This window comes from Agelaius tricolor, unplaced genomic scaffold, assembly GCF_023055355.1.
Source record: "Agelaius tricolor isolate 1412-34295 unplaced genomic scaffold, bAgeTri1.0.p SCAF_52, whole genome shotgun sequence".
In the NCBI taxonomy this organism is placed as follows: Eukaryota; Metazoa; Chordata; class Aves; order Passeriformes; family Icteridae; genus Agelaius; species Agelaius tricolor.
In genome coordinates, this window is record NW_027269312.1 from 1,986,340 (window position 1) to 2,047,287 (window position 60,948).

General features: G+C 59.4%; 1 protein-coding gene and 1 pseudogene across 1 annotated transcript; both read right to left on the minus strand.

Annotated features, from left to right (window-relative positions):
- Positions 1 to 31,447: 31,447 nt before the first annotated feature.
- On the minus strand, positions 31,448 to 37,416 carry LOC139604558 (high affinity immunoglobulin gamma Fc receptor I-like). The gene is given in 10 exon segments (XM_071455685.1): positions 31,448 to 31,598; positions 34,149 to 34,170; positions 34,731 to 34,817; positions 34,873 to 35,192; positions 35,282 to 35,391; positions 35,393 to 35,550; positions 36,050 to 36,304; positions 36,534 to 36,773; positions 36,862 to 36,882; positions 37,319 to 37,416. Coding segments are annotated over 10 exon segments (1,413 nt in total). The 5' UTR covers positions 37,368 to 37,416.
- A 3,080-nt stretch (positions 37,417 to 40,496) lies between these two features.
- LOC139604559 (Fc receptor-like protein 2) lies at positions 40,497 to 48,091 on the minus strand (annotated as a pseudogene).
- Between the last annotated feature and the right edge of the window lie 12,857 nt (positions 48,092 to 60,948).

Sequence of the window (60,948 nt, forward strand, 5' to 3'; positions counted from 1 at the left end):
GGGGGGGCTTGGGCCATGGAGATCCTGGGGAATGTGAGTACTGGGATACGGGTTCCAGAGAGGGGGAGACATAAGAAATGGGGTACCCATGATTTGATTTCCAGGGGAATGGAGGTCCCAGGGATGGGCAATTGCTGGATGGGCCCAGAGGTCTCAGCTCCTTCCCTGGGATCCTCAGATTTTGGGTCACCCAGAGCCCAGCACAGTCCCCACAAGGTGCCGGCGGCCTGGGGGTCACCCAAAACAGATTCCGAGAGGCTCTGGGTCTGTGGAGCTGCTGCAGAGGTGAGAATTCTGTTGGTAGAAAAAGGCCTGGCTGTGGTTTGCTCAGCCCTGCAAGAAGCACAAAGCCCAAAGGGAGCCCAAGCGAAGGCCTTTGATGGTTTTCAGAGCAGGGCTGGCTGGAAACTGCCCCTGCAGGGGCGGGCACCTGTGAGGGAACCAGTCCGGAAATGCAGCAATTGTTCATTTGTTCCTCTTTGTAAGGGACAGAGGGAACCACAAAACTACTGCACAACCCACAACATTCTGCTCAACAGCTTGACCCGGACCATCCTTCTTGAACAAAACCTGCAGCCTTCTGGAACCTCCTGGAAAGAATGGGTTTGGGTTTGGAATGTGTCCACCAGATAAGAGGGAAAGTTTTGGGAATACCGAGCAGGGGCTCTGCCCGCGGCCATGGTGGGGCTGTGGGGAGTGACCCTTGCCTGGATTCCAGGTGGCCCCAAAGCTGCTCCATCCCTGCCCTCCTCATCTAAGTGAAAGGCTGAGGGTTTGCAGGAATTGTGGCACAAAGCCACCAGAGGTGCTGCTGTGGACACGACACCTGCCTGGGCTCAGGCTCTGCCTTCCTTCCATTCGGGATCATGGAGAGCAGTCGCAGGTGTTGTGCAGGGCGTGTGCCTGGCCCCGGGACACTGCTACGCTGCCAGTGGGCACTGGGATCCAACCTGCTGCCTTGGCGGCTTCTGCCCACTGCCGGTGGTGGTGCCGGGACCGATTGGTGGCCGTGAGTTTGCAAAAGGAGCGATTTCCCCTCCTCCCTCCCGCCCGAGGCCGCCATGGCCCCTGAGGGGATGGAGCTGGAGCGGGGCGCCCCCTGCTGGCCGGGAGTGCTCCCTGCAGCGCCCCCTGCTGGCCGCGGTTATAACTGCCACAAAAACCAACAGCGCTGAGTGGGCGGGAAAGTTCTGGGTTTGTGTTGTTGGTTCTTTTCTGGTTTATAAATTTCCCAGTAAAGAGCTGCTATTCCTTTTCCTACACTTTTGCCTGGAAGCCCCATCAGTTTTGAAATTAAAAAAAGTTTTAGACAGGGGTCTTCTTTCCATTCCAGGAACGCTCCCATTACCTTTGCAGATATTTCTCATTTAAACGATTTGCCAACTCCTGGGTTCCAGCCTGGATGGGAAAGACAACCCAAGAGGACACACGGTCTGAGACTTGGCCACCTCATGCTCTGCCTTTTAAGCCAGTTGGGCCACCAAAGTCCCTCTCCATAGCTGGCACTTCTGGTCACCCGGCCATTCAGGAGCTGGTTTTGGCAGAGCATCACATTGTCCCCAGTGTGCCATGGCTGACAGACTGAGGGCCAGACGGGGCCCTGTCTCACCAAAAGCAAGGCCTGACCCACCCCTGCCACACACAAATGTTCCAAAATGTCTCCAGATATCAAACTTTTCCTGTCTCTGACACCTGCCCTGTGCCATGGCCTGATCCCGACTGCACTGGAAAAGAGGGAGACCCTGGAACCCCCACAGGGCCTTTCTGACGTCCTCGTGGGGGGAACAGGGCAGAGGATGGTTTGGGACAGGGGAGAAGAGAATCCCGAGCCTCCTGAAGGCCACTTTGGCCATCAGAGCAAGCAAGGTCCAGGCCCCTGCAAGACTCCTGTGGTGGAGGAAATGTGCTGGGGGAAATGTCAGGGCTTTGTTCCATTTTGGGGGCTTTCCCTGGAAATTGTTCCTTCTGTGATCCTTTGGACTCTGAACCTTGTTGCTGTTGCTCTTGGTTTTATTCTCTCTCATTGCTGTTTCAGGAAATTGTTCATCTTTTAGCTCTTTTGGGATCTTTGTCCCCCCATGGGGAGGGATTAGGACAGTTTTTAGTGGCAACACAGACACGAGTGGGTGTCCATTGGTGGGGACCCCCAGTGCCCCCAATTCCCCCCCAGTGTCACAGCACATTCCCGTAGATGTCACCGGGTTCCCGCGGTCACCCCTGGGGTCCCCGCAGCTCCGCGTTGGTCACCTGGGCATCCTGGAGGGTGGTGGCACGGGGGGACGCTGCGAGAGACACGGGCTGTGGGATCTGGGTGGGGTGACACTGGTGGGTGACGTGTCCCTCTGCGTGTGTCCCCCCCGTACTCACCCTCTGCCCTCTTGGTGACCACGACGTGGGTGTACAGCACCTCCCCCTCCTCTGGGGGGGCTGGGGGATCCGGGAGGGCCCTGAGGGAACAAAGGGGATGTGGGGGAGGGAATGGGAGATCTTGGGGGTGGGGGTAAAACGGGACTGAAGTCGGGAGCCCTTTACCAACCTTTCCTGGTGCTTCCTGGCAGCTGCAGAGGAAAGAGGGGAGATGTGAGTGTGGGATCGAAGGGACGTGACCCCTCCCAGGATTCCTGACCCCCCACGGGACGCTCAATTTGCAACAGAACCCTCAAGCATTCCTGAAGGCTCCCAGAATTCAGGAACATCCCCAGTGTCCCCAGCCAACTCAGCCTCAGGAACCCAAAGCCCAGCAGGGACAGAGACCTCCTAACTGCCCCAAGGGCCTCTGAGAGAACCCCCAGCATCCCTGCAGGACCCTCCAGCACCTCCCCAAACCCTAAAGGACCCCCAGACAATGCCACGGTTTTGAGGCTGTGGGTGCTGCCCAATCATTGTCCAACATTGGGTGCCTCTACAGCTCCCTGGGACGCCTGTGCCCCCATTGTCACCTACCCACACAGTGCCACTGGTGCTAGGCCACAATGACACCACGAGCAGGAGCAGGAACAAAAGGGCCCCACTGACCCCTGCGGCCACTGCAAGAAACAGAGGGGGACACATCAGGGTCACCCATCACCCCAGGGGTCCTGCACTCCCTGGTGACCCTGTGGGACCCCACCTTTGTTGCAGTGTCCCCGTGGTGTCACCTCCAGGGCCAGCTCAGGGCTGAGTGCCCGGAACACGCGGTGCCCGTCCTGTCCCAGCTGGTTGGTGGCCACGCACTGGTAGGTGCCTGAATGTCCCACACTGATGTCTCCAAGCTCCGGGAGGGGACTCTGGGGGCACCTCCAGCCTGTTCTGCAGCCAGGTGAAGGTGACAGGGGCTGAGCCCACCTGCACTGAGCAGTGCAGGGTCATCGGGTCAGCTGAGGTGACAGATGAAGGTGACAGGGTCTCAGGCCACCTGCACGCACCTGGTGTGCCATGGGACCGGGGGTGATGGTGGCATTGGCCACGGGCACTGTGGCGACAAAGACGTGGCTGGCACCTGGTGAAGTGGGATGGGAGTGCCATGGGTGGACTCATCCCCAGCCAGAGGGTCCCGCTCAGCCAGGACAGTGACATTCAGGGGGTCACTCTCGGCCACACTGTCCCCATTGCTGACCTGGCACCGGTACTGGCCGCTGTCATTGTCCCCAGTGTGACACAGCCCCAGGCAGCAGCCAGTGCCCAGCAGTGCCCCCGAGCCCTCTCAGTGCCAGGAGAAGGACAGGGGACCTGTCCCCGTGGCCACCGTGCAGCTCAGAACCAGGTGGTCCCTGAGTGCCACCTGTCCCCCGTGGGGCTGCACTGACAGGGACACCCCGGAGGGCAGGACCCCTGCAGGAGGGGAGGATAGCAAGGGACAGTGAGGGACCCAGGGGGGTGGTAGGGGAAGGGCAGGGAGACCCTAGTGAGGGAGAGGGGGTGCAGAGATTGGTGGGGCTTGGAAAGGAACCCCAAGGGACACCTGGAGAGGGGGGCGGATGACACCAGGGTGGGTATGGGGACTCAGGGAGGGAATGATGTGACCTGGGGAATGTGTGGTGATCTCAGAGAGGGGTGGGGGGGATGCTGGGAGGGGTGAGGGGACTCAGAGAGGGATGGGGAGACACAAGCCAGGAATGGGGGCACCTGGGGAGGGACCCAGGGCAGGGATGGCAGGACACATAAAATGTGTAGGGGTAGGATGGGGGCATCCCTCTAGGGGTGGGGGACGCTGAGAGGGACATGAGAAGGGAGCAGGGGAGCAAGGGTAGGATCTGGGAAAGGTTGGGGCCACAGGGCAGGTGTCTGGAAGGACTGGGCATCCCCTGAAGGCCTGGGAGAGCTGAGGAGGCTGTGGGGGCTCCCCATGCCCTTCCCTGTGCCATCATGGAGCCCGCCCAGGCTCTGGGAAGGAGAGGGGAGGGGAATTTGTGAGCCTGAATCCCTGGGGAGGGGCTGTGAGGGTGTCAGGGTGGCAGCTGTGGGGTGCTCACCGTGCCCTGTCACTGTCACCAATGCTGAATTTCATGACCTCCCTGATCTCCAGGATTTCACCAGACCCTGCAGCTGTAGCGACCGCTGTGGTGCAGCTGCAGAGGGGACAGAGACAGCTCGGTGCCATCATGGAACCTGCCAGGACCCTTCTCCTCACGGTAGAAGGACACTGAGGTGACCGTGTAGTTCCAAGAGCCCTGGCAGCGCAGTGTCACCGTGTCCCCCTCCAGCAGCGCCTGTGCCGGCACCTGCAGCACCAGCGGGCCTGGGGGACAGAGGGGTCCTGTCACACCCGATGGCACCGGGACCCCATCTGTGTTACACCCAGTGCACCAGGGGTCCCCAATTCCAACATGGTTTCCCCAACACTAGGATACTCTGGGATGTCCCCATAGCAGGGCACAGGCTCTGGTTACACCAGGAGGAGACCCATGGAGTGGAGCCCACTGAGAGCCCTCGGGGTCCCCTGGGTGCCAGGCTGGGGACACCCAAACCCCCCTCACTGTCTGAGACACTCACAGGGGGACTGAGACTGATGCCAGGTCTGTCACATGTGTAGGTGCCACTCTCGGTGATAGTGAGGTGTTCAGGCCCCTCCTGCCCCCAGTGCTGCCCGTCCTTGTACCAGGTGGTGGCACCGGCGGTCCCCGAGCCCTGGCAGGTCAGTGTCACCCAGTCCCACAGCACCGCCGGCCTCCAGGGGGGCTCCACCAGGAGCTGGGTGGTCTGGGCACCTGTGGGTGACAGGGGACACCAGCCTGCCAGGGCCAGCGTGGGGCTGGGGACAGTGGGGTGGGGCCATGGCATCCCCCGAGGACTCACCAGCGAGGCCGAGGGTCTGGGCTGGAAGGGAGAAGGGACAGGGCTGGGTGAGGGTCATGGGGACAGTGTGGGCACCCCATGTTTGCACACGTCAGCTTCACCAGCCCTACAGCACCTGTCCCCACAGCCATAAATCCATGGCCCTGTGCCCATCATCCCATTTCAATGGCACCTGTTCTCCCGGCACATCCCCATGCAACATGGCCCTTGTCCCTGTCCCTGCATCCCTGTTCCCTGTCCCTGTCCCCACAGCTACCCAAGCCCCAAGGTTCCTTCTGCCACATCCTTGTTCCCACATCTCTACCCCCCTGTTCCTGTCCCCACATCCCAGTTCCCCTGTTCCTGTCCCTAAAGCCACCCCACAACTCTGGTCACACTGGGCTCCATGCCCTGCTCTGGCTCTGCTGGCATTGGGGACCTCAGGGGATCCCGCAGCCCCCCTGTGCCCCCTCCCCTCCCTATCCCCGGGGTGTCAGGCCCATGCCCGGCGCACTCACCCCACAGGAGCAGCGCCACCTTCCCGGCCATCCCGGTGTCCCCAGCCATGTGCACTGGCTGTCACTCGCTGCTGTGGCCACCGCTCCCCTGGCTGGCGGCTCTTGGGATGAAGGGGAAGGAAGCGAGGTCACGTCCGTCCCCATGCGTAGGTGGCCCTTGGTGGGGGCAGGGTGGGGACGCTGTGGGACATGGGGGGGATGCTGTGGGACATGGTGGGGACATGGTGTTGCCATAATTTGGGGTCTAAGGATGTGTAGGGAACCAGGGATGGGTGTCCAGGGGAATGGGGTGCCCAGGGATGGGGTCCCGGGGAAATGGGGGTCCCAAGGGTTGGGTGGACTCAGACTTGGGAATGAGGGTCCCAGAACAACGTGGCCTCCAGGGATTTGTGATCATGGGATGGGGGCCATGGCATGGGGGTGCCAGGGGAAAGGGGGTCCCTGTGAGAATGGGGGCACAGGGGAAATCAAGATCCCCAAGGGAAGGGGTGTCCCAGGGACTGGAATTACTGGGATGGGGTTCCTTGGAGTTGGTGATCCTGGGGAATTGCAGTCCAGGGATGGGGGTCTCAGGGAAGGGGGGACAGAAGGAAATTGGGTCCCAAGGTTGGGGTCCCAGGGGAATGGGGGTGCCAGGGATGGGCGGTGGCTGGGGGGGCCTGGGGGTCACAGCTCCTTCCCTGGATGCCTCAGATTTTGGAGTGACCCAGGGCCCTGCAAAATCACCCCTGGGGTGCTCATTTCCTGGCCAGGCATTGCATGGGGGTCCTGGGTAGCTCAGCCTCTGTGTCCTCCCCTGCCCCTGACTTTTTCCTCTCTTTATTTCTCTTTTTTTCCTTATTCTCCTTACATTTTGCCATGTCCCCTCACCCCCGGTTCCTGGCTCAGCAATCCTGGGAAGCACCTGAGCAGTGAATGGGTTGGGGGGACCCAGGGGAGGGGATAATGGGGAGAAGGAGGTGCAGGGAAGGGTGGGGAGGCTGTGGGGGATGGAGGTGTTGGGCTGTGCGCCCTCAACACTTTCACTTTCCTTTTCCTGGGCAAGAAGGAAGAGGCCGTTTGTGCTGAGAGTCAGATGGGAAAGGGGGGGTTCTGTCCTGGGGGGGCACATCCAGAGGCTCCTGTCCTGGGGGGATCCTGTCCCAGGGGGTGACACATCCGGGCATGGGGGCTCCTGTCCCAGGTGTGGCAGTTCTGGAAATGTCCCTGCACATTGCTGGCCAGGTGCCTGTCCCAGGGGTGGCACATCCTGGGGACCCCTGTCAATGCAAGGGTGGGGCCCAGCCATGGCCCAGCCCCACTGCACAGGGATGGCCATTGCCCAGCCCTGCTCTGCCCAGCCCCAGGTGGCAGCCAGCACCTGAGGGTCCCCCCTGCCCCCTTGGCTTTGATTCTGGCAGCTTTAGAGCTGCTGCAGAGGGGAGAATTCTGTGGGTGGAAAAAGGCCCTGCCTGTGGTTTGCTCAGCCCTGCAAGAAGCACAAACCCAAAGGGAGCTCAAGCAGTGGCTCTGTGAGGGCCTTTGATGGTTTTCAGAGCAGGGCTGGCTGGAAACCCCCCCTGCAGGGGCAGCTCTGGGGCAACCAGTCTGGAAATGCAGCAATTGATCATTTTGTCCCTCTCAGCAAGGGACTGAGAGAGCCCCAGAACTGCTGCAAATCCCACACCGATTTTCTCAACAACCTGACCTGCGCCGGGCTTCTTGAACAAAACCTCCTGCCCTTTGGAACCTCATGGAAAGAATGTTTGTGTTCTGGATGTGCACACCAGAAGAGAGGGAAAAGTGTGGAAATATTGAGCAGGGGCTGCACACGAAGGGCTGGGGAACAGGGCTGTCACAGCAGGAGCAGGGAGTGCCCAGGCAGAGGAATTCAGGGCAGGCTGGAGTGGATTTACCAGGGAATCAGACCCTGAGGCACACAGGGGCATTTCCACAGATTCCTGTGCACTGCCCCAAGCATGGACAGAGCTTCTCCCCTTTTTCCATGGGAAGTCAATCAAGTTTCAGGCTGGGAACGAGCAAAATGGGACGAGTTCCTTAATATGGCCCAAGAAAAGGCTTCCTTAGGGGCTGAGTTGCTGCCCAGCAGGCAGGGAACAATCCCATGGAGCTGTTGGACACTCAGGGAGATTCCACCCTCTGTGTTATCCACAAGCAAACGCTGCTGTGGGATGCAGCAGGGGGCTGCTAAAGGGAACCAAAAAGTCTCATTTCACTGTGATTTGTTTGTGGTTTTCTTGTGGTTTTTATGTCCACTTATTTGTGTTTTTATTGTGTTTTGATTTTCTCTTGTTGGGAAAACAATGATTAAAAGGATTCTACAAACCAGAGCATTTTATACCTTGTCAGTTTGATTTTTGAGGAGTTTGTTTTTTATTGGGAAAATAATGGTATAGGGAAAGATTTATGCCTTTTTTCTATGGATGTATAATTTTGTCACAGTCAATTGGGCATCAAGTGTTTCCTGAGATTGCTAAGACAGGAAATTTGGGTGACAGGAAAAAGCCCAGGGATTTGTGAAGCAGGGACCCAGAGCCTCCCAGGACAAGCCTGGGGTGCCCCAGGGTGGGGTCTGTGCTGGGCTCTGAGTCATCTCAAAATCTGAGACCAAAATATGACCCCAAAATTGTCCAAAGCAATTGGGCATCAGGGAATTCAACCAGCTTGATCCTGGGACTTACCATCATCAGGGCAAGGTCATAAAAGATGCCTCCTTAAGTTTGGGCACCCCAGAGGTCACAGGGCCCCACTGGGGACAGCGGGAATGCTCAAGGCCCAGCCAGGACAGAGGACCCCAGGATGTGCCACCTCTGGGAAAGGAATCCCCAAGGATGTGGCACCCCCAGAACGAGGAGGAGCTCCCAGGGACAAGAGGCTGGGACAAGACCCGGATGTCAGCACAGCAGAGCTGCCCTTTTCCCTAAAGGCTGGACCCCTCTGGATGTGCCCCCTGGACAGAATTCATGTCCTTGCCTCAGCACAAACCGCTGCAGGAAAGAGAAAGAGTTGGGGGGTCACAGACAGGGAGCCCCATCCCCCACAGCCCTGAAACCGCTGCCTGCACCCCCCAACCCCTTTTTTCCCTTCCTGGGATTCTCCCAGCTGTTCCCTGGGATGGTTCAACCAGGAAATGCGGGGAGACAGGAAAAAGCCCAGGGGTGAGTGGGGCAGAGACACAGAACCTCCCAGGAGATCCATGGGGTGCCCCAGGGTGGGGACTGTGCTGGGCTCTGAGTTACCCCAAAATCTGAGGCACCCCAGGAAGGAGCTGTGACCCCCGTGGCCACCCAGCCACTGCCCATCCCTGGCACCCCCCATTCCCCTGGGAACCCAACCATGGGACCCCCATTGCCTTGGTCTCTCCTCCCTGGGGACCCCCATCCCAGGACTGACATTGCCCAGCACCACCATTGCCTTGATCCCATCCCATGGGCTGCTTCTTCCCCAGAACCCTTATTCCCAAGGGTCCCCTTTTTCCCCCTGCACCCCCAGCCCTGGCACCCACATGCTATGACCCCAAATCCCTGGGGACCATGTTCCCACAGCACCCCCATCCCTGAATCCCACCAGGCATGGAAACCCCAATTGCAGTGGACTCCCATTCTCCTGGACACCCATCCTTGGTTCCCCACATCCCCTGAGCCCCCCCACTCCTGGCAATAGCATCCCCCACCATGTCCCCAGGCTGTCTCCACCCTGCCCACAGCCTGTGCCCAGCTTGTGGCCACCCTGCCCCCACCAAGGGCCTCCTACGCATGGGGACGGACGTGACCTCGCTTCCTTCCCCTTCATCCAAAGAGCCGCCAACCAGGGGAGCGGTGGCCACAGCAGCGAGTGACAGCCAGTGCACATGGCTGGGGACACCGGGATGGCCGGGAAGGTGGCGCTGCTCCTGTGGGGTGAGTGCCCTGGGCACGGGCCTGACACCCCGGGGATGGGGAGGGGAGGGGGCACAGGGGGGCTGTGGGGTCCCTGTCCTCGAGACATCTGTGCCACAACAATGCCCCCACTGAGACGTTTTTCAGGGCCAGCCCCCACTGCCCCTTGCCCCCATGCCTCTGACCGCACAGTGCCACCCCCACCCAGCCTTGTCCCTTCCTTCTCCTTTCCAGCCCAGACCCTCAGCCTCGCTCGTGAGTCCTCAGGGGATGCCATGGCCCCACCCTTCTGTACCCAGCCCCACACTGGCCCTGGCAGGCTGGTGTCCCCTGTCACCCGCAGGTGCCCAGACCACCCAGATCCTGGTGAAGCCCCCCTGGACACCACCGGTTCCATGGGACTGGGTGACACTGACCTGCCAAAGCTCGGGATCCACCGGTGCCACCACCTGGTACAAGGACGGGCAGCGCTGGGGGCAGCAGGGACGCACCAATGTCACTGTCATCATGAAAGGCACCTACCAGTGTGACAGACCTGGCACTGGGCTCAGCCCCCCTGTGATTGTCTCAGAAGGTGAGGGGGGTTTGGCTGTCCCCAGCCTGGCACCCATGGGGACCCCAAGGGGTCTGGGTGGGCTCCGCTCCATGGGTCACCTCCTGTGTGACCAGAGCCCATCCCCTGCCCTGGGGACATCCCAGAGCATCCCAGAGCGAGAGGACCCTGTTTGTGGAATTGATGACCTCTGGTGCACTGGGTGTGACTCAGTGAGGGTCCCGATGTCAGTGGGACCCTTGAGATCCCTGTGATGTGATGAATCCCCTCTGTCCCCCAGACTGGCTGGTGCTGCAGGTGCCGGCGCGGGCGCTGCTGGAGGGGGACACGGTGACACTGCGCTGCCGGGGCTATTGGAACAGCACGGTCACCTCGGTGTCCTTCTACCAGGAGGGGAAGGAACTGGGCGTGTTCCCCGATGTCACTGAGCTGTCCCTGTCCCCTCTGCAGCTGAGCCACAGTGGCCACTACAGCTGCAGGGGCAAGGTGGGATCCTGGGGGTGGAGGGAGTCACCACCAGTGACAGTGACAGTGCACGGTGAGCACCACAAAGTCCCCACCCTGACACCCCCAAAGCCCCCCCCTAGGGACTCGGGGACCAAATTCCCTCTCCCCTCTCCTTCCCTGAGCTCTTCTTGGTGCTGGTGCTGCAGGGTCCCCCCGAGCCCACCCAGGGGTCCCCGACTCTCAGCTGTCTCAGCACCCCCAGCCCCCTGCAGCCCCGATCCCCCTCCTGCACGTGTTCTACCGGGATGGGAAGATGGTGGGAGACCTGCAGAGGTCCCCACAGCTGCTGGTGCCCACCCTGGGGGTCTCCCACTCCGGGAATTACAGCTGCCAGCTGCACCCTGAGCGGGGGGGGTATGGGGAAAAGCAGCACCTGGCTCGATGTCATGGTGCACAGGGAGTGCGGGATGGGCACAGGGAGCCCCCACAGACACCTTGGGTCCCCTGATTAGCCATATCCAAGTCCCCAACAAAAATTTCCTTGCTCCTTCTATTACTCCCCTTGTGCCCACACCCTTCTGTGTTATGACCCCATTCCTGACATCCCCCATCACACCCATCCCTCATCCCTGTCCCCCCACACTGGCTTCCAGCCCCACCCTGTGCCCTCAGCCCTGTCTCTGTCCCCGCAGTGCCCATGGCCGATGCCACCATCACCCCCGGTTCCCTGGACGTGACACCACAGGACACAGGGACACACAGGGATACAGGTGGGGTCCCACAGGGTCACCAGGGAGTGCAGGACCCCTGGGGTGATGGGTGACCCTGAATGATCCCCCTCTGTTTCTTGCAGTGGCCGCAGGGGTCGGTGGGGCCCTTTTGTTCCTGCTCCTGCTCGTGGGTGTCATTGTGGCCTGGAACTGGTGGCACCTTGTGGGTGGGTGACAATGGGGGGACGGGGGTCCCAGGGGACTGAAGAGGCCCCCATAATTGGGGAACGATACTGTGGCATTCACAATCCCAGAGTTGTGACATTGGCTGGGGGTGCTGTAGAGCTTGGGGAGGTGCTGGATGGTTGTTCAGGGATGTTGAGGGTTCTTTCAGGGGCCCTGGGGGTGTTTGGGGGGTCTCTGTCACTCCTGGGCTTTGGGTACTTAAGGCTGAGTTGATTCGGGGCACTGAGGATGTTCATGAATTCTGGGGAGCTCCAGGGATGCATGAGGGTCCTGTTGAAGACTGAGGGTCCCATGGGAGTTCAGGAATCCTGAGAGCAGTCAGGGCCCTGGAGACCCCAGAGTCACCCCTCCCCTCTTTCCTCTGCAGCTGCCAGGAAGAACCAGGAAAGGTGAGTGGGAGGCTCAAACCAACCCCTCTCCTTTTTCCCCAAGCCTCAAGACCTCCCATTTCCTCCCCCACATCCCCTTTATTCCCTCAGCGCCCCCCCGGATCCCTCGGCCCACCCAGAGGAGAGGGAGGTGCTGTACACCCATGTCATGGTCACCAAGAGAGCAGGGGGTGAGTATGGGGGGGACAGACGCAGAGGGACACGTCACCCACCAGTGTCACCCCACCCAGATCCCACAGCCCGTGTCTCTCGCAGCGTCCCCCCATGCCACCACCCTCCAGGATCCCCAGGTGACTTACGCGGAGCTGCGGGGACCCCAGGGGCGACTGCGGGAACCTGGTGACATCTACGGGAATGTGCTGTGACACTTGGCGGAACTGGTGGCACTGGGGGTCCCCACCCATGGGCACCCACTCATGTCTGTGTTGCCACTAAAAACTGCCCCAATCCCTCCCCGTGGGGACACAAAGATCCCAAAGGGCTGAAAGAAGAATACTTTCCTGAAACAGCAATGAGAGAGAATAAAACCAACAGACACAGCAACAAGGTTAAGTGTCCAAATTGCCACACAAGGAACAATTTCCAGGGAAAGCCCTCAATAAGGAACAGAGCCCAGACATTTCCCCCAGGAGGTTTCCTCCACCAGAGGAACCTGGCAGGGCTCTGTACCTTCCTTGCTCTGATGGTCAAAGTGGTCTTCAGGAGGCTCTGGATTCTCTTCTTCCTTGTCCCAAACACCTCCTCTGCCCTGTTCCCCACACGAGGATGTCAGAAATGCCCTGTGGGGATTCTGGAGCCACCTCCTTTCCCAGGGCAGTCAGGATCAGGCCATGGCACAGGGTGGGGTGTCAGAGACAGGAAAAGTTTGATGTCTGGAGATATTTTGGAACACCTGTGTGTAGCAGGGGTGGGTCAGGCCTTGCTTTTGGTGAGACAGGGCCCCGTCTCTCCATCAGTCTGTCAGCCGTGGCACACTGAGGACAGTGTGATGCTCTGCAAAAGCCAACTCCTGAGTGGCCGGGTGACCAGGAGTGCCAACTTGGGCGAGGGCCGTTGCTGGCCCAACTGGCTCAAAGGACAAAGCATGAGGTGGCCAAATCCCTGACCATGTCTGTCCCATCCACGCTGGAAGCCAGCAGCTGGCAACTCATTTAAATGAGAAATATCTACCAAGGAAAGTGAGAATGTTCCTGGAATGGAAAGAAGACACATGTCTAAAAATCTTTTTAATTTCAAAACTGATGGGGCTTCCAGGCAAAAGTGTAGGAAAAGGAATAATAGCTGTTTTCTAGGAAATTTTTAAACCAGAAGAGAAGCAACAACAGAAACCCAGAACTTTCCCTCCCGCTCAGCGCTGTTGGTTTTTGTGGCAGTTATAATCGCGGCCAGCAGGGGGCGCTGAAGAGCGCACTCCCGGCCAGCAGGGGGCGCCCCGCTCCAGCTCCATCCCCTCAGGGGCCGTGGCGGCCTCGGGCGGGAGGCAGGAGGGCAAATCGCTCCTTTTGCAAACTCACGGCCACCAATCGGTCCCGGCACCACCACCGGCAGCGGGCAGAAGCCGCCAAGGCAGCAGGTTGGATCCCAGTGCCCACTGGCAGTGTAGCAGTGTCCCGGGGCCAGGCACACGCCCTGCACAACACCCACGTCCGCTCTCCATGATCCCGAATGGAAGGAAGGCAGCGCCTGACCCCAGGCAGGTGTCGGGCCTACAGCAGCACCTCTGGTGGCTTTATACCACAATTCCTGCAAACCCTCAGCCTTTCACTCAGGTGAGGAGGGCAGGGATGGAGCAGCTTTGGGGACACCTGGAATCCAGACCGGGTCACTCCCCACTGCCCCACCATGGCCGCAGGCAGAGCCCCTGCTCAGTATTCCCACAGCTTTCCCTCTTATCTGGTGGACACATTCCAAACCCAAACCCATTCTTTCCAGGAGGTTCCAGAATGCTGCAGGTTTTGTTCAAGAAGGATGGTCCGGGTCAAGTTGTTGAGCAGAATGTTGTGGGTTGTGCAGTAGTTTTGTGGTTCTCTCTGTCCCTTACAAAGAGGAACAAATGATCAATTGCTGCATTTCTGGACTGGTTCCCTCACAGGTGCCCGCCCCTGAGACTTTTTGGGAACAGCCCCTAAACCCCATGCCCTTGTGCTGCTGTCCCCACAGTGCCACCCCCACCCAGCCCTGTCCCTTCTCCCTTCCAGCCCAGACCCTCGGCCTCGCTGGTGAGTCCTCAGGGGATGCCATGGCCCCACCCCGCTGTCCCCAGCCCCACACTGGCCCTGGCAGGCTGGTGTCCCCTGTCACCCACAGGTGCCCAGACCACCCAGCTCCTGGTGGAGCCCCCTGGAGGCCGGCGGTGCTGTGGGACCGGGTGACACTGACCTGCCAGGGCTCGGGGACCGCCAGTGCCACCACCCGGTACAAGGACGGGCAGCACTGGGGGCAGCAGGGACATGACCGCCTCATTGTCACTGAGAGAGGCACCTGCACGTCTGACAGACCCAGCACTGGACGCAGCCCCCCCTTGACAATCTCAAATGGTGAGGGGGGATCTTTAATGATCAGGGTTACTCCTAAGAGGTTTGGGTGGGCTCCACTCCGTGGGTGGCCTCACACCCCCTGGCTCTCAGCACGAGAGCCTGTCCACAGGACACCTGGACATCCCAGTGCACCCCAGTGCACCCCAGTTCACCCAGATGTCCCTGGTGCCTTGGACACCCACCTTGGACCTGTCTCAACCCCTCAGTGGGATGGAACCCTCCTGTCCCACAGATGAGCTGGTGCTGCAGGTGCCAGCACGGGCACTGCTGGAGGGGGACACAGTGACCCTGCACTGCCAGGACTGGTGGAACCACACGGACACCAAGGTGCGAATTTACCGGGACAAGAAGGATCTGAGGGGGCCCATCAATGGGACTGAGCTGTCCCTGTCCCATCTGCAGCTGAACCACAGCAGCAGCTACAGCTGCGGGGGCTTGGTGAGGTCCTTTATGTCACGGTCAGCAGCAGTGACAGTGATAGTGCATGGTCAGCACCCCCATGCCTGGAACTCCAATGTCCTCACATCCCAAAGCCACTTCCCAGCAGACTCAGAGTCACAGTCCTCAACTCTCCTCTTCTTCCCTGAGCTCTTCTCGGTGCCGGTGTTGGGGGATCCCCCCAAGCACACCAAGGAGTCCCCTCTGACTCTCAGCTGCCTCAGCACCCCCAGCCCCCTGTGGCCCCTGGCCCCCCTCCTGCACGTGTTCTACCAGGATGGGCAGGTGGTGGGGGGCCCGCAGGGGTCCCCGCAGCTGCTGGTGCCCGCCCTGGGGGTCTCCCACTCGGGGAATTACAGCTGCCAGGTGCACTCTGAGGAGGGGCCGTGTGGAATAGCAGCACCTGGCTCTGTGTCACGGTGCGCAGTGAGTGTGGGGATGGGCATGGGGAGCCCCCACAGCCTGCTTGTATCTTCTGGTTGGGTACCTCCATGTCCCCCTGACACCTTTCTTGGGTCCTTCCATCACTCCCCTTGTCCCCTCGCCCCTCTGTGGTGTGACCCCATACCCAAAATCCCCCACCATACCCATCCCCCCTGTCCCTATCCCCCCACACCTTCTGCCAGCCCCTCCCTGTGGCCTCAGCCCTGTCTCTGTCCCCACAGTGCCTGTGGCCAATGCCACCATCACACCCAGTCCTCTGTCACGCCAGGTGTGTGCAGGTGACAATGAGACTCTGCACTGCTCAGTGCAGGTGGGCTCAGCCCCTGTCACCTTCACCTGGCTGCACAATGGGCAGGAGGTGGCCCGAGGTCCCCTCCTGGAGCTCAGGGACATCAATGTGGGACATTGGGGCACCTACCAGTGCATGGCCACCAACCAGCTGGGACAGGATGGGCCCTGTGTGTTCCGGGTTCTTAGCCCAGAGCTGGCCCTGGAGGATACACTGTGGGACAAAGGGACACACAGGGACATAGGTGGGTTTACACGGGGTCACTGAAGGGTGCAGCACCCCTGGGGTGATGGGTGACCCTGATGTGTCCCCCTCTGTTTCTTGCAGTGGCCGCAGGGGTCGGTGGGGCCCTTTTCTTCCTGCTCTGCTCGTGGGTGTCATTGTGGCCTGGCACCGGTGGCACCGTGTGGGTGGGTGACAGTGGCTGGATGGGGGTCCCAGGGAGCTGCAGAGGCCCCCAGAGTTGGGGAGCAATAGGGAAGATCCCACAGCCCCAAAATTGTGACCTTGCCTGGGGGTCCTGTGGAGTATGGTGAGGTGCTGGAAGGTTCTGCAGGGATGTTGGGGGTTTTTCAGGGGCCCTTGGGGTGATGGGTTTTTCTGTCCCTGGCAGGGGACTTGAGGCTGACTTGGTCAGGGGGTTTAGAGAGGTTCATGAAATCTGGAGGGCTTCAGGGATGCTTGGGGGTACCATGGGAGTTCAGGAATCCTGATAAGGTTCAGGGCCCTGGGACCTAACAGTCACCCGTCCCCTCCTTCCTTTGAAGCTGCCAGGAAGCAGCAGGAAAGGTGAGTGGGGGGCTCAAACCAACTGCTCTCCTTTTCCCCCATCCCCAAGACCTCCCACTCCCTCCCCCACATCCCCTTTATTCCCTCAGCGCCCCCCCCGGCCCCCCCAGAGGAGGGAGAGGTGCTGTACACCCACGTCGTGGTCACCAAGAGGGCAGGGGGTGAGTATGGGGGGGACACACGCAGAGGGACACGTCACCCACCAGTGTCACCCCACCCAGATCCCACAGCCCGTGTCTCTCGCAGCGTCCCCCCGTGCCACCACCCTCCAGGATCCCCAGGTGACCTACGCGGAGCTGCGGGGACCCCAGGGGCGACCGCGGGAACCCGGTGACATCTACGGGAATGTGCTGTGACACTGGGGGGAACTGGGGGCACTGGGGGTCCCCACCCATGGGCACCCACTCGTGTCTGTGCTGCCACTAAAAACTGCCCCTCTTACTCCCCGTGGGGGCACAAAGATGCCAAAGGGCTGAGAGAAGAACAATTTGCTGAAACAGCAACGAGAGAGAATAAAATCAACAGAAATAGCAACAAGGTTCAGAGTCCAAAGGATCAGAAAATGAATGATTTCCTGGGAAAGCCCCCAAAATAGAGGCAAATCCCAGATGATTGCCCCAGCACATTTTCTCCACTAGGGCAACCTGCAGGGCCCTGGACCTTCCTTGTTCTGAAGTGGCCTTCAGGAGGCTCTGGATTCTCTTGTCCTCTGTCCCAAACCCCTCCTCTGCTGTGTTCCCCACACCATGATGTCACAAAGGCCCTGGGTGGATTCCAGAGCCTCCACCTGCCCCAGGGCCGTCAGGATCAGGCCATGACACAGGGTGGGGTGTCAGAGAGAGGAAAAGTTTGATGTCTGGAGACAGTTTGGAACAGCTCCATGTGGCAGGGGTGGGTCAGGCCTTGCTTTTGGTGAGACAGGGCCCCATCTGTCAATCAGTCTGTCAGCCTTGGCACATTGGGGACAGCATGACACTCTGCCAAAGCCAGCTCCTGAGTGTCCACATGACCAGAAGTGCCAGCTGGGGAGAGGGCCCTTGGTGGCCCTAATAGCTCAAAAGGCAGACCATGAGGTGGCCAACTCCCTGACCGTGTCTGCTCTTGGGTTGTCTGTCTCATCCACGCTGGAACCCAGGAGTTGGCAACTCATTTAAATGAGAAATATCTGCCATGGAAAGTGGGAACATTCCTGGAATCGAAACAAGACAAATGTCTAAAGTTTGTTTTAATTTCAAAAATGATGAGGCTTCCAGGCAAAAGTGTAAGAAAAGTAATAGTGCTCTTTACTAGGAAATTTATAAAGCAGAACAGAACAAACAACACAAACCCAGAACTTTCCCGCCCACTCAGCGCTGTTGGTTTTTGTGGCAGTTATAACCGTGGCCAGCAGGGGGTGCTGCAGGGAGCACTCCCGGCCAGCAGGGGGCGCCCCGCTCCAGCTCCATCCCCTCAGGGGCCATGGCGGCCTCGGGCGGGAGGGAGGAGGGGAAATCGCTCCTTTTGCAAACTCATGGCCACCAATCGGTCCCGGCACCACCACCGGCAGCGGGCAGAAGCCGCCAAGGCAGCAGGTTGGATCCCAGTGCCCACTGGCAGCGTAGCAGTGTCCCGGGGCCAGGCACACGCCCTGTGCAACACCCGCGACCGCTCTCCATGATCCCGAATGGAAGGAAGGCAGTGCCCGACCCCAGGCAGGTCTTGGGTCCACAGCAGCATCTCTGGTGGCTTTGTGCCACAATTCCTGCCAACCCTCATCCTTTCACTCCTCTTTCCTTTTCCAGCCCTCATACAGCAGCTCTGGGAATGTTGAATTGCCCTGCGATGTTGAGGAAAGCTGGTGCTCGGTGCTGACTCTGCCAGAGTTTGTCTGGGGGCTCCAGAGCACATTTGGAGTTCCTGCTCTTCCTGGGCCACTGCTGATCTCCACACAGTATTCACGGGGGTGGGGGAGGAGGAGGAGGAGGAGGCGAGCAGAGCCACAGCCCTGTGGGCTCTGCAGCTGCACCTGGAGCACAGGGAGAGCCTGGGCTGGAAGCAGTGCCTTGGGAGAGCAAAATGGGGCAAAACTGCAGCTGGTTGGGCCAATGCCCCTGTTCCGCTCTGGGAGCTCAGACTCTTAACAAGGTTTTGTAATTTTAGCTGGAGTTACTGAAGCTCAGCCGTGCTCCTAAAGTATCCCTGTGCACAAACATAGGGCTCTGCTGCCTCTCACAGGGCTTTTTGGCTACACAAGGCAGTATTTGATACCATTTGGGGGTCAGATGCCCCCAGCTCTGCCCAACAAGAGCTTCCTTTATTGCTGGGAAGGTTTTTGCGTGCGCTGGGGATGATTCAGTGCCTGTGCCATTGCCAGGCCTGACATCTCCTCCTCTGGAATGGAGCTTTTCCCGTTACAACATCATCTCACGCTTGGCCAGTGTGTGAGATGAGGCTGCAATGACTTGTGATACCCCCTCCATGCCAGCCACTGCTCAACTGTGGCACAGCTTCCCATCCATTGACCAGTCCATTGTTTCCCTCAAGGGTCAAATTCCCACCAGTTAAACCATAAGGTTTCCTTCATTGTCTGTTCTTCATTATCTTGCTGACACGCACAACAGCGGACCAAATATGGCAGGGCCTTAGACACCACTTTGGTCCTGACACACAGGCTCCTTGTGCCACTGCTGGCCTCCAGTGTGCTCAGCAAGATCTGGAACTGCACAGTGCTCTGCAACTGCACCTTCAGCACAGGGACCTTTCCAGCCTGGCCTGCCCTTGTTCCTCTGGCTCTGTGCACAAAACACGGCGTGGCAGAGAACGGCAGCAGGGGCCTGTGTGTCCCAGGGCCCCGGATTTGCTTCACCTCCACAGGCATGCGGGCAAAGTGAAGAAGCCCAACTGTTTATTCACGCAAGGCCAAGCAAAGGGAGGAGTGGTGAGGGAAGAAAGGGGACGGGCAGGGTCTGAGGGCTGGGGAGGCACGCAGTTGTCAACAGGCAGGGAGAAGGCAGGAGCTATGGCAACTTCCCACAGGCTCAGCTGTGCCAATCATCAGCTGTGCCTGAAGCTCCAGCTGGTCTCTCCTGGTCTCTTCTGGTCTCTCCAGGTGATCTCCTCTTCCATGGTGTCTTTAGGCCTTTTAGCAGCAATGGTTCTTCTGAGCCGCCAGATAAACGGAGTTCTGCAGATCTCTCCATGATTCTCTGCTGAAGCGCTATGTTCATTTGGGAAGGGCTGTCATCTCTTCTCAGGCCTTGAAGGGCTGCAAGAGAGATGAGCAGAGCCACAGTCAGAGCCTGGATCTGCAGGTAGCCAAGGAGGCCTTCCTGCCAGGGCCATAGCTCCTAACTCTGGCCATGGACAGGAGGCAGCAGGAGACAATGGGATGGGTTAGAAGGTGCTGGCCACCAATCTCCCCTGCACGTCTCCCTGAGATCTCTCTGTGCTTGTCCACACAGGGAGCGAAGCCTGCCGCAGCCAGGGCAGGATTTGCAGTTCCCCCAGCGGCAGCCCCCGCTGTCAGCCCGCTGCCCGCACTCACCCTCATTGAGGAGCTGGAGCTCTTCCTTGCGGCCCCTCATGACCATCCCGGCCATCCCTGCCAAAACAGAGCCTGTCACGGCCCCAGCGGCGCAGCTCCCTGCCAGCGCCGCTGCCGGCGCCGCGGCCACACGGGCTGCTGGCCCGGCAGGGCTCAGCCCGCGCCCTTGCCGCACGCTGCCGCCCCAGGGCGCGGCTGCCAGAGGGCGGCAGCAGCGCCCAGCCCGGCCGGGGCTCCACGGCGCCGGGTCCGGCCGGCGCTGCTGGGGCAGCAGGCGGGGCCGGGGCCGAGCTGCGGCGGCCCGGGGAGGGAGCCCGGGCTCGGCACTCACCGATGATCCTGACGGCCGCCTCTCGCAGGGGCTCCTGTGGGCTCTGCAGGTAGCGCAAGGCCCCACGCAGGTGCTCGGCCGCTCGGCTCCTGTCCTCTGCCAGCTGCAGAGAGCGGCAGGAGGGAAGCGTTGGCGCGGGCTCAGCCCCTGGGCCGGGCGCTGCCTGCGCCCAGCCCCGGCCTCCCCTGCCCGTACAGCCCTGAGGCGCGGCCACAGCAGCCGCTGGCCAAGGGCTCCCGAGGGGAGGGGGCAGAGGGACGGCTGCTGCCCGGGGAGCCGCCGTGCCGCCCCGCAGCCCCGCCGGGCCGGAGCTCCATGGGCACCCGCCTCGGGCCCACGGGAGCCTGGAGAAGAGCCCGCGCGGCCTCTGCCTGCAGCAGCGGCCAGGGGCACAGCTGCCCGGCCCCGCACCCTGAGCACCGCCCTCAGGGGCCTTCTCCAGCCTCAGCCTGGGCCTTCCAGGCCCTCCTTACCAGCACCTCACTGAACTTTGACAGCTGCCCCTTCTTCACCAGCTGCTTCAGCTTCCTCCTCTTCAGGAACTTGGCCACACCAAGCAGCGTTTCCCGAGAGGCCTGCAGGGCACCAGACACCCACAGATGGCCCCATAGGCCAAGGCACAGGACCCACATCCCTGTGCCAAGGCCTGCACCAGGCTGCACTCCTGGAGGTGCCAGGGCAGGAGGCAGCCCAGCCCCCTCCCCAAGATCCACCAGCATCACACAAAACCTCACCTTTGCCACACACTGCTTCTCATCATGGCACTGGAAGAAGAGTGGAAGGAGGCTTTGGCTCAAAACCTTCGCAAGGGGCTTTTTTCCCTCCTCCACTACCGACTCCATCACCCTGAAGAAGAGCTCAAGGGAGAGCACTTGCACGTGGCTGTTGTCCTGGAGGAATGCAAGAGGATCAGGCCTTTACACCAAATAATCCATGCTCACCTGGCCAAAGTTTCTGGGCAGCAGCCAGTGCCCGCAGCTGGGGACACAGAGCCTTACGTGGTCAAAGAGCAGCAGCAGTGCCTCAGCCAGCTTGGGGGCAGTGGTGCTGGATACCAGCATGTCTGCCTGGAGCACATTTGTCAACACATGCATGGACATGCTGACCACCTTTCCATCGGCCTCACCCAGCAGCTCCAGAAGGCTCTCAGAAAGGCTGCACATTCTCCTGGCCTGGGTGGAACACAAGGCTGCGCTGCAAAGCCATGGACGGCTGCACCGCCAACACCGCCCTGGCACTGCAAGCCCACCCTGCTGCTGCTGCTGCTGCTGCTGCTGCTGCTGCTGCTGCAGGGCCCACAGGCCAAAGGCCTGAGCCAAAGCACTGGGGCAGCTGAGGCACGAGAGCTGGGAGCAGCTGCCTCAGCTCCTGAAGCCCTGCACGCCCAAGGGGCTGCTTTCCACAGCGCAGCTTCAGCCACAGCCCCCTTCTCACCATCCAGGGCTCCCTGCTGAGCACCACCAGGCCTCTGAGCGCCAGGCGCCGCCGCTCCCTGCACTCCATCTGCAGGCAACTTGACATCATCTTCACAACAGTGCCAGCACATTTCCTCAAGTGCAGGCACTCGAGGACCTGAAAGGCACGGGGCAGTGACAGGGGAACCATCCAGCAGGAGCCCAGAACCGCACAGGGCCGGGCCCAGGCAGCAGCACAGGGCGTGGGCACTGGCCCAGGCAGCTGTGGCTCTGAGAGGCCAGAGAGCTGCGAGGCAGCTCAGCCAGGCACTGCTGGCCACCAGGCTCACCTCCACAAGGAATGCCAGCAAGGGCAGATCCCAGCTTGGCTTTTCACTGCTGAGCAGCAGGAGAAGGCCATATACCACATGGGAACACAGTGGGCTCAAGTCATAATGCATCTCCCTGGCAGGGGGAAAAAAGGCACCGAGACCCTCAGGTGGGGGACAAACCTCTCCCAGAACTGACTCACAGAGGCCTGGTCTTTCCCCAGCATCCCTGCAGGGGATGTGGCTGCTCTGGGAGGTGGCCCCTTCTGGGCACTCTCCTCTCCCAGGCTTTTTCAGCCTCCTTGGCCGTCCCTCAGTGACGAGCCTCTGTGGCTCATGCCCACAGGGACTGCCTGGAGCACAGGGCACAAATGCCGGGGACAGCGGGGACAAGGGGGTCTCACCTGGCCAGCAGAGCCATGGCATAGTGCTGGCTGTGAGCACACAGCAGCGTCTCCCAGGCACACTTGCGCTCCATAGACATCACCACGTGCTCACACCGCAGTCGGCAGAGCAGAACCTTCATGGTCTGCACTGCAAACCTGTGTGCAGAGCAAAGCCCAGGTCACACTAGGAGCGCTGGCGCTGGCCACAAGGGCATGGCAAGGACAGGAGGACTGGCACCTGTTAAGCGTGATGGGAAGGCACTGCTCCTCCTGGCACGCTCTCCAGAAGCTATCAACTTCCTCTGCTGGCGGCTGCTGTGTAGTGATGACAATATGGAAGACCAGTGCCAGAAACAGTTGCTCAGAATAAGGGATCATGGCCTTGAGCAACCTGGGCACCTGCACAGTCACCAGAGCTGCCTGCAAAAGAAGCAGCCAGAGACAGCGCTCAGTGCCAAGGTGTCCATGGGGCAGGGCCCAAGGGCAGATGCAGAAGGAGCAGCGGGCCTGGTGCCCCCTGAGCCTGCCCCTAGCCCAGCTTTCAGCCCAGTGACTCCGGCACTGAGAGCACTGAGAGCTACTGCAGAGGCCACCTGGCGGCCCTGAGCATGGGCCCAGAAACTCACAGCCAGGGCAAAAACGTCCCTGTCATCCCCATCAGAGGCGCATGCGCTGTGCAGTGGCCAATCCTCCATTACACGGAGCAGTGTTGGCAGCATTTTCTCCATTGTTACTCCTGACGAGCCAATGCTTGTCCATATCCTCGCAGCAGCTCTGTGGGATCAGATCTCTGTGTCAGGGGCATCTCAGTCACAGTACCGTGCCCTGTGCAGCTGTGCGAGTGCAGGTGAAAGAGCCCCGGTGCCCTGGGGGGCAGGGGGGAGCATTGGCAGCAGGCTCGGGAAACAGAGGGGCCCGAGGCTCCTGGACCTCTCTGCCTGTCCGGCAGACCCCATAGCACAGGCTGCGCAGGGCCACGGGCCCTAAAGGCTGCTGAGCCCTGAGCTCTCCAGGCACGTGGGCCCCATACCTGTCGCATGTTGGGGCACAGCGCAGGAGGGTCAGCACCACGTCGGCAGGGTGCTCTTCAGCCAGCCTCACAATGTGGCTGTGCAGCCTGGCATCCACAGTGCCATGGGACAGTAGAGTCTGGTGGATGTTTCTTACCATGGCCGGCACCTGGAGGAGGCATGGGGGAGATTTGGAGTGCTGTCCAAGGGAGCAACTTGCCCAGCTTCCCCCAAGAAGTGCTTCCCTTCCCGCCACACTCTGCTGGCCTCAAAGGCTGAGGGGGCCCAGGGACCATGGCTTGAGGGGACACACCATCCTGGCAGGCCTCCAGGCCCAGCCCCAGGCTGCTTACCTGCTGCTGAGAAGGAGCAGCACTGTCCTCCAAAAGATCCTTAGTGGGAGCATGAATCCCAGTAGAGTGGGCCTGCTGCCAGTATTTGAGATGTCCTCAGTCTTGGCGGTGTTGGTGTTTGTCACGGCCACATCCTCACTTGCTGCCTTGTCTGCCTTTGCCCTGTCCTCATTCATTGCAGCCTCAGAGTCTTCTGAGCGCTCAGCCCAATCTGGGTTGACATCAGGCTCTGCCTGGAGCTCGGTCAGCCCCGAGGCAGGCTGGGCTGTGCCCTCAGCTGCTGTGGGGCCCACCTTTCTACGTCGTCGAATGCGCAGAAATTTCCCCAACATCTGCAGGAGAATAAAGGGCAGGGAAGCCAGGCATGCTCCGTGGCATGCTCCAAGCGTGCTGCTGGGCTGAGCAGGGACAGCAGGCCCAGCCCAGCCGGGGGTGACTGCAGGTACCTTCAGGGTTTTGCGCAAGCGGCCACGGCCGGCTTCCTGCTCTTGTGTCTTCTCCAGGGCTGCACCTGGCAAAGAGCGAGCGCAGCCAGAGCTGAGGGGCTGCGGGAGAGGCCGGAGAACACAGCCCAGCCCTGCGCTCCCCAGGCAGGGAGAGCCCCGGCATGACCCAGGCGATGGAGCGCGGCCATTGTGGGCTGTCTGCTCTGCCCCTTGTCCATCCTGTCCATGGGCATGTCCCCAGGGCATGGGATGGGATGGCATGGGGCCATGCTGGCTGTAGCCATCAGCCCTGGGGCCCAGCTCTGCTACTCACCATCCTGCAGCATCTGGATCTGCTCCGGGTCTTCAGGCTCTTGTGCTGGGGCGGCTCCAGGGCTTCTCTTTTTTTCCCCCCTGAACACTTTCAACAAGCTGGGCAATCTGGCTGCCATGCCAGAGTCTGTTCTCGAGGGCGCCTTCAGGAGAGATGCCACAGGATATCGCCAAGTCAACAACTGCACTTGTGCCTTCATGGCACCTGTGACAGACAAGCCTCAGGAAGGCTGCAGGACAGCAAGTCCTGCACTCTGCTCTTGAGGGCTCCTGCCACAATGACAGGAGTCTCCTCCTAAGCCATTCAGGTGACCAAATCCCACCGTCTGGACTTGATGGCGCTGGCCGCAGGAATGGCAGACGCCTCGGAAAAGCTCCAAGTCACAGAGTCCCGCAGGCTGGCCTCGAGCTCAGCTGCGGGAATGACGCTGCGGAAAAGCTCCGGCTGAGACGGGAACGAGCGAGCTGGGCGGGGGCTCCTCACGGCACCGCTCTGTCCCCTTCTGTCCCGTCACCTGTTCCGAGCACCCGGGCAGGCTTCTGATTCCCACGTGTCACAAAGGGCCCTTGGTCACCGGCTTCCATTCCATGCAACGCTGACCCTGCTGCAGCGTGCCAGCCAGGGCCCTTGCACACACTGCCGCCTGCCCCGGGGCCGCCCCCAGCCCGGCCAAAGTGGCCCAGGCTGGAAGCAATCCCTGCGCCCACGTGTCTCAGGCAGCCCCACAGGATCACTTGCAACTGCTCCAAACATCAGCAAATGCTGCCCTGCTCTGTGGGCTCGGGCCATTTAAGAATCCTCACTTCAGGAAAGCTTTACTTGCCATTGCTCAACTCAAGGACTTGCAAAAGTTGCAAACTTCTCCAATGAATAGCCACGAGAATGGGAATGCTTTGGAAGTTTCTTCCCTTCTCAAAGCAGCAACTCCTTTGCCTTAACATCATCCACTGCAAGTCACTTGACCAAACATAACACTACACAGAGCCAAAAAGAAGGCCATTCTTTGATTGGCAAGTGCTTTTCCAAGAAGGGATTATCATCTCCTCATTCTCTTAAAGGAATAAAAGCTCTCAAGAAAGGAAAGACCACTCAGCGTTACAAGAGTAACCCAAACAAATGAGTAGATGGCAAAAGGGCTAATCCTCCCCCAGTACAGATATTTAAGTGGCCAAGAAAGTACAGCTCTCCCCTCTTGTTCCCTGCAGGAGAAACAGGACCAGGAAAAGAAATAGTCACAGAGATTTTTTCTGCCCTCCAGAACCAAAGCTGTGCCAAAGCACAGATGCTGCCTTCAAAGGGACTCAAATTCAAGCCCAGACCTCTCACCTTCCAGAAAACTCCTTCCTCAAAACCCACCCCCCAAACACCCCCACAGAAGCCCTCAACACCCTGCCAGGACCCCCAGCTCTGCCCGTCCCTCCGCAGAGCTTTCCCAGCCTCCAGCAGGGCCCCTGCTTCCCTGCACCTGCCATGGGATGGCACTCAGGAGGATCTGCTCCAAGGCCTTCCTGGCTTGGAGCAAAGCCAGCCTGCCAGGCCTATGGTTCCTGGGTCATCCTTGCCAGCCAGCCTTCCCGTGCACGGCTCTTCCATGGGCACATCTGCGCTCAGCTCGCACTTCTCCACTCTGGCAGGCCTGCTGGGAAAGGATCCAGAGCAGCCTGGCAAGCTCTTTCTCCAGCTCCTTCTTCACTCTTGGGGGAGCTAGAACATCCCACAGGAAAGACACTGCTGCCACAAGAACTGGGGGGCATCAGGCAGCTCTGGGGAGACCCCTCAGCACTGCTGTATCCTGAGGGAACGCTGCTGGCCATCCCCTGTGCGTCTCCGCAAAAGCTTCAAATCAGCTGCCTCAGCTTCCAGGGCCTCTCTTGGCCAGCATCCTGATGTGGATGCAGGGCTGCTGCCAGGCACCGCTGGCACCCAGCGGGACAGGACCGGCTGTCTCGTGTCCACGCAGCAGCCCTGACACACAGCCAGGGCCATGCCGAAAGCAGACAAACGCTCCCGGCTCAGCAGAGAGGAGCAAGGAGCACTGGGCTGCTCTCAGCCTGTCTCAGCTGGGCTCACTCCACCACACACCCCCATTTTAAGGCTGGCTGATGCCCAGCTGCCAGAAATGCCCACCTTGTTCTCTCCAAGATGCACAGGGTGAGCCAATGAGCAGGACACCTTGGGAGGCCTTTTCCTAGGCCAGGGACACACCAAGAGCAGCCAAGACTCTCCGCGCTCCCTGGCCCATACATCCGCGCTCTGTGCTTGCCCTGGGTCACAGCAGCTCCCACCAAGCAGGAGGCAAATGCATATTGCCATGAGTTGAAACACAGCAGACAGGAAAGATGTGAAAAGTGTGTGTGTAAAGGCCTTTTAATTCACAGCTCTCACAGAGGGCTTTGGGGCTCATGGCTGGACAGAGATGCTCCTGCTCACACCTTTGTCCAAAGGGGGTAGCACACCCTGCTGCAGGTGCTTGGGTTGGTTTCCACAGGTCCAGGCAGATGCCAAACCTACACTTCACTGCCTTTTCCCTGCCCCTCTGCCAAGTTCAAACAGGCCTCAAGGACTGAAAGGAGCACAGAAGAGAGCCAGAGGGGGACACTCACACTTGCCTCACTGGGAGCTCCCTGGGAAGCTCTTTCCTTGAGAAGCAAGCCCCTTTCCTCCAAAGGCATTTCCCCAAATGTGCAGCTTTCCTAGGGAACACCAACACACCCTTAAGAAAAGCTGGCAAGGCTGAATGACTTCAGGTCCTTTCAGGACAGGCACTCCAGCTCTAGCTCCTATTCCCCCAAGTGAGTTTCCAGGTGCAGGTTCAGACGTGCAGCCCCAGGTCCTCTACAAACACAAGCTGCCCGCTGCCTCTTCACCTGCCTCAGCTCCTGCCTGCGCTCACAGCACCAAAACCAGGCTGTTCCTGGCCAGGGACCAGAGCCCTGTTCCTGCAGGATGCTCTTGCCAGCACCTTCCAGGACTCTGTGCTGTGCACACAGTGCTTTTCATGCCTGCTCCCAACAGGCTTTGGAACACAGAGCACAACCTGGCTGGCTCTGCCACCTGCACAGCCCAAACACAGGTGGAGGAAGAAGCAGCAGGGGCTGTTTTGCGGCCATGCCCAAGAGAGACTGGAAGGGTGCCCTCCCTCTGCTCTCCCTTGGTTGGCTTTCTGCCTGGGTCTGAGCCTGGGGCTGCCATTCCACACTTGTGGGGACCAGAACCACAGCCGGGATCCCGGCACTGCCTGACAGCACTCCGGGCACTGCCTGTCGCAGTGAGGGTGGCTGTGACAAACCTTTGGGTCCCCTGACTTCAGGGTGAACGTGGTGCAAAATAGGAGAGAAGGAGAGGGAACAATGGAGTGCCCACCAAGGAAATTACTTTTAATGAGAAATAAAAATGGGAACTATGCTTAGGAACAGAACACAACATGGGGAGAAGCTCCAAGGGCCACAAACAAGGAAGAGGTAAGAATATATAGTCCTGGAGGTGGAACATTCTAGAAACCATACTATATATGGAACACATGTAACCAATAGGGGAGTGGAACTTGGACTAATGAGCATAACTACTCCAAAGGCTCTTGGGAGGAGATCTGAGACTTGCCCTGATTTAGATGAATGTTTCCCAGACCTTGAAGATCAGGCTTGGTTTGTTTGGTGTGAAGTGCAGCTGACCCTATGCCTTAGTTTGGTTGACTCCAACATCTTACTCTTTTCTTGTAAAGCTAGAAATAAATTCCGTCGACACTGCATTTCTTGCAGTGTTAGGAGAAAAATGCAACTTTATGGTCTCATTTTTCAATGGAACACCTCTGAGAAAGATCCTTTGTTAATCACACAGTGGGTTTTTCTTCCTTATAGGTCTCCAAAAACAATTTTTACAACCATGGAGATGACAGCTGAAATCATAATTAGAGCCAGAACGAGATTGCTAACGATGGCAAGCCAAGATTTTGTATTTATTTACCTGTGAAAAGGGTTGATTGGGCTTTGCAAAATTCAGACTTGCAAATTGCATCGCTAAATTATTCAGGTGTTTGTTCTATTCATTACCCAGGCCACAAATTGTTGCAAGCTAAATTAAGTTTTAGAGAAAAACCCATGCTAAGTGAGGAGCCTTTAAGTGCTATAACTCTCCTCACTGATGGAGCAGGGAAAACACACAAATCAGTAATAGTATGGCAAAATCAAACAACCAAAACATGGGAGTCAGATGTTCAAACAATAGAGGGCTCTCCTCAGATTGTTGAACTGGCTGCAGTAGTTTAGAGCATTTCAGCTCTTTTCAGAACTTTTGAATTTAATTACAGATTTATCTTATATTGCTAGTATTGTTAAAAGAATAGAAGGATCAATTTTAAAGGATGTTACAAATGATATTGTTGGCTTTCATGTCTTTCTACAATTTTGACACTTAGAACTAACCAATATTTTGTCTCTCATATCAGGGTTCATTCCTCACTTCCAGGATTCATGGCAGGCAGAAGGAAATGCGAGAGCCGACAAACTGACAATGGTTTTTGCAAATACTTTGCCAAACATTTTGAACAAGCAAAACTGAGTCATGCTTTTTTCCATCAAAATGCACAAGTACTGGTGCCAATGTTTGGCACAGGCATGATTAGCACAGATCCAAACTGCACTTTTGGCAGCTGCAAAGGCACATGAGAGACACAGACGTCAGGAATTTTCAATCCTGACATTTACCTTCCAATTTCTCATGGAATAACGGCATTCCAGGCATTGGGAATTTTGAATGCTCCAGCTGCTCTCCCCAATTCCCATTAGATAATGGCTTTCCAGCCATGAGGAATTTGAATCCTCCAGCTCTCCCTCCAAATTCCCATGGAATAATGGCATTCCAGGCATCAAATCCTCCAGTTCCCCTCCAAAATTCCCCCCAAAACTATGGAATAATGGCATTCCGGGCATTGGAAATTTTGAATGCTCCAGCTCCTCTCCCAAATGCTCACGGAATAATGGCATTCAAAGTGTTGGGAATTTCAAATCCTCCAGCTCCTCTCCCAAATTCCCACCAAATTCCCATGGAATAACAGCATTCTGGGTGTCAGGAATTTCAAATCCTCCCATTCCTCTCCCAAATTCCCATGGAATAACAGCATTCTGGGTATCAGGAAGTTTGAATCCTCCAGCTCCAATGTCATATTCCCACCAAAACTGGAAAATGGAATGACTGCATTCCGGGCACCAGGAATCCCAAATCCTCCAGCTCCCCTCCCAAATTCCCATGGAAAAACGGCATTCTGGGCATCAGGAAGTTTGAATCCTTCAGTTCCCTTCCCAAATTCCCATGAAATAACTGCATTCCAGCCATTGGGAATTTCAAATCCTCCAGTTCCCATCCAAAATTCCCCCCAAACTATGGAATAATTGCCTTCTGGGCATTGGGAATTTTGAATCCTGCGGCTCCCTTCCAAAATTCCCATGAAATAATGGCATTTGGGGCATAGGGAATTTGGAATCCTTCAGTTCCCCTCCCAAATTGCCAAGGAATAAGGGTATTCTGGGTGTCGGGAATTTAGAATGCTCCAGTTCTCCTCCCAAATTCCCACCAAAACTATGGAATAATTGCATTCTGGACATCAGGAATTTCGAATGCTTCAGCTCCCTTCCCAAATTCCCCATGGAACTCCCATGGAATACTGGCATTCTGGACGTTGGGAATTTTGAATCCTGCAGTTCCCCTCCAATATTCCCAAGGAATGAAAGCATTCCAGGCATTTAGAATCCTTCAGTTCCCCTCCCCAGTTCCTATCAAATTCCCATGGCATGGGAAATTCCCATCAAATTCCCATGGATTTCTCACCCTTGTGTACTGTTGCTACTATGAATCCAGAAAAGGTATCAGGAGAAACATGGACATATTTAAATGTCCCAAAGCTCGAGAAGTGTGTTACATCTGTTTGCCAGTTGTCATTAGGTTTCAACCTTTGTGAGTTTGTACCTAACATTTGTGGCAAAGAAAGAGTCTGCTGACACTGTGAGCAAGGATTCCCTACATCCCGTGCTTGTGGCAAAGTCAGATGGAATTGTTTTCCCAGTGCTCGGGCATTTTGATGGTAGAAATCATGAGAAAGTTTGGCCTGCCCTAACTTTTGTGGTATAGTGACTGTCATGGCGAGGCCATCTGCCTTCACATCACCTTCCAGTGCAGGTCCAGGCAGAGGGGTGTGTGATCCAAAGTGCAGAAGGTTGTATTGCTGAGACCTGGGAAGTGAAAAGTTGTACAGAGAGGGTAATAACAGAAAAAGAACTTTGTTAGAGACTTCCTTCAGGAATGAGTGCTGAATTCTCTCAATGATTCCTGTACCATAAAGAGAATCACAAACAATGTTAATACAGCCCGGGGACATCGCAGGGACAGCCCAGGGCATTCCCGGTGTCTTCCTGGGGGTCATTCCCAGGGATGTCGCCGGGACAGCCCGCAGACATTTTGGGGACATCCCTGGAACATCCCAAGGCATTCCCAGGGACATTCCCTGAGCCATTCTTGGCAACATTCCCAAGGACATCCCGGGGCATTCCCTGGATCAGTAAAATCAGGATCAGGAACAACGGGATCCAGAAAATCAGGATCAGGAAAAGTGGGATTGGGAAAATCGGGACTGGGAGAAAGTTGGGATCAGAAAAGTGCAATCAGGGAAAGTGGGGTCAGGGAAAGCGGGGTCAGGAAATTTGGGATTGGGAAGATCGAGATTGGGAAATTTGGGATAGGGAAAATTTGGCTCAGGAAATTTGGGACCAGGAATAGCGGGATCGGGAAAATCAGGATCAGGAAAAGTGGGATTGGGAAATTTGGGATCAGGAAAAGAGGGATCAGAAAATTTGGGATTGGGAAATTGGGGCTCAGGGAATCAGGAGATGCCCTCAAAAGCCGCGTCCTGGTGGGATTTGAGGATCCACAGCCGATCCGCGAGCTGCCGCGGAGGCTGAGCCTCCTCCTGGATCCGCTGGAATTCATCGGTGCCGATGATGAGCGAGGCCAGGGGTCGATCCCTGGGAATTCTGAGGGACATGGGCCAAGATCACTGACAGGGGAAAAAGATCCCAGATTTTGGGGGGAAAACCACCAGATTTTCAGCCAAAAAAAATCCGGGTTTTTTTTTTAATATCCTGAATTTTGGAGGGAAAAAACCCCTGACTTTTCAATGAAAAAATCCTGAATTTTGGGCAAAAAATTCCTAAATTTTGGGGCAAAATATCCTGAAATTTCAGTGAAAGAATCACGAATTTTGGGGCAAAAAATCCTAGATTTTGGCGGGGGAGGGGAGAAATAGCAAATGTTGGGGGGAAAGTGTTGGATTTTGGGAGCCTCACATGAGCTCCTGGATCAGGTCCCTGATGATGACTCGGATACTTTTGGGTTTTTTGGGTCCCAGAGCGAGGGCAGCGCTCTGGGGGCGGTGGTGACATTGGTGACATCATGGAGCAGCACAATGGGGCTGGAGCAGCCCTCGGGCTGTGGGAAAGGATGGGGTGAGACCCCAAAATCCCCTCCAAATTCTCCCAAAATCCCACGAAAATATCCCATAAAAATTGCCCCCAAAATACCATAAAAATCCCATGAAAATCCACCAAACTCAACCCAAAATCACCCCCAAACTCCTCAAAATCCCTACAACCCAAATTGCCCCAAAATCCTCCAAATCACCCCAACATCCTCCAAATTCTGCACAAAATATCCAAATATCCCCTAAATCCCCCAAATCACCCCAAACTCTCCAAAATCTGCCCAAAAAATCACCCCAAATCTCACAAGACTTCCCAAAAATCACCTCTGAATCACCCCCAAAATCCCTTAAAATCACTCCAAAACCCCTCCTAATCCCCCAAATGGCCCCCAAAATAATCCTAAATCAACTCAAAATGCCCTCCATATCCCCCAAATCACCCTAAAATCTGCCCAGATCCTCCCAAAATCCTTCCGGTGCCCAGATCCCCCCTCCCCAGCCCTGCCCGGTTCCCCTCCCGGTGCCCCCTCGGTTCCCGACCCCGCACCCGGCGCTCCCCCGGCGGGCTCCGAGCCCCGAAGCTTCTGTGGAGCCTCCGCCGAGCCCGGGAGGGACCGGGGGGGTCAGGGGGGCCCGAGGTGTCCCCAGGAGGGTTTTGGGGGACCCGGGACCCCGGGGTGTCCCCGGCATGGAGGGAGGCGGATCCCGGGCAGGGGCGGCTGTCGCGTGTCGCCATTGGCGGATGCGGATGTCGCGATTGTCGCCAGGCCCGGCCGTGGGCCTCGGCAGCGGCTGTCGCGAGATGTCCCCAATGGCCCCCGGCGCGAGCGGCGCTGTCCCCAACGTCCCCAACAGCCCCGGAGGCGCGGGGGGGTGGAGGATCAAGGGGTCCCGGATAGGACGGGGTGCGACCCCGAAATGCCCCCTTGGGACACAGCGACACCGTCGGTCCCCGCAGCCCAGGACAGTCCCGGCTCTCACAGTGCGATGGCAGCCGCGACCGGCGACAGTGACCCGAGGCCGGGACTCCGCTCCCGCAGTGCCGGGGGCTCCTCCCCGGGGTCCCGGTCCCCTCCGCCCTCCCGGTGCCCCCGGCCTGGGCTCCGCAGCAGCTCCGGGGCTCAGACGCCGCTCGGGGAGCGCCGGGTGCGGGCGTTGGGCACCGGGCAGGGATGGGCTGAGCTGGGGTGGGCCCGAGGGGCTCGGCAGCTGCCGGATCGGTGCCCGAGGTGATGGGGCGGCACCGCCACAGGTGCCCGAGCCCTTGGTCGGTGTCACCCCGGGAGGGGACAGACAGGGAGCAGCAGCTCCTTCCCCGCTGCGGGGCAGGGGTGAGGGAACCAGCTTGGAAATGCCCCAATTGATCATTTTGTTCCTGTCCCCAATGGACTGAGGGAGCCCCAAAAATCCTGAAAATCCCACAAGGATCTGCTCAACAACCTGACTGGGACCGTCCTTAATCCCGAGCTCGTCAGGCAGAGCTGAACAAACAAAAACCATTTCTCCCAGTTTAATCACAAAGCTGCATTTTGGGTCCAATAAGAGGGACAAGGTTCCTGTGCCCCCTGGCACTGGGGGAGGGAATGGGAAGGGGGAGGGAATGGGAAGTACTGGGGGTACTGGGAGCACTGGAACGAGGAGCTCTGGGCAGCCCCACATGGGTTGTGGGGTTGTGGGCAACCCCTGAGTATGGGAGCACAGGATCCAGGGGGGGAACACACGGCGAGTGCCCTGAGGCAGGGACCCCCAGTGCCCCCAGTGCCCCCAGTGTCACAGCACGCTCTCGTAGTCACAGGGGTCCCACTGTCCCTTGTGGGGTCCCGACAGCTCCGCGTTGGTCACTTGTGGATCCCGAGGCGGGGCAGGGCTGGGGGACACCTGTGGGGGCTGTGAGAGTGACTCCGGTTGTGGGGACCTGGGTGAGGGTGACACCCGTGGGTGACGTGTCCTTGTCCCCCCCAAATTCTCCCACTGCCCACTCGGTGCCCATGATGTGGGTGTTGAGCACAGCCCCCTCCTCCAGTGGGGGGTCCTGTGGGCATAAGGGGGGTCTCAGTAGTCTGGGGAAGGGAAAAGGAGAGTCCCAGCCCAAGCCCCGACTCACCTGTCCTGGAGCTTCCTGGGTTCTGCAAGGGAAAGGGGAGGGGGTGACCGAGGGGACACCGGGACCCCTGAACCTTCCTGGGACCTTGCAGCTCCAACCACCCAGGGGTCCCCCAAATCCCCACTGCAGCCCTGATTCCCACCAGATCCCTGATTCTCCCCAGACACTCTGAGCGCCCATGAACCCTCTGGAACTTCTGCACCACCACAGGGCCCCCAACACCCCCGGTGTCTGCAACCCTCTGAGCCCCCAGAACACCAAGCCTGGCAGAGAGAGGCACCCCAAAACTCCCCCAGGACGCCAGAAAGATCCCCCAACATCCCTGCACAGACATCCAGGAGCTCCCCAAATCCTTCAGGAGCTCCCAGTGCCACCCCAATGTGCCACAAAGCCCACGCAGCAATGATCCTGGAGCCCAACCAAGACCCTCCAAATTGCTCCCACATCCTCCAGGACCCCCAGCCGAGGTCACTGCAGGCTCAATGTCCCGCAGCTCAGGGGCCCTGGGTGCTGCCAAACTCTGCCACCACTCCGGGGGCTTCCCCTCACTCCAGGACCCCCATCCCCCACATTGTCACCCACCCTGGTGATGCCACCAGTGACAGACCCCGATGACAGCCAGGAACAGGAGCAGGAACAGGAGGGTCTTGCTGACATTCACTGCCACTGCTGGGGACAGAGGGGACACATTGCGGTCACCTGGAACCCCGGGGGTCCTGAAAACCCTGGTGACCCCGTGTGACCTGCCCTGAGACCCAGGGTGTCACCTCCAGGGCCAGCTCAGGGCTGAGTGCCCGGAACATGCCGTGCCCGTCCTGTCCCAGCTGGTTGGTGGCCATGCACTGGTAGGTGCCCGAATGTCCCACATTGATGTCCCTGAGCTCCAGGCGGGGACCCTGGGCCACCTCCTGCCCATTGTGCAGCCAGGTGAAGGTGACAGGGGCTGAGGCCACCTGCACAGATCAGCACAGGGTCACAGGGTCACCTGCACGCACCTGGTGTGCCAGGGGACTGGGGGTGATGGTGGCATTGGCCACTGGCACTGTGGGGACAGAGACAGGGCTGGTACAAAGAAAGGTGGGATGGGGGTGCTGTGGGTGGGGTCACTCCCAGCCCAAGGGTCCTGCTCAGCCAGGACAGTGACATTCAGGGGGTCACTCTTGGCCTCTCTGTCCCCGTCACTGACCTGGCACTGGTACTGGCCGCTGTCATTGTCCCCAGCCTGCCAAAGCTCCACGCAGGGGGCTGGAGCCCAGAGGTGCCCATGAGCCCTGCTCGTGCCAGGAGAAGGACAGGGGACCTGTCCTCACAGCCACCGTGCAGCTCAGCACCAGGCTGTCCCCGAGTGCCACCTGTCCCCCGGGGGGCTGTGCTGACAGGGACACCCCCAAGAGCGGGACCCCTATGGGGGGACACAGGAAGGATTGGGGACCCAGGGGGGGTGTGGGACACGGGAGGGGAAAGAAGGGGATTGGAGGGGAGCAGAGAGGATCCCAGTGAGCAGAAGGGGACCCTAGGAGGCACGTTGGGACCTGGGGACAATGGCGAGACCCCATAGAAAGGGGGAGAGACCCAGGCAGGGATGGGGATCCAGACGAGAGACTGAGGAGCCTCAGGGAATGATTTGGGGTTCAGAGATGGGAGGACCCAGGGAAGGCACAGAGACCAGAGGGTGGAGCAGGGACTTTGGAAGGGGTGGGGAATCCAGGGAGGGCTGGGGAGGACAAAGAGAGGAATGAGGGATGTGCAGGGGGAACTGGGCAGTACTGGGGGAAACCAACAGGGACTTGGGAAATTTGGGGTGACCCAGAGAGGAGTAAAGGGAGGGATGAAGGATTCAGGCAGTGGTGGGGAAACCCTCAGAGGATGTCGGGCTTCCCTGTCCCCATCCCTGCACTCACTGTGCACTGTCACTGTCACCTGCTCTGACTCTCTCCACTGTGACACCACCCGGCCCGTGCAGTGGTAGCGGCCACTGTGGTGCAGCCGCAGGGAGGACAGGGAGAGCTCAGTCCCATCATGGAGCCCCTCCAGCTTCTTCCCATCATGGTAGAAGTACACATCCGTGAGTGGTTTGTTCTGCCAGCTCCGGCAGCGCAGTGTCACCGTGTCCCCCTCCAGCAGCGCCCGTGCTGGCACCTGCAGCACCAGCCAGTCTGGGGGACAGAGGGGTCCTGTCACACCAGGGCCATCAGGAGGGTCATGATGGCACCAGGAGGCACCAGGAGCCGCCCATTGTGAGAGAGAAGTCTCCTTGCACAGGGATGGTCTGGGATGTCCCCAGAGCAGGGCACAGGCTCAGGTCACACAGGAGGTGACCCATGGAGGGGAGCCCACCCAGAGCCCTTGGGGTCCCCATAGGAGCCAGGCTGGGGACATCCAAACCCCCCTCATCATGTAAGACTGTCACCGTAGGGCTGTGCCCGGTGCCAGGTCTGTCACATGTGTAGGTGCCACTCCTGGTGACAATGAGGTGGTCACGTCCCTGCTGTCCCCAGCGCTGCCCGTCCTTGTACCAGGTGGTGGCACCAGCGGTCCCCGAGCCCTGGCAGGTCAGGGTCACCTGGTCCCACAGCACCGCCGGCCTCCAGGGGGGCTCCACCAGGAGCTGGGTGGTCTGGGCACCTGTGGGTGACAGGGGACACCAGCCTGCCAGGGCCAGTGTGGGGCTGGGGACAGTGGGGTGGGGCCATGGCATCCCCTGAGGACTCACCAGCGAGGCCGAGGGTCTGGGCTGGAAGGGAGAAGGGACAGGGCTGGGTGGGGGTGCCACCATGGGGACAGAGGCACAGGGGCATGGGGTGTAGGGGATGTGCCCAAAGTGTCCTTGTGTGACATGGACCCCTTGGGGACAGGGACACTGTGGCCACCCCTTGCTCAGGAAGGACATGGGGACACTGTGGACACCCCTGAACTGGGGATGTCACAGCCACCCCGTGCTGGCACAGGTCACCCCCACCTGCCCCATGTTGCCTCCCCAAATCCCTGAACCCCTGTTATTGTCCCCACATTCCTGTCCCCCTTCCCCTGTCCCCAAAGCCACCCCACGACCCCAGTCACCTCATGCGCTGGTTCTGATGGCCTTGGGGACCTCTGGGGACCCTGCAGCCCCCCTGTGCACCCTCCCCTCCCTATCCCTGGGGTGTCAAGCCCATGCCTGGGGCACTCACCCCACAGGAGCAGCGCCACCTTCCCGGCCATCTCGGTGTCCCCAGCCATGTGCACTGGCTGTCACTCGCTGCCAGGGGTGGCTGTCCCCTGGGTGGTGGCTCTTTGGATGAAGGGGAATGAAGTGAGGTCAGGTCTGTCCCCATGTGTTGGTGGCTCCTGGTGGGGACAGGGTGGCCACAAGCACAGGATCATGGGGATGTGGCTGTGGGGACAGGCTGTGGGCAGGTTGGGAACAGGATGGTGACAAGGCTGGGTGGGACACAGCGGGACATGGGGTTCCCACGAGTGGGGGATTTGGTGGGTTTGGGGACCCAGGTATGGGTGTCCAAGGGAATGGGGGGGTCCCAGGGATGGGAGGGCACTCAGGGATGGGACTCCCAGGGGAAAGTGGGCTCCAGGGATTTGGGGTCATGGGATGGGGACGCTGGGGGAATGGGGGTCCCTGTGGGAATGGGGGTCCTGAGAGAATCAAGGTCCTGGGGGAAGGAGGGTTTCAGGGGATGGAATGAACTGGAGAGGGTTCCTTGGGAATGGGGTCCTGGGCCATGGAGATCCTGGGGAATGGCATTACTGGGATGGGGGTCCCAGGCAAGGTGGGACATAAGGAATGGTGCTCCCATGATTTGATTTCAAGGGGAATGAGGGTGCCAGGAATAGGCAGTGGCCTTGTGAGCCCCTGGGTCAAAGCTCCTTCCCTGGCTGGCTCCAGCAAAGTCCCCTCAGGGTGGTTGTGGTTTGGGAGAATCACCCCAGGTAGATTCCAAGAAGGTCGGGTCTGTGTCCCCATAGACCTCAGGGAATCTTCCCCTCTTTATTTCCACTTCCATAATTTTCCCCCTCAATTTCACAACCCTCAATTTCGTGTCTTGATGATCCTGTGGAGGCCCTGAGCAGGGAATGGAAGGGGGAAGCCCAGGGTGGGGGAAGAAGGGGTGAGGGGTCTGCAGGGAAGGCTGGGGAGGCTGTGGGGGATGGGGGTGTCCAGCTTTTACACCCCCAACATTTTCAGTTTCTCTCTCCTGCAGCAGAAGGAAGAGGCCATTTGACACGATTGTCACAGGGGAGAGGGCAGGGGAAGAGGGGCAGGTTCTGTCCTGGGGGGGCAGATCCATGGGGCTCCTGTCCTGGGGGGATCCTGTCCCAGGGGGGACACATGCTGGACAAGGGGCTCCTGTCCTGGGGGACGGCAGCTCCGGAGAGATCCAGACTTTTCCATTCTTGCTTGTCCCCTGCAGGATCTGCGCCAGCAAGAGCAGCTGGGGAGTGGAGCCCCAGGCAGGAAGGAGCTCCCAAACTCCTGCTCCTTGAAGCCAGTGCCCATCCAAGGGTGGGGCCCAGCCATGGCCCAGCCCCACTGCACAGGGATGGCCATTGCCCAGCCCTGCTCTGCCCAGCTCCAGGTGGCAGCCAGGCCCTGAGGGTCCCCCCTGCCCCCTTGGCTTTGATTCTGGCAGCTTTAGAGCTGCTGCAGAGGTGAGAATTCTGTGGGTGGAAAAAGGCCCTGCCTGTGGTTTGCTCAGCCCTGCAAGAAGCACAAAACACAAAGAGAGCCCAAGCAGTGGCTCTGAGAGGGCCTTTGATGGTTTTCAGAGCAGGGCTGGCTGGAAACCCCCACCTAGAGGGGCGACTGTGGGGGACCCAGTCTGGAAATGCAGCAATTGATCATTTTGTCCCTTGCAGCAAGTTCTGAGAGAGCCCCAAAAACTCTGCAAATCCCCCAAAAATCTGCTCAACAACATGCCCGGGTCCATCCTCCTACCTGTGTCAAGCCTGCAGCCCTTTCTAATATCATGGGAAGAACATTTGGGTTTTGGTTTGGCTTCCAGAAAAGAGGTAAATGTGTGAAAATATCGAGAAGGGGGTCGGCCCTGCGGCCGTGGTGGGGCTGTGGGGAGTGACCCTGTCTGGATTCCAGGTGTCCCCAAAGCTGCTCCATCCCTGCCCTCCTCATCTGAGTGAAAGGCTGAAGATTTGCAGGAATTGTGGCACAAAGCCACCAGAGGTGCTACTGTGGACCCGAGACCTGCCTGGGGTCAGGCTCTGCCTTCCTTCCATTCGAGATCATGGAGAGCGGTCACAGGTGTTGCACAGGGCGTGTGCCTGGCCCCGGGAAACTGCTACGCTGCCAGTGGGCACTGGGATCCAACCTGCTGCCTTGGCGGCTTCTGCCCGCTGCCGGTGGTGGTGCCGGGACCGATTGGTGGCTGTGAGTTTGAAAAAGGAGCGATTTGCCCTCCTGCCTCCCGCCCGAGGCCGCCATGGCCCCTGAGGGGATGGAGCTGGAGCGGGGCGCCCCCTGCTGGCCGGGAGTGCTCCCTGCAGCGCCCCCTGCTGGCCGCGGTTATAACTGCCACAAAAACCAACAGCGCTGAGCGGGACGGAAAGTTCCGGCTTTGTGTTGTTGGTTCTCTTCTGCTTTATAAATTTCCTGCTACAGAGCTATTATTCCTTTTCCAACACTTTTGCCTGGAAGCCCCATCATTTTTGAAACTAAAAAATGTTTTAGAGATGGGTCTTCTTTCCATTCTAGAAACATTCCTAATTTCCTTGGTAGATATTTCTCATTTAAATGAGATGTCAACTCCGGGGTTCCAGCCTGGATGGGAAAGACAGCCCAAGAGGAGACACAGTCAGTGACTTGGCTACCTTATGCTCTGCCCTTTAAGCCAGTAGGCCCACCAAGCGCCCTCTTCCCAAGTGGCACTTCTGGTCACCTGGCCACTCCAGAGCTGGCTTTGGCAGAGCATCACACTGTCCCAGTGCGCCATGGCTGACAGACTGATGGACAGACGGGGCCCTGTCTCACCAAAAGCAAGGCCTGACCCACCCCTGCCACATGGAGGTGTTCCAAAATGTCTCCAGACATCAAACTTCTCCTGTCTCTGACACCCCACCCTGTGCCATGGCCTGATCCCGACTGCCCTGGAAAAGGAGGAGGCTCTGGGAACCCCACAGGGCTTTTGTGACATTCTTCTGTGAGGAACACAGCAGAGGAGGGTTTGGGACAGGGGACAAGAGAATCCAGAGCCTCCTGAACGCCACTTTGGCCATCAGAGCAAGGATGGTCCAGGGCCCTGCCAGGTTCCTCTGGTGGAGGAAACCTTCTGGGGGAAATGTCTGGGGTTTGTTCCTTTTTGGTGGCTTTCCAAGGAAATCGTTCATTTTTTGCCCATATAGACTCTGCACCTTGTTGCTGTTGCTGTTGGTTTCATTCTCTCTCATTGCTGTTTCAGGAAATTGTTCTTCTCTCAGCCCTTTGGGATCTTTGTGCCCCCACGGGGAGCAGGAGGGGCAGTTTTTGGTAGCAGCACAGACATGAGTGGGTGCCCATTGGTGGGGACCCCCAGTGCCCCCAGTTCCCCCCAGTGTCACAGCACATTCCCGTAGATGTCACCGGGTTCCCGCGGTCGCCCCTGGGGTCCCCGCAGCTCCGCGTTGGTCACCTGGGGATGCTGGAGGGTGGTGGCACGGGGGGACGCTGCGAGAGACACGGGCTGTGGGATCTGGGTGGGGTGACACTGGTGGGTGACGTGTCCCTCTGCGTGTGTCCCCCCCATACTCACCCCCTGCCCTCTTGGTGACCACGACGTGGGTGTACAGCACCTCCCCCTCCTCTGGGGGGGCCGGGGGATCTGGGGGGGGCCTGAGGGAAAAAAGGGGATGTGGGGCAGGGAATGGGAGGTCTTGGGGTTTGGGGTAAAAGGGGAGAGTGTGGTTTGAGCCCCCCACTCACCTTTCCTGCTGCTTCCTGGCAGCTGCAGGGGAAAGAGAGGAGGAGTCACTGCGGGGTCCCAGGGCCCTGAACCCCCTTAGGAATCCTGTACCCTCACGGGACCCTCAATTCCCCTTAGGACCCCCAAGCATCCCTGAAGCCCACCGGAATTCATGCACCTCCTTGTGGCCCCAAACAAATCACCCTCAAGAACCCAAAGCCCAGCAGGGACAGAGACCCCCAAACACCCCCAGGGCCCCTGAAGAACCCCCAGCATCCCTGCAGGACCCTCCAGCACCTCCCCAAACCCTACAGGACCCTCAGCCAAAGTCACAATTGGTGGTATGTGGGTTGTTCTCTATGGTTCCCCAATTCTGTGGGCCTCTACAGCTCGCTAGGTCCCCCAACCACCCATTGTCACCCACCCACACGGTGCCAGCAGCGCCAGGTCACAATGACAGCCATGAGGAGGACCAGGAAGGAAAGGGCCCCACCAACACCTGCAGCCACTGCAAGAAACAGAGGGGGACACATCAGGGTCACCCATCACCCCAGGGGTCCTGTACTCCCTGGTGACCCCACCTGTGTGACCCTACCTGTGACCCAGGGTGAGCCAGGTGTCACCTCCAGGGCCAGCTCTGGGCTGAGTGCCTGGAACATGCGGTGCCCATCCTGTCCCAGCTGGTTGGTGGCCACGCACTGGTAGGTGCCCGAAAGTCCCACTTCAATGTCCCTGAGCTCCAGGAGGGGACCCTGGGCTACCTCCTGCCTATTGTGCAGCCAGGTGAAGGTGACAGGGGCTGAGCCCACCTGCACTGAGCAGCTCAGGGTTACGTTTTCACCTGCGCGCACCTGGTGTGACAGGGGACTGGGGGTGATGGCGGCATTGGCCACAGGCACTGTGGGGACAGAGACAGGGCTGGCACGTGGCAAGGTGGGAGGGGAGTGCTCTGGGTGGGCTCATCCCCAGTTCGAGGGTCCCGCTCACCCAGGACAGTGACATTCATGGGGTCACTCTCGGCAACGCTGTCCCCGTCACTGACCCGGCACCGGTACTGGCCGCTGTCATTGTCCCCAATGTGGCACAGCTCCAGGCAGGGGCCGGTGCCCAGTAGTGCCCCCGAGCCTTCCCAGTGCCAGGAGAAGGACAGGGCACCTGTCCCCATGGTCACTGAGCAGTTCAGCACCAGGCTGTCCCCCAGTGCCACCTGTCCCCCGGGAGGCTGCGCTGACAGGGACACCCCCAAGGGCGGGACCCCTGCAGGAGAGGGGGACACCAGGGGACAGTGAGGGACCCAGGGGGTTCAGAGAGGGGCAGGGGAACTCCAGTGATGGAGAGCGGGCGCAGAGATGGAGGGGGGGGTGTGCTTAGAAAGGAACCCTGAGGGATGATTGGGAGATCAGGGAGTGAACACCTGAGAGGGAGGTGGGCAACACCAGGGCAGGTAGGGAGACCCAGGGAGGGGATGGTGTGACCTGGGGAATGTGTGGAGAACACAGAGAAGGGTGATGGGACCCAGGGAGGGGTGAGGGGACCCAATGTGGGATGGAGGGAAACACGAGCCAGGAATGGGGGGACCTGGGGAGGGACCCGGGGCAGCAATAGCAGGACACGGAAACGGTGCCAGGGAAGGATGGGGGTACCCATGTAGGGGCTGGGGGACCTGGTGAGGGACCCAAGAAAGGATGGTGGGAGCCAGGGAGGGATCCGGGAAAGGTTGGGTACCCCAGAGCAGGCATCAGGGAGGGCTGGGCGATGCCAGGCACTGTGGGGGACCCAAGGAGGCTGTGGGGGCTCCCCGTGCCCATCCCCGCACTCACTGTGCACCGTGACGCGGAGCCGGGGGCTGCTCTTCCTCACGGCCCCACCCTGGGAGTGCACCTCACAGCCATAATTCCCTGAGTGGGAGATCCCCACAGCAGGCACCAGCAGCTGCGGGGACGCCTGCGCGCCCCCCACCACCTGCCCGTCCCGGTAGAACACGTGCAGGAGGGGGGCTCGGGGCCGCAGGGGGCTGGGGGTGCTGAGGCAGCTGAGAGTCAGAGGGGACCCCTGGATGGGTGTGGGGGGACCCTCCAGCACTGGCACCGAGAAGAGCTCTGGGAAGGAGAGGGGAGGTGAGGACTGTGGCTCTGAATCTGCTGGGAAGTGGCTTTGGGGTTGTCACGATATTGGAGTTCCAGCCATGGGGGTGCTCACCCTGCACTGTCACTGGCACTGCTGCTGACCGGGACTGCCAGGACCCCACCAAGCCCTCACATCGGTAGCGGCCTCTGTGGTGCAGCTGCAGGGGGGACAGGGACAGCTCGGTCCTCCTGAGGGACCCCTGAGATCCTTCTCATCCCGGTAAAATCACACCCTGCTGAGATGGTTTTCCTGCCGGCCCCGGCAGCGCAGTGTCACTGTGTCCCCCTCCAGCAGTGCCCGCGCTGGCACCTGCAGCACCAGTGGGTCTGTGGGACAGGAAGGTCACATTTTACTGATGAGACCATTCTGAGGTGGGTGCCCATAGCACCAGGGACATCTGGGGGCTCTGGAGTGCACTGGGCTGCACTGGGATGTCCCTGTGTGCAGGGCACAGGCTCTCGCCACATGAGGGGTGTGAGGCCACCCATGGAGTGGAGCCCACCCTGACCTCTCAGGGGCCACCCTGATCATTAAAGATCCACCCTCACCATCTAAGACTGTCACGGGGGGGCTGCGCCTGTTGCTGGGTCTGTCACATGTGTAGGTGCCACTCCTGGTGACACTGAGGCGGTGACGTCCCTACTGCCCCCAGCGCTGCCCGTCCTTGAACCAGGTGGTGGCACTGGTGGCCCCCATGCCCTGGCAGGTCAGTGTCACCTGGTCCCATAGCACTGCCGGCCTCCAGGGGGGCTCCACCAGGAGCTGGGTGGTCTGGGTACCTGTGGGTGACAGGGGACACCAGCCTGCCAGGGCCAGTGTGGGGCTGGGGACAGCGGGGTGGGGCCATGGCATCCCCTGAGGACTCACCAGTGAGGCTGAGGGTCTGGGCTGCAAGGAAGAAGGGACAGGGCTGGGTGGGGGTGGCACTACAGGCAAGGAGGCACACAGGGGCGCAGTGTGTGGTGACTGTCCCCAAAATCTGTCCCTGTTGGGACAGCAGTTTTTGTGGGAAAGTGTGTGTGGGTGGTCTGACAAAGGTTTGGAGAGGCAGGGGGACATGTCTGTATCACAGCCACCCATGCACCACATCCCTGTGGCACAGACACCTTGGGAACAGGGACACTGAGGCCACCCTGGGCTGAGGCAGAACATGGGGACACTGTGGACACCCTGGGCACTGGGATCGAGGACACAATGGACACAGCTAATGATCCCATCCCCGTGATCCCATCCCCATGATCCCATCCCCATTGCCACATCCTCATGGTTCTTGTCACTTTCTGTCCCTGCATCCCAGTTCCCTTGTCCCTATCCCCAGAGCTACCTGAGCCCAAAGGTGCCAGTCCCCACATTACTGCGCCCACATCCCCATCCCCAAATCCCTGCCACCTGTTCTTGTCCCCAAAGCCACCCTACATCAGTCACAGTCCCAACAAGGTCTACTGTGGGTAACATCGACTGGCACTGCTGGCATTGGTGACCTCAGGGGACCCCACATCCCCCCTGTGCCCCCTCCCCATCCCTGGGGTGTCAGGCCCGTGCCCGGGGCACTCACCCCACAGGAGCAGCGCCACCTTCCCGGCCATCCCGGTGTCCCCAGCCATGTGCACTGGCTGTCACTCGCTGCTGTGGCCACCGCTCCCCTGGTTGGCGGCTCTTTGGATGAAGGGGAAGGAAGCGAGGTCACGTCCGTCCCCATGCATAGGTGGCCCTTGGTGGGGGCAGGGTGGCCACAAGCTGGGGACAGGATGGGGATGAGGGTGGGTGGGACAAGGTGGGAGATGTGGTTTGCAGGAGTGGGGGGCTTGGTGGGTGTAGGGAGCCAGGGATGGATGTCCAGGGGAATGTGGTTCCTGAGGAGGGGGAGTCATGGGTCTGGGGGTGTCCAGGGCTGAGGGGACTCAGGGATGGGAGTCCCAGGTGAGCGTGGGCTCCAGGATTTGGGGTCATGAGATGGGGATGCTGGGGGAATGGGGGTCCCGTGGGAATGGCGTTCCTGAGAGAACCAAGGTCATGGGGGAAGGGGGATTTCAGGGCATTGAATGAGCAGGAGAGGGTTCCTTGGGAATGGGGTGCTGGGCCATGGACATCGCGAGTAATGTCAGTACTGGGACATAAGGAATGGGGATCCCATGTTTAGATTCCCAGGGGAATCGGGTGCCAGGGATGAGCAGCTGCTGGATGGGCACAGGAGTCTCAGCTCCTTCCCTGGGTGCCTCAGATTTTGGTGTGACCCAGAGCAAGCAATGCCCCCCTGGGATGCTTGTTTCCTGTGCAGGCATCACATGGGGGTCCTGGGTAGCTCGGCCTCTGTGCCCTCCACTGTCCTTGGTTTTTTTGTGTTTTTATTGCTTTTCTTTCCTTATTTTCCTCACTTTTGTGCCACGTCCCCTCTGCACCTGTTCCTACCTCAACAATCCCGGGGAGCACCTGAGCAGGGAATGGGTTGGGGGGACCCAGGGGACGGGGAAAATGGAGAACAGGGGGTGCAGGGAAGGATAGGCAGGCTGTGGGGGATGGAGGTGTTGGGCTGTGCCCCCTCAACACTTTCACTTTCCTTTTCCTGGACAAGAAGGAAGAGGCCGTTTGTGCTGAGAGTCAGATGGGAAAGGGGGGGGTTCTGTCCTGGGGGGGCACATCCAGAGGCTCCTGTCCAGGGGGATCCTGTCCCAGGGGGTGACACATCCTGGCATGGGGGCTCCTGTCCCTGGTGTGGCAGTTCCAGAAATGTCCCTGCACATTCCTGGCCGGGTGCCTGTCCCAGGGGTGGCACATCCTGGGGACCCCTGTCAATGCAAGGCTGGGGCCCAGCCATGGCCCAGCCCCACTGCACAGGGATGGCCATTGCCCAGCCCTGCTCTGCCCAGCCCCAGGTGGCAGCCAGGCCCTGAGTGTCCCCCCTGCCCCCTTGGCTTTGATTCTGGCAGCTTTAGAGCTGCTGCAGAGGTGAGGATTCTATGAGGGAGAAGGCCTGGCTCTGGTGTGCTCAGCTCTGCAAGAAGCACAAAGCCCAAAGGAAGCCCAAGCAGTGGCTCTGTGAGGGCCTTTGATGGTTTTCAGAGCAGGGCTGGCTGGAAACCCCCACGGCAGGGCAGCTGTGAGGGAACCAGTCCGGAAATGCAGCAATTGATCATTTTGTCCCTTGCCCAAGGGACTGCGTAAACCACAAAACTACTGTAAAGACAATAACAATCTGCTCAACAAACTGACTGGAACACTCCTTCTTGAAGAAAACCTGCAGACTTCTGGAACATCATGGAATTAATATTTGGGTTGGGCTCTTGCTGCCAAATAAGAGGGAAAAGTGTGGAAATATTGAGCAGGGGCTGCACACGAGGGGCTGGGGAACAGGGGTGTCACAGCAGGAGCAGGGAGTGCCCAGGCAGGGGAATTCAGGGCAGGCTGGAGTGGATTTACCAGGGAATCAGACCCTGAGGCACACAGGGGCATTTCCACTGATTCCTGTGCACTGTCCCAAGCATGGACAGAGCTTATCCCCTTCCTCCATGGGAAGTCAATCAATTTTCAGGGTGGGAATGAGCAAAATGGGGAGAGTTCCTAAATATGGCCCAAGAAAAGGCTTCCTTAGAGGCTGGGTTGCTGCCCAGCAGGCAGGGAAAAATCCCATGGAGCTGTTGGACACTCAGGGAGATTCCACCCTCTGTGTTATCCACAAGCAAACGCTGCTGTGGGATGCAGCAGGGGGCTGCTAAAGTGAACCAAAAAGTCTCATTTCACAGTGATTTGTTTGTGGTTTTATTGTGGTTTTATTTCCACTTATTTCTGTTTTTATTGTGTTTTGATTTCCTCTTGTTGGGAAAGCAATGATTAAAAGGATTCTATAAAGCAGAGCATTTTATACCTTGTCAGTTTCATTTTTGAGGAGTTTAGTTTTTATTGGGAAAATAATGGTATAGGAAAAGATTTATGCCTTTTTTCTATGGATGTATAATTTTGTCACAGTCAATAGGGCATCAAGTGTTTCCTGAGATTGCTAAGACAGGAAATTTGGGTGACAGGAAAAAGCCCAGGGATTTGTGAAGCAGGGACCCAGAGCCTCCCAGGGCAAGCCTGGGGTGCCCCAGGGTGGGGTCTGTGCTGGGCTCTGAGTCATCTCAAAATCTGAGACCAAAATATGACCCCAAAATTGTCCAAAGCAATTGGGCATCAGGGAATTCAACCAACTTGATCTTGGGATTTATCATCATCAGGGCAAGGTCATAAAAGATGCCTCCTTAAGTTTGGGCACCCCAGAGGTCACAGGAACCCACTGGGGACAGCGGGAATGCTCAAGGCCCAGCCAGGACAGAGGACCCCAGGATGTGCCACCTCTGGGAAAGGAATCCCCAAGGATGTGGCACCCCCAGAACGAGGAGGAGCTCCCAGGGACAAGAGGCTGGGACAAGAGCCGGGTGTCAGCACAGCAGAGCTGCCCTTTTCCCTAAAGGCTGGACCCCTCTGGATGTGCCCCCTGGACAGAATTCATGTCCCTGCCTCAGCACAAACCGCTGCAGGAAAGAGAAAGAGTTGGGGGGTCACAGACAGGGAGCCCCATCCGCCACAGCCCTGAAACCACTGCCTGCACCCCCCAACCCCTTTTTTCCCTTCCTGGGATCCTCCCAGCTGTTCCCTGGGATGGTTCAGCCAGGAAATGCGGGGAGACAGGAAAAAGCCCAGGGGTGAGTGGGGCAGAGACACAGAACGTCCCAGGAGAGCCATGGGGTGCCCCAGGGTGGGGACTGTGCTGGGCTCTGAGTCACCCCAAAATCTGAGGCACCCCAGGAAGGAGCTGTGACCCCCGTGGCCACCCAGCCACTGCCCATCCCTGGCACCCCCCATTCCCCTGGGAACCCAACCATGGGACCCCCATTGCCTTGGTCTCTCCTCCCTGGGGACCCCCATCCCAGGACTGACATTGCCCAGCACCACCATTGCCTTGATCCCATCCCATGGGCTGCTTCTTCCCCCAGAACCCCTATTCCCGAGGGTCCCCTTTTTCCCCCTGCACCCCCAGCCCTGGCACCCACATGCCATGACCCCAAATCCCTGGGGACCATGTTCCCACAGCACCCCCATCCCTGAATCCCCCCAGGCATGGAAACCCAAATTGCAGTGGACTCCCATTCTCCTGGACACCCATCCTTGGTTCCCCACATCCCTTGAGCCCCCCACTCCTGGCAACAGCATCCCCCACCATGTCCCCAGGCTGTCTCCACCCTGCCCACAGCCTGTGCCCAGCTTGTGGCCACCCTGCCCCCACCAAGGGCCACCTACACATGGGGACAGACGTGACCTCGCTTCCTTCCCCTTCATCCGAAGAGCCTCCAGCCAGGGGAGCGGTGGCCACAGCAGCGAGTGACAGCCAGTGCACATGGCTGGGGACACCGGGATGGCCGGGAAGGTGGCGCTGCTCCTGTGGGGTGAGTGCCCCGGGCACGGGCCTGACACCCTGGGGATGGGGAGGGGAGGGGGCACAGGGGGGCTGTGGGGTCCCCTGGGGTCCTCAAGGCCAGCAGGACATGGAGCCCAGTGTGACCAGAGTTGTGGGGTGGCCATGGGGACAGGAACATGGGACACACACAGCGGAACTGGGATGTGGGGACAGGGACAGGAGGATGGAGTTGTGGGGACAAGGATGCTACAGAAGGAAACTTGGGCCTTGGGGAACTGTGGGGACAGAGACAGGGGAACAGGGACACAGGGATGCAGGGACAGGAACAAGGGGACAAGCACCATGTGCTTGAGCCATGGGGACAGGTGCCACCGGAATGGGACCATGGGCACAGGTCATGGGGATGTGTCTGTGGGGCTGGCGGGGGTGACCAGTGCCAGCACAGGGTCCCCATGCCTGAGCATGGGTTGGCTGCTGTGTCCCTGTCCTTGAGACCTCTGTGCCACACCAATGCCCCCACTGAGAGCTTTTTATGGGACAGCCACCACACCCCCTGCCCCTGTGCCTCCTTCCCTGCAGTGCCACCCTCACCCAGCCCTGTCCCTTCTCCCTTCAAGCCCAGACCCTCGGCATCACTGGTGAGTCCTCGGGGGATGCCATGGCCCCACCCCGCTGTCCCCAGCCCCACACTGGCCCTGGCAGGCTGGTGTCCCCTGTCACCCACAGGTGCCCAGACCACCCAGCTCCTGGTGGAGCCCCCCTGGAGGCCGGCGGTGCTGTGGGACTGGGTGACACTGACCTGCCAGGGCTTGGGGACCGCCGGTGCCACCACCTGGTACAGAAACGGGCAGCGCTGGGGGCAGCAGGGACGCACCAATGTCAGTGTCACCATGAAAGGCGCCTACCAGTGTGACAGACCCGGCACTGGGCTCAGCCCCCCTGTGATTGTCTCAGAAGGTGAGGGGGGTTTGGCTGTCCCCAGCATGGCACCCACGGGGACCCTGTGGGCTCTGGGTGGGCTCCGTTCCATGGGTCACCTCCTGTGTGACCAGAGCCCATCCCCTGCTCTGGGGACATCCCAGAGCATCCCAGAGTGAGAGGACCCTGTTTGTGGAATTGATGACCTCTGGTGCACTGGGTGTGACTTAGTGAGGGTCCTGATGTTAGTGGGACCCTTCCGATCCCTGTGATGTGATGAATCCCCTCTGTCCCCCAGACTGGCTGGTGCTGCAGGTGCCGGCGCGGGCGCTGCTGGAGAGGGACACGGTGACACTGCGCTGCCGGGGCTGGTGGAACAGCACGGTCACCTCGGTGTCCTTCTACCAGGAGGGGAAGGAACTGGGGGTGTTCCCCAATGTCACTGAGATGTCCCTGTCCCCTCTGCAGCTGAGCCACAGTGGCCAGTACAGCTGCAGGGGCAAGGTGGGACCCTGGGTGTGGAGGGAGTCACCACCAGTGACAGTGACAGTGCACGGTGAGCACCACAAAGTCCCCACCCCGACACCCCCACAGCCCCTCCCCAGGGACTCGGGGCCAAAATTCCCTCTCCCCTCTCCTTCCCTGAGCTCTTCTTGGTGCCGGTGCTGGAGGGTCCCCCAAGCCCACCCAGGGGTCCCCCCTGACTCTCAGCTGCCTCAGCACCCCCAGCCCCCTGCAGCCCCGAGCCCCCCTCCTGCACGTGTTCTACAGGGACAGGAAGATGGTGGGAGACCCACAGGGGTCCCCACAGCTGCTGGTGCCCGCCCTGGGGGTCTCCCACTCGGGGAATTACAGCTGCCAGCTGCGCCCTGGGGTGGGGGGCGTGGGGAAAAGCAGCACCTGGCTCCATGTCATGGTGCACAGGGAGTGTGGGATGGGAATAGGGAGCCCCCACAGACACCTCGGGTCCCCTGTTTGGCCATCTCCAAGTCCCCAACAAAAATTTCCTTGCTCCTTCTATTACTCCCCTTGTGCCCACACCCTTCTGTGTTATGACCCCATTCCTGACATCCCCCATCACACCCATCCCCCATCCCTGTCCCCCCACACCGGCTGCCAGCCCCTCCCTGTGCCCTCAGCCCTGTCTCTGTCCCCGCAGTGCCCATGGCCGATGCCACCATCACCCCCGGTTCCCTGGACGTGACACCTCAGGACACAGGGACACACAGGGATACAGGTGGGGTCACACGGGGTCACCAGGTAGTGCAGGACCCCTGGGGTGATGGGTGACCCTGATGTGTCCCCCTCTGTTTCTTGCAGTGGCCGCAGGGGTCAGTGGGGCCCTTTTGTTCCTGCTCCTGCTCGTGGGTGTCATTGTGGCCTGGAACTGGTGGCACCGTGTGGGTGGGTGACAATGGGGGGACAGGGGTCCCAGGGGACTACAGAGGCCCCCATAATTGGGGAACGATACTGTGGCATTCACAATCCCAGAGTTGTGACATTGACTGGGGGTGCTGTAGAGCTTGGGGAGGTGCTGGAGGGTTGTTCAGGGATGCTGGGAGTTCTTTCAGGGGCCCTGGGGGTGTTTGGGGGGGTCTCTGTCCCTCCTGGGCTTTGAGTACTTAAGGCTGAGTTGATTCGGGGCACTGAGGATGTTCATGAATTCTGGGGGGCTCCAGGGATGCATGAGGGTCCCATGGGAGTTCAGGAATCCTGAGAGCATTCAGGGCCCTGGGGACCCCACAGTCACCCCTCCCCTCTTTCCTCTGCAGCTGCCAGGAAGAACCAGGAAAGGTGAGTGGGGTCTCAAACCACACGCTCCCTATTTTCCCCAACCCCCAAGACCTCCCATTCCCTGACCCCCCCACATCCCCTTTATTTCCTCAGGGCCCCCCTCGATCCCCTGGCACCCCCAGAGGAGGGGGAGGTGCTGTACACCCATGTCGTGGTCACCAAGAGGGCAGGGGGTGAGTATGGGGGGGACACACGCAGAGGGACACGTCACCCACCAGTGTCACCCCACCCAGATCCCACAGCCCGTGTCTCTCGCAGCATCCCACTGTGCCACCACCCTCCAGGATCCCCAGGTGACCAACGCGGAGCTGCGGGGACCCCAGGGGCGAGCCTGGGAACCCGGTGACATCTACGGGAATGTGCTGTGACACTGGGGGGAACTGGGGGCACTGGGGGTCCCCACCCATGGGCACCCACTCGTGTCTGTGCTGCCACTAAAAACTGCCCCTCTCCCTCCCTGCAGGGGCACACACATCCCAAAAGAGCTAAAAGATGAACAATTTCCTGAAACAGCAATGAGAGAGAATGAAACCAACAGCAACAGCAACAAGGTTCAGTGTCCAAATTTTCAAACAAGGAACAATTTCCTTGGAAAGCCCCCAAAGGGGAACAAACCTCAGGCCTTTTCCCCCAGCACATTTCTCTCAACAGAGGAACCTGGCAGGGCCCTGGACCTTCCTTCCTGCAATGGCCAACACAGCCTTCAGGAGGCTCTGGATTTTCTTGTTCCCTGTCCCAAACCCCTCCTCTGCCCTGTTCCCTACACGAGGATGTCACAAAGGCCCTGTGTGGGTTCTGGAGCGTCCCTCTTTTCCCAGGGTAATCTGGATCAGGCCATGGCACAGGGTGGGGTGTCAGAGAATGGAAAAGTTTGATGTCTGGTGACATTCTGGAACACCTGTCTGTGGTAGGGGTGAGTCAGGCCTTGCTTTTGGTGACACAGGGCCCTGTCTGTGCATCAGTCTGTCAGCCATGGTACACTGGGGACAGTGTGACGCTCTGCCAATGCCAGCTCCTGAGTGAGCTGGGTGACCGGAAGTGCCAGCTGGGGAGAGGGCGCTTGGTGGCCCAACTGGCTAAAAAGGCAGAGCCTGTGCTGGCCAAGTCCCTGACCCTGTCTCCTCTTGAGGCATCAGTCCTATTCACACTGGAACTCAGGAGTTGGCATCTAGTTTAAATGAGAAATGGCTGCCAAAGAAAGTGGGAACCTTCCTAGAATGGAAAGAAGACCCATCTCTAAAACTTTTTTAATTTCAAAAATTTATTGTCTTCCAGGCCAAAATATATGGAAAGAAATAACAGCTCTTTTCTAGGAAATTTATAAACCAGAACAGAACAAACAACTCAAACTCAGAACTTTCCCTCCCACTCAGTGCTTTTGGTTTTTGTGGCAGTTATAAGCGCGGCCAGCAGGGGGCGCTGCAGGGAGCACTCCCGGCCAGCAGGGGGCGCCCTGCTCCAGCTCCATCCCCTCAGGGGCCATGGCGGCCTCAGGCGGGAGGGAGGAGGGCAAATCGCTCCTTCTGCAAACTCACGGCCACCAATCGGTCCCGGCACCACCACCGGCAGCGGGCAGAAGCCGCCAAGGCAGCAGGTTGGATCCCAGTGCCCACTGGCAGTGTAGCAGTGTCCCAGGGCCAGGCACATGCCGTGCACAACACCGCGACCACTCTCCATGATCCTGAATGGAAGGAAGGCAGCGCCTGACCCCAGGCAGGTCTCAGGTCCACAGCAGCACCTCAGGTGGCTTTGTGCCACAATTCCTGCAAACCCCCAGCATTTCACTCAGGTGAGGAGGGCAGGGATGGAACAGCTTTGGGGACACCTGGAATCCCGGCAAGGGACACTCCCCACAGCCTTTCCATGACCACAGGCAGAGCCACTGACCGATATTTTCATACATTTCTCTCTTATCTGACCACTACAATCCGAATCCAAGCATTCTTTCCATGAGGATCCTGAGGGCTGCAGGTTTGGTTCAAGGACAATGGTCAAGCTCCAGTTCTTGAGCAGATTGTTGTAGGATTTGCAGTTTTTCTGGGGCTCTCTCAGTCCCTTCCCAAGAGGAAGAAATGATCAATTGCTGGACTGGTTCCCTCTCAGCTGCCCCTGCAGGGGCGGTTTCCATCCAGCCCTGCTCTGAAAACCATCAAAGGCCCTCACAGAGCCACTGCTTGGGTTCCCTTTGGGCTTTGTGCTTCTTGCAGGGCTGAGCAAACCCCAGGCAGGGCCTTTTTCCCTCCACAGAATTCTCACCTCTGCAGCAGCTCTAAGGCTGCCAGAATCAAAGCCAAGGGGGGCAGGGGGGACCCTCAGGTGCTGGCTGCCACCTGGGGCTGGGCAGAGCAGGGCTGCGCAATGGCCATCCCTGTGCAGTGGGGCTGGGCCATGGCTGGGCCCCACCCTTGGATAGCCTCTGGCTCTAAGGAGGAGGAGTCTGGGAGTTCCTTCCTGCCCAGGGGCTCCATTCCCCAGCTGCTTTTGCTGGCTCAGATCCTGCAGGGGACGAGCAAGAATGGAGAAGTCTGGACCCCTCCGAATCTGCCATGCTCCAGGACAGGAGCCCCTTGTCCAGCATGTGTCCCTCCAGGACAGGAGCCCCCAGGACAGGAGCCCCCTGGATGTGGCCCCCCAGGACAGAACCGCCCCCTCTGTGTGACAAACGTGTCAAACAGCCTCTTCCTTCTGCCGCAGTACAGAGAAAGTGAAAGCGTTGGGGCGGTAAAAGCTGCACTCCCCCATCCCCCACAGCCTCCCCAGTCCTCCCTGCAGCCCCCTCACCCCTGCTTCCCCCACCCTGGGCTTCCCCCAAGCTGTTCCCTGCTCGGGTGCCCACCAGGATCATCAAGGCACAAACTGAGGGTTTCTGAAATTGAGGGGTAAAATGATGAAAATGAAATAAAGAGAGGGAAAAGTCACTGGGGTCTGGAGGGGCACAGACCCAGAGCCCCACGGGATCTGTCTGTGGTAATCCCTATGCCGCCGGCACCTTCTGGGGGCTATGTTGAGCTCTGGATCACCCCAAAATCTGAAGCACCCAGGGAAGGAGATGCAACCTATGGGCTCACCCAGCCACTGCCCATCCCTGGCACCCCCATTCCCTGGGAACTGAAACATGTGACCCCCATTCCTTATGTTCCACCCTCTCTGCAGCCCCCATCCCAATACTGACATTCCCCAGGATCTCCATGGCCCAGAACCCCATTCCCAAGGAAAGCCCTCCTGTTAATTCCATCCCCTGAAATCCTCCTAGGACCCACTATTCCCCCATCCCATGAACTCAATTCCCTGGAGCCCATATTCCCCTGGGACTCCCATCCCTGAGTCCCCCCAGCTATGGGGATGCTCATTCCCATGGAAGACCCATTGCTGGACATTCCCCCTCCTCACCACCCCATTTCCCAGTGACCCCATTCCTACCTCCCTAAACCCACCGAGCCCCCCACTCCTGGGAACCCCATGTCCCACTTTGTCCCACCCACCCGTGTCCCCAGCCTGTCCCCACCCTCCCCCCACCAAGGGCCACCAACACATGGGGACAGATATGACCTCGCTTCCTTCCCCTTCATCCAAAGAGCCGCCAACCAGGGGAGCGGTGGCCACAGCAGCGAGTAACAGCCAGTGCACATGGCTGGGGACACCGGGATGGCCGGGAAGGTGGCGCTGCTCCTGTGGGGTGAGTGCCCCGGGCACGGGCCTGACACCCCAGGGATGGGGAGGGGAGGGGGCACAGGGGGGCTGTGGGGTCCCCTGAAGTCCCCAATGGCAGCAGTGCCAGTCCATGTTACCCACAGTGGACCTTGGTGGGACTGAGGATGTAGGGCAGCTGTGGGGGCAGGAGTTTGGGGATGGGGATGTGGGGACTGGCACCTTTGGGCTTAGGCAGCTCTGGGGATAGGGACAAGGGAACTGGGATGCAGGGAGAACGATGAGGATGTGGCCATGGGGATGGGATCATGGGGATGGGATCATGAGCTGGTGGGTGTGACCTGGGCCAGCATGGGCTGTGTCTGTGGTGTCCTTGTGCCCAGGGTGTCCACAGTGTCCCCATGTTCTGCCTCAGCCCAGGGTGGCCTCAGTGTCCCTGTTCCCAAGGCATCTGTGCCACACAGATGTGATGCATGGCTGGCTGTGACACAGACATGTCCCCCTGCCTTGCCAAAACTTTTGGGGACCACCCAGACACACTTACCCACAAGAATTGCTGTCCCTACCGAGACAGTTTGGGGACAGCCACCACACCCCATGCCCCCGTGCTGCTGTCTGTGCAGTGCCACCCTCACCCAGCCCTGTCCCTTCTCCCTTCCAGCCCAGACCCTCGGCCTCGCTGGTGAGTCCTCAGGGGATGCCATGGCCCCACCCCGCTGTCCCCAGCCCCACGCTGGCCCTGGCAGGCTGGTGTCCCCTGTCACCCACAGGTGCCCAGACCACCCAGCTCCTGGTGGAGCCCCCCTGGAGGCTGGCGGTGCTGTGGGACCGGGTGACACTGACCTGCCAGGGCTCAGGGACCGCCGGTGCCACCACCTGGTACAAGGACGGGCAGCGCTGGGGGCAACAGGGATGTGACCACCTCATTGTCACTATGAGAGGCACCTACACGTGTGACAGACCTGGCACTGGGTGCAGCCCCCCCTTGACAATCTCAAATGGTGAGGGGGGATCTTTAATGATCAGGGTGACCCCTGAGAGGTTTGGGTGGGCTCCACTCCGTGGGTGGCCTCACACCCCCTGGCTCTCAGCACGAGAGCCTGTCCACAGGACACCTGGACATCCCAGTGCACCCCAGTGCACCCCAGTTCACCCAGATGTCCCTGGTGCCTTGGACACCCACCTTGGACCTGTCTCAACCCCTCAGTGGGATGGAACCCTCCTGTCCCACAGATGATCTGGTGCTGCAGGTGCCAGCACGGGCACTGCTGGAGGGGGACACAGTGACCCTGCACTGCCGGGACTGGTGGAACGACACGGTCAGCAGGGTGTGATTATACCAGGAAGAGAAGGATCTGAGGGACTGAGCTGTCCCTGTCCCATCTGCAGCTGAACCACAGCAGCAGCTACAGCTGCGGGGGCTTGGTGAGGTCCTTTATGTCACGGTCAGCAGCAGTGACAGTGACAGGGCATGATCAGCACCCCCATGCCTGGAACTCCAATGTCCTCACATCCCAAAGCCACTTCCCAGCACACTCAGAGTCACAGTCCTCAACTCTCCTCTTCTTCCCTGAGCTCTTCTCGGTGCTGGTGTTGGGGGATCCCCCCAAGCCCACCCAGGGGTCCCCTCTGACTCTCAGCTGCCTCAGCACCCCCAGCCCCCTGCGGCCCCTGGCCCCCCTCCTGCACGTGTTCTACCGGGACGGGCAGGTGGTGGGGGGCCCGCAGGGGTCCCCGCAGCTGCTGGTGGTCACCCTGGGGGTCTCCCACTCGGGGAATTACAGCTGCCAGGTGCACTCTGAGGGGGGGCCGTGCGGAAGAGCAGCACCTGGCTCCGCGTCACGGTGCGCAGTGAGTGTGGGGATGGGCACGGGGAGCCCCCACGGCCTGCTTGTGTCTTCTGGTTGGGTACCTCCATGTCCCCCTGACACCTTACTTGGGTCCTTCCATCACTCCCCTTGTCCCCTCCCCCCTCTGTGGTGTGACCCTGTGACCCCATACCCAAAATCCCCCACCACACCCATCCCCCCCGTCCCTATCCCCTCACACTGGCTACCAGCCCCTCCCTGTGGCCTCAGCCTTGTCTCTGTCCCCAGAGTGCCTGTGGCCAATGCCACCATCACTCCCAGTCCTCTGTCATGCCAGGTGTGTGCAGGTGACAATGAGACTCTGCACTGCTCAGCCCAGGTGGGCTCAGCCCCTGTCACCTTCACCTGGCTGCACAATGGGCAGGAGGTGGCCCGGGGTCCCCTCCTGGAGCTCAGGGACATCGATGGGGGACATTGGGGCACCTACCAGTGCATGGCCACCAACCAGCTGGGACAGGACGGGCACTGCGTGTTCCGGGCACTCAGCCCAGACCTGGCCCTGGAGGATACACTGTGGGACAAAGGGACACACAGGAACATAGGTGAGTTTACACGGGGTCACTGTAGGGTGCAGCACCCCTAGGGTGATGGGTGACCCTGATGTGTCCCCCTCTGTTTCTTGCAGTGGCCGCAGGGGTCGGTGGGGCCCTTTTGTTCCTGCTCCTGCTCGTGGGTGTTACTGTGGCCTGGCACTGCAGGCACCGTGTGGGTGGGTGATACTGGGGGGACAGGGGTCCCAGGGAGCTGCAGAGGCCCCCAGAGTTGGGGAGTAAACGGGAAGATCCCACAGCCCCAAAATTGTGACCTTGTCTGGGGGTCCTGTAGAGTATGGTGATGTGCTGGAAGGTTCTGCAGGGATGTTGGGGGTTTTTCAGGGGCCCTGGGGGTGATGGGTTTTTCTGTCCCTGGCAGGCTTTAGGTCCTTGAGGCTGACTTGGTCAGGGGGTTTAGAGAGGTTCATGAATTCTGGGGGGCTTCAGGGATGCTTGGGGGTACCATGGGAGTTCAGGAATCCTGATAAGGTTCAGGGCCCTGGGACCTAACAGTCACCCATCCCCTCCTTCCTTTGAAGCTGCCAGGAAGCAGCAGGAAAGGTGAGTGGGGGGCTCAAACCAACTGCTCACCTTTTCCCCCAACCCCCAAGAACTCCCATTCCCTCTCCCACATCCCCTTTATTCCCTCAGGGCCCCGCCGGATCCCCCAGAGGAGGGGGAGGTGCTGTACACCCACGTCGTGGTCACCAAGAGGGCAGGGGGTGAGTACGGGGAGGACACACGCAGAGGGACACGTCACCCACCAGTGTCACCCCACCCAGATCCCACAGCCCATGTCTCTCGCAGCGTCCCCCCGTGCCACCACCCTCCAGGATGCCCAGGTGACCTACGCGGAGCTGCGGGGACTCCAGGGGCGACCCCAGGAACCCGGTGACATCTACGGGAATGTGCTGTGACACTGGGGGGAACTGGGGGCACTAGGGGTCCCCACCCATGGGCACCCACTCATGTGTGTCCTGCCACTAAAAACTGTCCCAATCCCTGCCGGTGGGGGCACAAAGATGCCAAAGGGCTGAGAGAAGAACAATTTGCTGAAACAGCAACCAGAGATGGAATGAAACCAACAGCAACAACGTTCAGAGTCCAAATGGTCACGCAAGGACCGATTTCCAGGGAAAGCCACAACGAGGAACAAACCCCAGATGTTTCCCTCAGCACATTTCTCCACCAGAGGAAGTGACAGGGCCCTGGACCTTCCTTGCTCTGATGGCCAAAGCAGCCTTCAGGAGGCTCTGGATTCTCTTGTTCCCTGTCCCAAAGCCCTCCCCTGCCATGTTCCCCACATGAGGATGTCACAAAGGCCCCATGGGGGTTCTGGAGCCTCCCCCTTTTCCAGGGCAGTCAGGATCATGGCATGGCACAGGGCGGGGTGTCAGAGACAGGAAAAGTTTGATGTCTGGAAACATTTTGGAACACCTGTCTGTGGTAGGGGTGAGTCAGGCCTTCCTTTGGTGAGACAGGGCCCCGCCTGTCCATCAGTTTGTCAGCCATGGCACACTGGGGACAGTGTGATGCTCTGCCAAAACCAGCTCCTGAGTGGCCGGGTGACCAGAAGTGCCAGCTATGGAGAGGGCCCTTGGTGGCCCAACTGGCTCAAAAGGCAGAGCATGAGGTAGCCAAGTCCCTGACTGTGTCTCCTCTTGAGAGTGTCTGTCCCATCCAGGCTGGAACTCAGGATTGGGAAACTCATTTAAATGAGAAATGTCTGCCAAAGAAAGTGGGAACATTTCTGGAATGGAAAGAAGACCCACATCTAAAACTTTTTTCATTTCAAAAATGATTTTGCTTTCAGACCAAAGTGTAGGAAAAGGAATAGCAGCTCTTTACTGAGAAATTAATAAAGCAGGACAGAAGAAACAACACAAACCCAGAACTTTCCCTCCCGCTCAGCGCTGTTGGTTTTTGTGGCAGTTATAACCGCGGCCAGCAGGGGGTGCTGCAGGGAGCACTCCCGGCCAGCAGGGGGCGCCCCGCTCCAGCTCCATTCCCTCAGGGGCCATGGCGGCCTCGGGCAGGAGGGAGGAGGGCAAATCGCTCCTTTTGCAAACTCATGGCCACCAATCGGTCCCGGCACCACCACCGGCAGCGGGCAGAAGCCGCCAAGGCAGCAGGTTGGATCCCAGTGCCCACTGGCAGCGTAGCAGTGTCCCGGGGCCAGGCACACGCCCTGCACAACACCCGCGACCGCTCTCCATGATCCTGAATGGAAGGAAGGCAGCGCCTGACCCCAGGCAGGTGTCGTGTCCACAGCAGCACCTCTGGTGGCTTTACACCACAATTCCTGCAAATCCTCAGCCTTTCTCTCCCTTTTCCTCTTTCAGCCCTGTCACAGCCAATCTGCAAATGTTGAATTGCTCTGTAATGTTGTGGAAAGCTGATGTTCAGTCCTGGCTCTGCCCGGGCTCCTCAGGGGGCTCCAGAGCACATTTGGAGTTCCTGCTCTTCCTGGGCCACTGCTGGTCCCATCTGCAGGGAAAGGAAGAGCAGATGGAGCGCAGAGCCACAGCTCCAAGGGCTCTGCAGCTGCCGCTGGAGCACAGGGACAGCCCTGGCCGGGAGCAGTGCCTTGGGAGGGAAAAATGGGGAGAAACTGGATCTGGTTGGTCCAATGTCCCTGTTCTGCTCAGGGACTGGCAGACCCTTAAGGAGGTGTTGCAATTAGTTCTGGAGTTCCACATCCCTGTGCACAAACACAGGGTTCTGGTGCCTCTCCTGAGGATTTTGGGATCCTGCAGCTGAGGCAGCAGCAGCTGGAGCAAGTGGGCCACTGGAACAGCACCTGGCCACGGAGAGGAGCAGGAGTGCCGGGAATTCTGCAGGGCGCTCAGACGAGGGCCACAGGGCACCGCTTGCCATTCCTGCTCCCCCCAGATTTTGGGAGGGAGCAGTGAAACCCATCGGGCTCCCAAACCCCTCAGGGCTCGGGCACAGCCTCACAGGAGGTCCCAGCCCAGGCCTTGGGGATGATTCGGGCTCGTTCCCGACAAAGGGCAGCGCTCCAGGAGCGGTCGGCACATCCCGAAGGAGCAGCCCGGGGCTGCTGGAGCCCAAGTGCTGCGGGCAAGGACGGCGTGAGGGAGCCGGGCCCCGCTCAGCCGGCGCTGCCCCAGGAACGTCTCATCCTGCAGGAGCTCGGCAGCCTCTGCCGGTGCCGGCCCCGGGGCTGTCGGGGGGCGCGGCCGGAGGGGCCGGGGGGCAGCGGGTGGGAGGGGCCGGGATGGAGGGACCGGGACCCCACTGGGGAGCCCCGAGCGTGGAGGGAGCGAAACGGCGGAGGGGAGACCCCGGGACAGGGGGGAGCAGAGACCCTGCGGTGGGGTCTGTGGAAAGGAGGGACCGCAATGGTGGTCCCGGAGCACCGGGAAAGGGCCCAGCTGCCATCGCGCTGCGAGTGCCGGGACGGTCACGGGGTGTCCAAACCGACTGTGGCAGCGTGTCCGAAGCCACTGTCGCGATGTGTCGGGACCGAGCGTTGCCAGGGTAAGGACCCCACAGCTCCGGGAAGTGGAGGGGGACCCTGGAAGGGGCGGGGCAGGGGCGGGGCAGAGCCCTGTCTATTCCCTGTGCCCTGTGCAGGTGAGGAGGGCAGGGATGGAGCAGCTCTGGGAACACCTG